This window comes from Anopheles coustani, chromosome 3, assembly GCF_943734705.1.
Source record: "Anopheles coustani chromosome 3, idAnoCousDA_361_x.2, whole genome shotgun sequence".
Taxonomy (NCBI): Eukaryota; Metazoa; Arthropoda; class Insecta; order Diptera; family Culicidae; genus Anopheles; species Anopheles coustani.
Genome location: NC_071288.1, coordinates 90,000,529 through 90,061,532, shown reverse-complemented (window position 1 = coordinate 90,061,532; position 61,004 = coordinate 90,000,529). Strand labels below are relative to the sequence as shown.

General features: G+C 44.1%; 1 protein-coding gene across 5 annotated transcripts; it reads right to left on the bottom strand.

The window, feature by feature from the left end:
- Nucleotides 1–16,387: 16,387 nt before the first annotated feature.
- On the bottom strand, nt 16,388–60,514 carry LOC131259365 (plasma membrane calcium-transporting ATPase 2). Of its 5 annotated transcripts, none has more exons than XM_058260839.1 (4): nt 60,386–60,514; nt 59,651–60,156; nt 34,795–34,849; nt 16,388–22,577 (listed from the first exon to the last, which is right to left on the bottom strand). In XM_058260839.1, exon 4 carries the CDS (start codon nt 21,648–21,650, stop codon nt 18,042–18,044), a length of 3,609 nt encoding a protein of 1,202 aa, XP_058116822.1. In that variant the 5' UTR covers nt 21,651–22,577; nt 34,795–34,849; nt 59,651–60,156; nt 60,386–60,514; the 3' UTR covers nt 16,388–18,041. The 5 variants fall into 5 exon arrangements, 4 of the variants coding, with proteins under 4 accessions (XP_058116822.1, XP_058116823.1, XP_058116821.1 ...); XM_058260840.1 differs by adding an exon at nt 34,714–34,728 and having other exon boundaries at nt 59,651–60,508; XM_058260838.1 differs by having other exon boundaries at nt 59,651–60,508.
- Between the last annotated feature and the right edge of the window lie 490 nt (nt 60,515–61,004).

Below are 61,004 nucleotides of genomic sequence, written 5' to 3'. Positions count from 1 at the left end.
TAATGGTCACTTTATGTTAAGACTCGTTCGTTACATATTCTTCTGCAAAAGATTGAGTTTCGCAGACGCAAAGAAGGAAAATCTCTTCCATTTGCCTCTTTGCAATAAAGAAGAAATATACTTCACCATAATCGCTTCCACTGAGTAGCAAAAGAAACTTCCATTCGTTTATGAACCACAAATGTTCGCATGTCGATCAAATTGCAAATGGTTCATCAGATAGAAACTCTCCACTCCGTTGTTATTTTAAGTGCGTTTTGCTTAAATTTCTTTGTATCTGTTTACGTGTTCTGTCTGCGTGTTCATTTGTTTCTTTTCTTAATTATTTATAATACAAACATAACCCTCATTTACCCTAGTGCGCCCTTGACTTACGCGAAGGTTTGCTTTTTCGTTACTAAATGACATCCAGATTAACCGAGCAGAAAGGATGAAACCTCTCGACTACTAACGCAGGCTAACGAGAAGACCGTAACGGGAGGGGAATAGAAGAAAGGCGTCGGGGAGATGTCAACGGGGAGGTTGGACGTTACATTGAACTAGAAAATACACTAACGACTTACGACGTTTAATACGAGTTCGATGAGGAGGAGTTTATTTGATTTTTCTTTATATTAACTTCTCTTAAAGCTTCTTTTGGTTTTCATCCTCTATTTTGTTATCCTCAACTTAAATAATGAGCAGCACACAATCCGAGTTCTTGAGAGGGCACGAATACAGACGTTGAAATTATACAGACATAGACAGCGAGAGAAGGCAACGGAGCCGTTGAATTGTAGAGTATTTTGGAAGTTGTAAGAAAAACAAGAGAAGGTAACATCAACACACATGTAGGTAGTAAGGCACGGTGGGTTATTTAAGGATAATATTTTTCGTAGTTTTAGCCGGAAGTAGGAGAGGGGTCGGATGTACTGAAAGAAAACAGCCGTAGAGTATCAAATAAGATACATATTATGTCGGAAAAGGTAATTTAAGGAACTTGACACAACCACTCCACAGAAGAGGTCCGAGGGTGGTGGAGCAATAAATTCAGCTTACAGTCTAATAGTCAACTCGAATCGGAAGAAACGGTATTAGTAGATTGTTCTTCATCATGTTTTTGCACATTCTCCTACCGGTTACCACAAAGTTTTGGATTTTTGTTTTTCATTAGGCACGTGAGTCAATGTCGAAAAGTACAATCGGGTACATTTCCACTTAACGAGACGAATCCCACCGTGCCTGGCAAGATGTGAGAGAAGAGCGAGAAGTGTAACAGTTGTGAAAGAAGTTGAAAGAAAATGGTGGAGTTTTCGCACATTGAACTTGAAGGTAGAACAGTCCAAAGGAAAAGCAAAACTATCAAAAGATATTTAGCGAAATAATCAAAGTAAAAAGTGGCCTTAGGTCGGGCAAAATGCAAACGATGTAGACTACTAACCTTTAGTAAACTATTGAACTTCAACTATACTTGTTGTAGTTGGCAAAACGGAATTTTACCTATTGTGCCAAGAAAAAGCAAATAAATGGCGCTATTTTCTTAACTAAAAGAAACACTACCGTTTAAGTATGCATCAAACGTTCTTAGTATGCCTTGTCAAATATCTCGCGATGAGATGTAACGTTCAGTTTTGTTTTCCACTCTTCCTCGAGGGTTAAACCACGGAGAGAATCGTTTTAGTTAAATTAATTTGAGTCATTTTATGTTTGTCATTAATCCAAGGGCGAATGGAAAGTTTAAAAAAGACAACTAAATAAACAAACTATAACGCAACGTTACCATACAAGTAACGCAGCATCAGCAAGTAACGGTGTAACTGTACTAAACTGTTCTCAACGTTACATGTTTCGTTCACTCCTTCGCGTTTTCGACTGGCCTACTCCTTTTTTGTTTCGAAAAATCCCAACGGCCCGGCGTCCGATAGATGTTGTATTTTGTTATCTTTTTTTTACAAGAACACGTCCATTTCATTATTCCCGCCAAATACTACTATAAAATAGGGAGCGTCGCGCCTAACACTAATCGAATGAGAATATTTTATGGTACATGGCTTACTTCCCTCTCTTCCTTAGAATACTCGCATGTAATTTAATGTAATGTGATGCGTGATTGCGTAACGTACGGATTGTTCATATTGTGTCTGTATGTGTGTTTGTATATGTGTGTGTGTTTGTGACAAAATACGCCAAACTTACTGGCGCATACTAATGGACCGAAAACGGGGAAAAAGGGGGAAACGGAAACAAGTCCCAAACGGGGTCAATCGTTCCCGTTCTGCTTAGGCAAGTTGAAGGGAGAGCCGATTCATTTCTCGAGTTCCCCCGATTGCGGCCTTGGCGTTCCACTTCCGATGAGGAAGATGAACATGTGTCGGCATGTGAACGACGAGAAATTTTTGCATCTTTTATTACGGGAAGAAGCAACCCAGATCAAACGGTTGGTTTGGTTTTATATTCTTTGACTTTGGTGTTTACGTTTTACTGACATCGCTTGCCCATCGCCTCGCTTGTTCGCCGAAAGTATAGTTTGAGTATATAATAATGTACACGCGAGAGCAGTCGCGATTATTCGTCAACTCCAGCCACGCGAACCTTCGCGAACCGCTGTTACTAGCTCTGAAGGTGTACTAAATAGCCACTACCCGGTTGATTAACGTAGCCTAAACTCGCTGACCGGAGCGGACAGCCCTCCACCTCCGATACTGGTTCATAATCTACAGTTGCACTACACTTCGACTAGTTCTGAATGGTATTTCGTTTTGCTTTCGAATTGTTTTATCTTCCACGCTTCTGCGGAGCAGTTTCCTTTTAGAACACTACTATTTTTTGTATTTTTATGACTTTTGCTAGCTGTTTACGAAACGAGTAGATTTTGTCATTAAAAATGCTTTTATTACTGGTATTAACTACATTCAATCGGAGTTTCTTTATTTTGTTCCTTTTAGTGTTTAGTTGCTGAATCGTTTTTTCATTTTATTTTCTCTTCTGTTTTCTGTTCACGGTACTTGTGTTGGTATGAAGATTCGGTATTGCAGATGATTGTGAAGTCTCGTGTGTTTCATCTTTCTTTACATCCATTAAACCTTTGCATTTTTTTCCGCTGAAGCGGGCAAACGTTTACTTTTATGCTTTTCGCTTTTACCATTTGTGACTAGAAAAACCCGCAGTGCATTGTTTGTTCACTTTATACACGCTTAATATTTATCATCATATGCCTTGCAGTTTGCAGTTTGTCTATGATTTCAAAGTCGGCATCCTTCATTCGTCCGCTTATTATTTAATTAACTGAAACGTGTTCGGTTGTCAGGTTGCTCGGCAAATATCTGTGTGGTTTTGTGTGGTATGTTTATTTTTTATCGACCCATGATGGTAGTAGTTATTGTAGTAGTGTTGCGCTAGGACTAAGTTAAAGTGCTGTATCTCTTGCTTAAATAAAAATGTGTGTGTGTGTCACTTCTAGCGTAACTGATAGTGTTGCAATCGGACGAGCAACATCGCCTCTGGCACGAGAAGGATGCGCCCTCCTTTTCTTACTAGGCTACTATGTTTGTATTTTTATATGGCTACTATGTTTTATTTTACTTGTATAGCTACTTACGAACAAAACTAAAACAGGTTATTAGTAGGCTTAGGTAACGAAAATCGAACGATTTATAGCTTGCCCCCTGTGATGGACCGGGTTCCTCGTCCAGGGTCTAAATTTAAGTACTCGTCATGTTCTCCCCATTCATTCCCACACACTACATACACGCGCAATCACACACACACACATACACACACACGCACCTAAACCTTGGAGCATTCACGCACAGTGATTAACCTCTTAAGAAGGACGAAAAAGTACGTGCAATTGTGAAATCGATCTACAGCACTTATGAAATCGGATCAACGAGGGAAAACAAAACTCAAACCCGAATACAAACGCACAAGAGAGGTTCAATTTTTCTCCCAACCGGTAGATAACAGGCGAACTTTTTCTTCTCTATAGTATGCAGAAGAAGCAAATGAAATTATTTAAATAAAATCAACACACTAATACACAATCTAATCGGCAGCCCATAAAATGATGGATTTGACTTTCACTTTCGCAGTGTTTTTTTTCCCAGCAGAAAGCTCCGCATCAGAAGACAACGCTAAACTATCACAGATCTCTTGCTATCATTTCCCAAAACAAGTAAGGGTGGCCCTCCTCCAACCTCTTTCAATGTAACGAATCGAGTGATTACGACGGAGCGAAGTCATTTTCATCCTTTTCCTCTCTTCTTGTTTATCCATTTCTAATTCCTTTTCGCTTTATGCAGTACCAATCCAAGCGACTCCTGCCGTTGCTCTTGTGCAAAACTGAGTGGTAATACTTCCATTTTGTTTGTTTTTTGTCAAGTACAACATGGATGGACCTGGGCTGTGTTAATTTATTTCTTAGAATGTTGGTTTCCATTTCTAAACCTTAAAATGAGCTAGCTAGTGTGGTACCATGTGAGTTCATTATTCGGGTTTGAGTTTCCTTTTTTCCCGTTGTGCCCGTTCGAGAAATTCCGTCCAACAAAACAAACCAACATACAAATAACGTTTCACCCGTATGTGACTGTTTGGGAAGTCGCTGCAGACCAAATCTGTGATCCCTAGCGGTGACGAACGTTGCCGTCGATGCTACTAAGCGGAAAGAACCCGAAAGCTCTCCCTACTTTGCGGCCGCTGATCGTTCCTCTCGCGCACATTAAATATCTATACACATGGTTTTTATTTTTCGCGTATCCAAAAACAATGTCTAACTTTGATTGCTTCTTTTGTTTCCCATAATGTTTATTTGAAAGTGTGTATGTTTTTTTTTCATCCTCCCTTTTCCATTTCGTTTCAGTTTTTGTTTGCAACTCTTGCAACCGACTATTGGAGATAACCTGTTTGCTTTGCTCTACCTTATAGCTCTTCCTTTGGGGTTTCTTTTAGCTCTAGTGGTTTACTTTACTAGGTAAGTACATAAGTAGCCTTGTCGACTAGCAATCGATTCGATTTTTGATTAGCCTGTAGGGGTGTGTGTGCCTTTTCAACCGCATGTTTGTGTGCACGTGTTCGGTGATGTTGTGTTGTTTGGTATTGTATCCCTTTGCAGTGTGTTTTAACTGTTGTTCTACTGAACAATGGTTAATGTGCTGCCTCGGTTTTGTTGAATACTATCTGCTGTAGTGTTTTCGGGCTTTCCTTTGCTTCCAGTCCGCTTGTCCAGTGTGTTTATGTGTCGTGCTTACTTCCAATTAAGTGTGTCCCTTTAACATTCACGTGCTTAACACACCACGCCGTACAATAATACTCTCAATAATCGTTTTCCGGTTTCCATGGTTACCACTTGTTACCTTTTTACTATTAGTTTCTTTCACCTTCCGTCGTTTCCTTCGAAACAGGTCGGTCTTAGAACGCTCCATCTCAGGCAGATTAGCGTGTTGTACTAATGAAGCTGCTTCTGTACTAACAACCGACAAACTGCAACGAACAACATCGACACGCGCACGATGGAACGGTGCATGGTGGTGAAGACCTTGGCCAGGATTCTCTCCCCTGCTCTCCTCCTTTGAACTACTGACTTCCGATTGGCCGAAGGGAAAAAAGGGATGACGTTGTACTAAACACGGACAAACCGGGAGCGCTGGCCGGTGTTGCGGCTCTTCTTCATTCGTCCGGGTGTCAGCGCCGGTGCAGGAGGCACGTCCAGGTGGCAGGAGGTAGTCCCGCCAGGAGAAGGCAGTCCCAGGATAGGCGGGATGCAAGGTGGATCGAATTTGGCGGAAGCAGAAGTGGAACGCCTCGGGGCAACCGAACTGCACAGCAGAGTGTCACGTGGTGAGCGAGAGAGTGAGAGAGAGGGACCAGAGTATCACGAACCACTTCAAGCACAGGCGGGGAGCAAGCCAGGGCCTTTCGAACGTCACAGCTTGACGAACGGCCCAAGATGGACGCCATTGTCGCGGCAGGCGATAATATTGTCGCTCGACGTGAACACGATCGATTGCATCATCCACCCCCCCACCCACCCTGCGTCTCGCGGTGGGGTTCGGAGGGAAGCAACACTAATCCCGCTGTGCGCTCACTTTACTCCTGTGCTTTACGCAAAAACCGATGCTTCGTCCTTCTTTGCTGCTACCCATAAGGAGTTGAAGTTAAAACGATTGGCGGCTTCAACGTTCAATATGCCTCTCCTACCGAAAAGGACCCCCAAAATAGCACCAACCAGCAGTGGAAGGAGGGCGGGGAAGGTTGGGGGAAGCTTAGCATAGTTCATCGCTTGTTTAAGTACACTAAAACTGGCTGCCCGGTTTTACGCTAAGTTTCACTGTGTTATTACGTTTCCGCTCTTCTGCTTATCTCTCCCATTCTATAACTATCTCCTTGTCTCATCTGTTACAATCAAGAGCAAAGGAAGGAATCTGATTTTAGACTGTTGTCGATTTTGTCCAAACCGCGAATTTCTCTGTAAGAAATTAAAAGAAAGGAAAGTTGAGAAGAGAAAATTTCAGTTTCAGTAAAATTCGTAGTCGATTTGTTTTTCGTTTTTTTTTTTGGGAGGACTGGAAGGGAATGGGAAGGGTCGATTGGAGAGGGATGGCGGAGTGCATCGGTGGTGGTGGTAGATTTTTTTTCGTTTTAGGAAAGTTGGAAAGTAAAACCAAGGAAATAAGTTAGTTTGTTAGTGAAAAGCGTGAAGAGGATAGAGTTTGTAGGAAGAGATAGAGAGCAATATATAAATATATTTTTATATATGTGTGTTGTGTGTTTTTTTTTAATTTCATTTTTTTCATATAGAAAGATAATGTATAAGAAGTTGAAAGAGAGCGGAAAAGGATAGCAATGATCGAAGATTAATCGGTAACCGAATCTCCATTCGAGTGCGTGCGCATAAAAAAGAGCCAGCGAAGAATTAGAGAAGGGAAGAGAAGTCGAGAAAATAGAGCAATGAAAGTAATAAAAAGATAGGAAAAAAAACAAAAGTTAAAAAACACTAAATAGGAAACGTGAAAAATATCAGTTTTTTAAGTAAGAGATAGCAGTGATGTTAGTAATTGTAGTAGACCGTAAAAGTAGCATAGTATAGGTCGTATGTGGAAGGAAGAAAATTGTGTTGTGAAACGCCAGTGCACGAAAGGAACAGAAAACGAGAGAGAAAAGGAAACAAGTAGGTGTGAAATAAATGAACGGCAATGTGTGATTTGGAACCTCGAGTTGGAACGTGGTGGAGAGGAACAGTTTTTATTTTCTTATTTCATAAATTGGAAAAATGATTTGCAGATGATGTAAAATATCATAGATAACATGTTTAGTACACAGCTAAACAGATTTTGTTTGAATCGAACCATAACGAAGAGAAACACAATCGTCAACTAGTGCAGTGAAGGAAAAAAAACGATATTAATCGGTACGTCTGCCAAACTGTGTGACCGACGCACGAACAAACTGTGCTGTACAAGGGATGATTGGTGTATGAACCATGTTCATTTGCGGAGACATGTTTCGTATTGGTAACGTTTCAATAGATATATTTATGTTGTATTAATTTTATTTGTACAAAGAACGTCCCAACAAAAACTCATTGTTAAGAGGGCGTTTGATCATGTGCACCTGTAAAATCAAATTTTATTCATAACAAGAAACCTGGGATCAAAGGAACTACGGATGGGATCGATCATCGACGGAATTGGTTTGCACATTTTTATTCAAAAAACTTTCTATACCGATTAAATTTAAATTTGGAAAAATAGGTATCGATCTTTTGGATTTGGAGATTTAAAATTTTATGTTTACTAGTGAAACTATGGAATCTACAATTCTTTCGTATTTATTAACATGAAAAATAGAGAGTTCGACTAGAAAAACACAATAAAATTTTAGCATAATTCATATGCTAGGTAAAAAGTGAAGAACGAGCTTGTTAACAGCATCCTTGCAACAAAACTGTCCATTGCACTTGTTCCAAGCTGAGATTACACCAAGCCATAGGGTCAAGCGGAGCAATAGGGAAAGTAGTAAAGAAATCTGGCCAAGAATTGGCAGGCGTTAGTGGAAGGAGCAGTAAGAAACGGAAGCAATAAATCGGACCCAGAGAAAACGGTCCTCCAGGGTGGACAGAATAAAAACGTTGATAGTTTAGAAAACGAAAACTTTGGTATTTGGTGAGATCGTTAGGGGAACGTTTGTTACAGGGTGTTTGGGGGAGGGGTCAGAGGGAGGGTGAGGAAGGATAGAAAATAAGACAGCGAAATAACAGGTCTAACGAAATAAAGTAGAAACAGATTTCTTTTCGACTAGCGTTACGAATGTCGCGTTGGAAAATGTTGTGCTCCATCGGGAATGAAACACACACACGCATACACACCAAAATTCCCAGCATGCCCCGCTTGTTGGCCCCCCGAGACGACCCCTTCCCCGGGGGAAAAGGGTAGCGCCAAGGAGTCTACAAGAGTCGGAGGTACTGGAAAAACGGGTGCACAAATGCTGATGGCGACGACTTTCCAATCAGCGAACGCTACAAAGGGGTTTCCTTTATCGTGAAGGATTATCATCAACTAATTTGCTCGAAACAAAACAACCAATTCTGTTGTGCCTTGCAGGTGGGTAAGGTCGGAGAAAACGATCAAGTAGTATATAGGGTAGTATATACGGGAGTGTTTGCTCGAACAAAATTCTCCTACGGACAAAAAGTGTACTTATTTGTTGTGTCAAAGAACTTTCAGTAAAAAAGAGAAAGACATGAGAAAGACATAGAGACAGAGACAGCGTAAGAGGAAATGGAAAAAGAGAAGGGCAAGATGGACGGACAGATAGAGAAGACAATGAATGAAAGGAAAGAGTGATGGATGGTAAAGATGTTAAGAGAATAGAGAACGTTACTACATTCTGTACACAAGTGTCACAAGTAAGGAGCGGGGAGTGGAAACATGAGGGGAATTTTGTAAAAGAAATAAACTTAGAAGGATTACACAACACAAAACATTAAAGTACAGGGAACGGAATGAAGGAGTAGAAAACACATACAAAAGAAAAACGAAAAAGGGAAAAATAACAGTAGTACCGATTTTATTTTGCAATAAGTAAGAGAACATTAAAAGGGATGAAATTAAAATGGGAACAGTTCTGTTTGGGTGTGTGTATGTGTGTGTGTGGGACAAGTGTGACACAAAGAGAAAAATGAAGGAAACATTGACAGAGGAAATAGAAACTAGAGACAGATATAACAGGTTCGTTACGACACTTATGGAAGGGTAATTTTTTTTTTAAATGTCTGTTTCCGTGTGTACTGCATGTGTTTGTGTGTCACTGTTTGTTTATCGTCCGATTCGAGTTGGTTTTTTATCTAAATTTTGTCATAGAAGAGAAGAACAATCAAATTAAATTATAATTTCAACCGAAAACCGTACACCAAAGAGGTCCGTTGGGTGAGAAAATAAATTCCGGTAACATCCTTCAGTTCAAACCCCCATCGAAAACATCCGGAAATCCGCCGAAACTCTACTCTCGAACAGAAACGGTAAAATAAGCTTTAAGTCGTTAACTAAACCAACCACCGGGAATAGTTTTGCTCAAAATTCCACATCCAAATTTCTACACGTTCGTACAAATGCAGCTCCGTTTGATTTCTTTTCAGGGCAAATGATAAAGTTTGGAAGCAAGTAAGATACTTTATTTCGTAACAGGTCTGCGGAAATTCGAAAATAAACGGCGAGAAATAGTAACAGAAAAGATATATATATGTATGTGTGTGTGTGAAGGCCTAATAACGTAATGCTAATAGTTTAACCATTCATTTAACCAAACAAAAAATGCAAGGTTAACACAACAGGATTGGATTATCAACATGTAGTAGCAGAACAGAACAAAATCGAACAACAGTAGTGTCTATTAATATATGTACGTTATACGGGAGCAAGCAATTTGAATCCATAACCGGATTCGAAAAAGGGTTTTAACAGATGTGTTAAACTACGCGATTAGTATTGTGTTTGCTAAATATTTATATTTTTTGCTAAGTGTTCTCATACGGTAACGGTACACGATTTTTCTACAGCTAGGCTCTAACGAACGGGTTTTGGGGGGGAAATGCTTTACTGTGATATTTCCCTTGCATTTGTTTTGCTTGCGGGTTTGCAGCGGGCGGTGTATGCATTATACATTACAGGTACGGTGAGAGCTATGTAACAATTATTACTAACGCTAATGCAGGTATTGGATGCATAATGTATTGTAAACTGGCGCCCCGGTCTCGGCAACACGCGCCCACAGGCCATTCCATTCCACACTCAGGCGTATCACTCATCCATCCAGGGTAATTATTTTTCCTCCTTTCGAAAGGGTAAAACAGGGCCAAAAAGGCAATCTGCCTGCGATACCTGGTTCACCCTTCCGCGGCTTCCGTAAAGCCATCGATGTCGTCGATGGGATGCGAACTTTATTATGGCATGCGTTTTGACTACTACTAACGTACGTGTCCAGGGGCGGGACGGCGAAAAAGAAAAACGTAAACGGGCGGCGCGTGAACAAACGAGATACAAGCTGAAAGTTGGAAACATTACAAAGCACGCTGCAACGCTGCAACGCACAACAGCACATAAACTGAAGCCGACCGAGAGGCGGTTGCACATTGAAGAGTTGAAAAAAGAAAACACGAGAACAAACTAACAAAAACGCTTTCGCAATATGCACTGCAACATAGTGGCGCAGGATGAGGGCACGATGAATGGAGGCGTTGAGTCCACAGTTGAGTACATTGTTAGGGATCTGATTTAAACATTTTTTAACGACACATCTCAACCCGCAACCGGTAACCGGTAACGAACAAACAACGGCTTCTTTGACCTACACGTTTTTATTACCTTTCATATTCAAACACACATCGAACAACGAACGCAACTACACTAGAGAACGGGGTGCTAGAGAATGGGGTGTACAAAATGGTGGCGAGGGGGTTGTATTTTTAACTCCTATTTGGTGTAGGATCTCGATCCTCTACTAACACTGAATTGGTGGGAAAAAAACAACGGTGGGAAAGGAATGAAGATTGGTGTACTAAACCGAACGATGTGAAAGGAAATCAAACTTTTTAGTACAGTTTGTCGAAACGGGTGTTTTTACACGCACACACACACACACCACGCCACAAAACGGAGACCATCATCGGATCGGAGTCATCGGAGTCAGTCGAGGGTTTCCTAGAACATTCCCACAAGGATGCTCCCGACTGGGTGCGTGTGTGTGTGAGAGGGTGGGTACTTATAACATCACATTTGTACACCTTCTAATTCAACGCCATCGCGCCAAGTGCGGAATGTTGCAGGTAACAGTGTCCTTTTACGTTCTCTCTCTATCTCTTTTTCTTTCGCCCGAGTTATGCCCGACTCCACAACAGTGATGCAGAACGAACGTGGGGGAGGGGCTCGTGGCCCCCCGCCGAGTGGTGCACATGCAGACAAACACAGACAACAAAAAAACAGAACACACACGAAACGAGCGAACGATGAACACTGTACAGAGGCGCGGCAGTTCATCCCTACTACAAGCCATCATCGGGGTTTCTCTCTCTCATTATCTCTCTATGTTGGTCCTTTGCCATTAGATCATTTTGCTTTTGTTTCCAACTGTTTTTTTTCCATATTTTAGTTCGTCAATTAGCGGGTTTTGCTTTTTTCTTCTAATTTTGAGTCAATCCTTTCCTTCCATTCGCTACCATCATCACCGACCAGCGCGCGCACAGCAGTTAGCAGATTTGTTCGTAAATATGCAGTGTGTGTTTTTTTTTCTGTTTTGCATCCTGGTTGGAGTATATCTGGGAGTTATCCTGTGTGTGTGTGTAAGCATGTGTACGTGGTTGTTTGCTTCGTGTTCAACCTCCCCCGCCGGGGATGGGGAGCCTTCTTCTAATCAAACCGATTGCTCTCTAGTACCGTTTCGGACACCGTTTGGCATTCCCCCTCTCGTTACCTCCCGGTTTTTTGTTATTTTTTTGCTTTTGCATTCTCATAAAGGTGGCCTTCAGAGGCCCGGCCAGAAGAAGGATGGAAGCGCTTCAGCGACGGAAGAGAGTTGCGGTTAGTATTGGGCTGTGTAAGAGTGTGTTTGTTTTTCTAAAAAAAAAAAATGAAAAAATATAGATACATTAAACAAACCACATTATTAAGAACACTGTTACAACAGAAAAAACATAATTCACGCTACTTGCATTATCTAGCTGAAAAAAAAATAAATAAAATAAAACAAAACAGATGAGTAAATCGGGGTAACTAAAAGTAAAAGAAAAAAATATCGAACCCGGTTGGATTAGAGGATCGGAACATACAGCAGCGAAAACACAAAACGAGATATGTAGTACGAGCAACACTGCAAAGAGTAAAATAAATGAGTTTGAGAAGGCGAAAATAAACATCCGAAAGCCCTGGCGGCTTCCGGGCTCCTCGGTAAACGCAGGCCAAACCACACACTGAAACAACCAAACCAGAGAACCGAAGGATTATAACACAACCGAACCGGAAGGATCCTCGAACCAAATAGAAAATTAAACATGGAAAAAATAAAATTAAACAGAGAGCGAACTGTGCAACCAACTGTATTAAGGAGGACGGAGGTAGAACAAACAAAGGGTTACGAGCGCAAACTAGGAAAAGAAAGATAAAATTCATACTTCAGCACTGTACAATGTGTATAAGGAAAAGAAAAAAAAACACACGCACACATCCAGCGGCATACAGAGATTAACCGAGCAACAAAGATATACACAGTGGACGAACGGTTTTCATCGGTCAGATACAGGTGATATATATATTTATATATGAGCTGAGTTAGCTGAGCGTGGGCTCCTACTACTAGCGTTACGAAACTGTTTCGGTGGCCAACTGGTGGCCTTTCATCAGCGAGAAATTGGGTGGAGAGTTGTGCCTTTACCCAGTCTTTTTTATTATTTCTTATACACACCACAAGCGTGGCCGGGATCTGGCGTCAACTATTCATATGCTAAGGTATAGCAAACGGAGGTGTGGGTGGAGAGGGTTGGTGCCAAAGGGTTGCTTCGATCGGGAGCATGGTGTTGAAATCACTTGCGGGGTTTTTTTCTCCGTTTTTTTTTTATTATTTCATTCCATTAACTTTAAACACACAGTTGAATTTCTTCCGCTTTTTCGTTTCCGTTTCGTTTACAAAATATACCGTGTCCCGGATGGACCGAATTTCGCGTGGAAGTAGTCGTTGGAACAAAAAAAAAGAAAGACAAACATGGGAAGAATATACGCGTGAAACGCCAAACTTACTAGTTTTAGTTTAAATAGTAAAAGTGGACGAACACAAGAAAGTTTTTAACCTCGATCGATATTTCTTCATAAATTCTACTTCGCCTATTGTTTTCTGTTCTTTCTCGGTTCTCTTTCTTTCTTTCTCTCCCTCTCTCTCTCTCTCTCTCTCCACCATAAACGCACCTACACTCCTGCGAATTGAAGTGAATTAGTTACCCTTGTTCTAAAGCGTGTTTTGTTAACATGCAGAGGGGTTCGGTTTTAATGTTCGTGATCAAATTATTAGCGTACAATCGAGGAAGGATCAGTGGCCACACGCGCGCGGGCCTTTAGCACATTTGAAAAACTATTTGCGTTAATAGTAAATAAATAATCATCCCTTCGGGCGGCTTAATCTTAGCTCGCTTCATATTACCTCTCCTCTTTTTGCTACTTTCTCGAAGAAAACACACAAAACCAACAAACAAACGAATAAAAATTGTCACCTTTCCTGATCCTTTCCTGTCGGGGCTAACTTTAGAATTCTTGCTTCATTGTTTTCGGCTTTTATTCTGTTCTGCTTCTCTCTACACTGCTTGTTCTTCATTCCAAATTTTATTCTTTCGTTCGGTCTCTTATCGGTATACTAATTATAATGCTTTAATTCGCCACAATTTTCGTGCTGCTTGGGAGGGAGGATTAATAATTAATCATGAATTAAGGAGTACGGCTTACACTAAATAACAAACAACAATAGCAACAACAACATCTACGAAAGGGGGTCGTGGTGGACACGGGTAGGCACGGGGGGAGGGGGGGGGACATTTGGGCCCGTACAGAGACGTCGCCGGTTGCGTGAAAGAGTGGGTGAAAAAATGGTTCGCGTGAAACGAGAAATCTTCCAACGGCCTTATGTTTTCGACACGAAACCCGTCTACCGTCCATTTAGCATCCCTTTATTTTCGCATGCAGATTAAGTTGATTTCGATTTTATTGCTTCTTGATTATCGTAGAAACATTCTGGACGTTAATTTTCATTTGCTTACAAGATTTAAATCGTGTGCCAGTCGAAAAAATTGAAATATAATGAGACGTCCATGATTGGTAAAGATTTAGTACACCGGTACTAAGTATGCGCCACGCGCAAAGTTCCCCGATAGGAAAATCGAGGATTTCTTAGTCCTAATAAAAAGGTTACTTGTGCTCTAAAAATCGATCGAATTTTTACGCGTGTTTGTTAGAAGAACTGTGCAAAATTGTGCATTTATTTCTCAGTGGAAAAAACTGACGGTAATAAAATTGTAACGTGAGCTCGAAAACGGTGCTAAGACTGGGACCGCATTGAAGTACCTTTCCTCTTCCTTCAATCATTAATGTAAATCGTTAACAACATTATTCCACGAGCAAAGTGAATAAACGAATTCTTCATATATTATGAGATTGAAATCTTCCTATTCCGTTTCTTTTACAGCAATACACTTTTAGGGGCTAGAGAAGTTCCGCAGAAATCTCACACTTGCGCGACCGGGATTTTTTAGTACACGCAGCTCGGCTCGTTACGTTTAGTGCGCAAAGTGCTTTAAAAAAGAAATTCGGCCCGCGGCATAGCGCACAGTAGGCTCTCAAAAATGGTTTTCAATGAAGTGCAGCTCCATTTTGTCGTTACTCTTAGTTTCGTACGCGTGCAGTTATTCATTGTGTACAACCGGATGCAAATAGGGACATAGATTGCTAGACTACCACTAGGATTAACATACACAGACAGTAGAGTGAGATTAACACGCACACAACACGCACACACATACTTGCAACTATATATGTACCAGGTAGAAAGAAGGTGGAAGGGGAACACAAAGAAACCAAGAGCGAGAGGGGGGATGGGGGGGAGAAACTGACAGAACAAGACGAGCAAAGGAGAAGGGGAGGGGGACACGGAGCAAAAGTAAACAATCAAAGTGTGCCACGGACTAAACCAGAGTATAACAAGTGACAACTTCTTGTACTAAAAAAAAAGGAAAAGTAAACAACCTCTAAAACTCTGAGCATACATCATTGTGTGGTAGGCGGTGAAAAAAGTACAAACAAGTAAATAAAATCAACTCTAGGCTTTTAATGTACGAACGGATCATGAATTGTCTTTTCGAATTTTCCGCAGCTCTCTGCTACAGGAGTGAGTGGGTTCCATCGTTCTCCGGCATTGTCAGGGCACAAATTTTTTATTGGGTAAAAATTAAAACGCCAAACAAGTGGATGTGACGAAGAGAAAAATGAAATTCCTTTTTCTCCTCCGGATCCGACCGGGAAAACGAGTAAAGGTTTTTGTATGAATTGATAAACCAAAAAGGAAATAGTTCAAAACGCAAGGCGCACTATTTCTCACTCGCTGCTATGTATGTATATTTGTTTTATCCATCGAAATTTGTTTGTCCATGTCGTAGGGGCTCGATTTATTGGCTTGTGTAGTGGGTATGGGTCAATATGCTTTTGTTCTGTATCTGTTCTGTTCGGTGCATGTGTTTGTCCGCATTCGATCGACACACCAGAACCCTTGCTGGGGGTTGGTTGATGTGGTCGTCCTTCTTCGACGACGAAGCACTCCCCGCCAACAACTTGATCTCTTGAGTTAAACGAGTCCAAGTGTAGTGGCATGGCTTGGTGTCGTTGGTTTGGAAGAAGTAATGGTAGTTTGTGATGGTAGATAGTCGTCGTTCGTTGTGCTCACGATGCATGGCATCCAATGACCGGTCTCCGTTGTGGTGGTGGTGGTGGTGATGTTCGTGGTAGTGGAGGTCGTCGCCGTATGTGTTAAGTCAAATGTTGCCTCGGTTTGGGTTTGCTTGTGCGTAGGTACAAACGTAATGTTGGCGTTGCGTAGAAGAGAATTTGTTTCCACAAATCCTCCAATCCTCCCTAACATCCGTTCGAACGTACCTCCTTGGGTCCTTCTGTGTATTCCCTAGTCCTGATATACTCTTTTGTGCTTTCTGCTCTTATTCATCCTATTTAACGGACACAGATAAGAGGGGTTAAATAAAAATAACCAAATGCGCCCATAAGATAGTCCTTATTCTGAGCTTACAAGAGTGGTAGTAGTACTCTGAATAAGTTTGTGTGTGTTTCTGGGTGTGCGTGTGTACTGAGATGAAAAGTGAACGCTTGTTGGTCGTAGGTATGCATGTATGTATGTCTCGATGGTTCAAAGTAACAGGTGAAGACGGCTCTCTTACGTTCCTATTTATTGTATATTAGTACTAGTATGCGTTAGTGTATCGACTTAATCGTTCCGCTTGTTTGTTTCTATGTATATATATTAAATAGTGCCCGGCCTAAGTATTGGCATCTGATATAACCCTGCACTTGTTGTCCTGCGTATCCGCGTAACGCGTAACCGTGGTTCTGCAATATCGCTGCGCTACCGATTACTAACCTACATCTACTATTACGATAACTAACCTCACACCCTCGACTCTACTGAGGTGTTTCTTTTCGCGCTGCTGCACAATTCCTTTTAAGTAACTCGTATTGGCTTCACCATCACTCGGGCGCCTCGCGAATGAACGACCAGGCGCCTCCATGATGGTGTACTAAATTATACAAGGGCAGAGAGGAACAAACCAATAGTACGTTCCACATTTTCCCTCCTACTCCCAGTGATCGTAAGGACACTGTGGTATGATTTTAACATTATTAAAGTACGTTATGCATTAGCGCAAATAGAAGAAAAGGATGGGCGCGCAGGCTGAAGAGCATGCGCGACGCCAATAGAAAACTGATTGAACATAACAAGAAATATGTTGTGATCTCTTTATCCTACCGTATGAGGTTGAATCCTTGTTTTCTGCTATCTATCCTAACAAACATGAAAAACGTACCATCAATTGGTCATTTTAATGCTTATCGACGCTATCGCAAAGGTCATTTACGTTGTTTTCATCTCTGATTTTCGTTTTCGTCAATCGTCTCGAACAATGTATTGTTCTCTCCTCTCCTCCTAGCCTTCCTTTAATGTTCATCGCACTCTATTAACTGATTTCCATTCACTCCGGTCTCGTATTTGTCCCGTGTGTATGTCTCTTGTCTGTGGGTCTCTTGCGTGTGTATGCAAAAAGGGATTAAAGTAAGGCTCCCTAGTACAATCGTTGACTCACCGGTCACCGGTACAGAATGAAAAACTTCGAAAACAACCATAAAGGTAGTTTAAGGGCACAGTGGTGGTGGTGGTGGTAATATTGGGTTTGTTGTAGAGTGAGTAAATTTTTGTTCCCTCAGTGAGTAGAGTACCACAGCACAACACAAACGATTCCGCCACGATGTTTGCGGATGTTTGATTTGAAAAAACACAAATGTTCAAATTATACACATGGGGGAGAGTGAGGAAACAAAACGAACAATGGAAACTAACCGAAGGAACGAACGCAAAACAGACGGACATTTCTTCTCTCAGTTCTTCTCCGGTTATTTTTCCTACTTGAAAAACGTTACGTTAAACTGCTTGCATCGTCTACGAATTTTGCGCGCTTTTGTTTCTTTAAATTTCGTTTCGTTTTCGATCTTCTATTTGTTTTGTTGTTTTATTATGTCATTGAAGTAGTTCGTGTTCATACGTACAATGATAAGGATAATGATAAATGTCTGGTTCTATGTGTGTGTTTGTGTATGTTTCAGTAGATGTAAAGAATGAGAAAAGTGTGTGTTTTGTATGTTTTAACATGTCGCTTGTAATGTTGTTCCCTTGGGGTGTCGCTATGTTTCGTCTCGGTGTGTGTGTGAGTGTGTGTTGGTTGTTTTTATTTGTTTGTTTTGTTTTGCTTGAATTGGTTTTTAGATACTGTATTCTACTTTATTGTTTATACCTATAATATGCTGATTATTATGAAGTCTTTGATCTTCATCAATATACTTAAGATCGCCAACATTAGTACCTATAAGCCGGCCGGTTTGGATGTTGGAACCTGGTGGATATAAGAGATTTGAGAGACCTTGACTAGTCATTGTACCACTCGTGCTCATGCCTCCGGGATGACTGCGTGAACTTCTAAGACTATGTAAGCTATGAATGGAACGGCGTTCCTCTAAATCTTCTAATGTGGATCGAAATGCACGTACAACACGAAGCTGGGTCTGCAGCCGGGTAAGGCCGCGGATCCATAATATCTGACCTGCACGGGGTTTCTTGTCATTGTCCATCGTTTCGTAGCGCTCCTCGCCGAGCCGGATCGCCTCGGTGTACTCGGCCTCCGGGTGGCCGCGGCCCCAGGCCATCGTTTTCGGCATCTTGCGCGTCGGTATGCTCGTTACGATCTGCGCCCAGATCAGCGTGCCGAGCCCGAAGAAGACGCTCCACAGCCACTGCTCCATGTTGAGCGCCTTGGTCGAGAACGCGACCTTGCCGAACTGGATGATGAACACCTGCGAGATGAGCGTCACGATCCAGATCGAGTAGAAGATCGGATTGGTGAACAGGCCCTGGAAGATGTTCCGCTGGCCGTGGATCTTGCGCGCGTTCAGCTCGTTGAACAGCGTCATGAAGACGAACACGTTGAAGATGATGGTAAAGTGCTGCGTCGCCTCGGAGTTGAGCGGCTGGCCGCGGCCCGACTCGATGTCCAGCAGCCGGTCGCCGACGAACAGCAGCCCGAACACGATGAACAGCTGGTAAACCGCCTGGCCGAGGATGTTCTTCATCATGGTGCGCGAGATGAGCGGCTTGGTGCGTCCGTACGGCTTGCGCAGCAGCAGGTCCGGCGTCGGCATTTCGGTGGCGAGCGCGAGCGATGCCAGCGTGTCCATGATCAGGTTCATCCACAGCATCTGCACCGCCTTGAGCGGCGAGTCCTGCACGGCGCACGCACCGATGAACGCCACAATGACCGCCACCACGTTCACCGTCAGCTGGAACTGCAGGAATTTGGCGATCGAGTCGTACACGTTGCGACCCCACATGACCGCCTTCACGATGCTGCTGAAGTTGTCGTCCGTCAGGATGATGTCGGACGCCTCCTTCGCCACGTCCGTACCGGCGATACCCATGGCGAAACCGACGTCCGCCTTCTTGAGCGCCGGACCATCGTTCGTGCCGTCACCGGTGACCGCGACCACCTCCCGGCTCACCGAGATCTTACTATCGATGATGCCCTTCACCAGGTTGTACTTGTCCGTGGGGGAGGAGCGGGCGAGTACGCGCAGCTTCGGCCACACCTTGTCCAGCAGGTGCTGCTGGATGTCACCGTTGCTGTCCCGGATGCGCCGGTTAAACTCCTTACCCTCGAGGATGAGGAAATCGTCCTGTGGCCGCAGGATGCCGCACTTGGTCGCGATCGAGCGCGCCGTGTTGATGTTGTCGCCGGTGACCATGCGCACGGTAATACCGGCCCGCTGGCACTTGCGAATGGCCTCCGGGACCTCCGGCCGGACCGGATCCTCGATGCCGACCACGCACAGGCACGTCAGATTGCTGATGATGTTCTCCTCGTCGTCCCAGTTCGGCTCCGAGTCGTAGTGCACCTCGTTGATGGCCGGCTTGCCGGGCACGAAGTCCCGGTACGCGATGCAGATCGTGCGCAGCCCGTCGCACGCCATCGGTTCGATCACCTGATGCAGCAGGCGCTCCTGCATGTCGCGCGTGAACTTCTCCAGCACGCCGTCCTGCCCGTAGATGAAGGCACATTTCTTCAGGATGATCTCCGAGGCGCCCTTGCTGAACACCCGGTAGCCACCGCCACCGCCCTGCTTCGGCACCACCGTGCTCATCGACTTGCGCACCGAGTTGAAGGTGTAGACGCGCGTGAACGAGTCCTCCGGGTGGCTATCGCGGATCGTCTGATAGTTCTTGCCCAGCCCGTTCACGAACCCGAGCAGGGCGCACTCCGTCTTGTTGCCCACCTGCTGCAGCGGGTCGCCCGGGTTCTGGCCCGGCATCAGACCCGACGTGTACGCCGAATTCAGCGCAATACCCTCGACCAGTGCGTCCCCTACCACGCGCGGAATATCGGAGAAGCGGGGCGTCACCATGCACAGCTTCTCGCAGATGTACGACTGCACCACCGTCATCCGGTTCGTCGTCAGTGTGCCGGTCTTGTCCGAGCAGATGGCCGTCGCATTGCCCATCGTCTCGCACGCGTCCAGATGCCGCACCAGATTGTTGTCCTTCATCATTTTCTTCACCGAGTACGCGAGCGACAGGGTGACGGCGAGTGGCAACCCTTCCGGTACCGCCACCACCAGCACCGTCACACCGATGATGAAGTGCTTCACCAGGTTGTTGGCGTACGAGTTACGCCACTGGCGCTGCTCGATCACGAACGTTTGGATGCAGAACTGAATGATCAGGATGATCACCGTCAGTACCGCGATCGTCGAACCGGCGTACCCGATCTGAATGGCCAGCTTGGTCAGCTTCGCCTGCAGCACCGACTTTTCCTTGGCCCCGTGGCCCCCGCCGCCGCCACTGCTCTTGGCGCCCTCCTCCGCGTCGTCCGATGTGATCGAATCCACCGTCGTCTGGCTCTTCAGCCCGCCCGGATGCCCGTGGCTGTTGTTCGTGATCTCGTCCTTCGCCGTCTTCTTCGCCTTCTTCGCCTCCTTCTTCTTCTGCTTGGCCGCGGCCTCGTGCTCGTCGACGGCCGCACCGAGCAGCGTGAAGATGATACCGGCCTGCGAGTTGACACCGACGGCCGTCACCACCATCTTGCCGCTGCCCTCCATCACGTGCGTGCCCGACAGCACGATCGGATCGGTCGATTCCGTCTTCTTCACGTGATCCGACTCGCCCGTCAGCGACGACTCGTCGACCTTCAGGTCGTTGCTCTGGATGAGGATACCGTCCGCCGGCAGCAGATCGCCGTACTTGATCTGGCAGATGTCACCGACCACGATGTCTCCGATGTTAATCTGCACCGGGTCGCCGCCCCGGATGACGGCGAACTTGTGCTCGCCCTCAATCCGCGACTGCAGCCCCCGGAACTGCTTCTCCTTGGAGTAGTCGTTGAACGCGGTCACCACGACCACCACGAACACCGACACCAGGATGGCCAGGCCCTCGATCCACGAGTAGTGCTCCTCCTCCTCGACCAGCAGGGGCTCCTCCTCGTCCGCCGGCTGGTAGAACGAGAGCAGTAGGGAGATGACGGCCGCTATCTCGAGGATAATGAGCGTCACGTCCTGCAGCGCCTCCCACACCAGCGTCAGGAAGGACTTGGGCGGCTTCGGGGGGATCACGTTCGAGCCGAACGTTTCCCGCCGATGGTCGATGTCCGCCTGCGAGCCGCTCAGGCCCTCGTTCGGCGAGGTGTACAGCTTCCGGCAGATGTCATTGACGCCGCCGTACTCGGTCACCTTCGCTACCGCCTCCCGGCCCCGGTGCTCCATGATCTCCCGCAGGTTCTTCTGCGTGATCTGGTACTGGGCCGGTCGTCCATCGATGGTCGCCATCTTGTAGCCTTTTTTGCTTCTAGCTCTTCCTCTCGTTCGTCGGTCAGTGCAGCCCGCCCGCCTGCACTCACTCACACACACACACTCCGGAAGCGGAAACTAAAACCCCTCCGGAAACAAATCAAACAAATCTCCCTCGCTTACACAACAGGACGCGAGCGAGGTATGAGATTCAGGTATAAGGATTTTTGGTCACCACCCAAAAAAAACACCTGTCTCTCTCTCTCTCTCTCAGATGTATGCACTACAGAGACCGCAGTAGGAAGTGGTTTACCACCACACACTTTTCCCTTTTTCCTGTTTCTGCAAGCGAACACGAAACAAACTCAACCCAAAACAACCGTTCTCCTCCGTGACGTGTACTACCGTTGAGAACTCAACTCAAACGCACCCGGGGAATACACTCGGACACTTACAAACTTACACACACGCACACACGCACACCGAATGTCCCCTCTCCCGTACTCCTTAGAGCCGTGTCGCGTCGTGCGCACTGGTCGTCCTTTGTTCGTTTGCTTCACTTCCTCCGTTTATCTGCTTCTCGTGGGGTTACCGGAAACGGCACACAACACTCGAGGAGGACACGTTGGCGCCGCGTGCCACGAACGGCGTCGTCGTCGTCGTGGTCGTCGTCGTTTTCGTCGTCGTGCCGCAAACGAGAAGCTCGTGTCACCAGAACCTATGGCATGCCAGTAGTGCTGTCGTCAGCGTCGTCGTCGTACCGTGCAGGCTCAGCATCATCGTGCGACAAATACTGCCAGAGTACTGAAGAGCCACCGGCCAGGGATATGAATAATGATTTAGAAACGCGCACACACACACACACACGTAGGGTATATAGTCGCTACGGTTGATGATGCATCGCAAGGTAAACTCTTGCTAATCCGTCACTAACGGTGACTCCAGTGTTTCGGTGCGTTGTGTTAGCTAAAAATAAACGGAGAAAAGGAAAAACCATTAGAACACATCGTTTAATCAAAGCTTTTAACACATGTATCACTTGTAATGGCTAATGGATTCAAAACGTATCCCCCAATATCTGATATCTTACGGGAAGACAGTAGAGTCCACGACAAGACACGCAACCCTAAAGGAAGACCCGATCCGATGATCGTACTACGGTGAGCGCGGAACGCGATGTGGAAGCTTCCGGTCAACTAGTGCGGTCTATTTATAAAAGTAAGTAGCCAGGCCCGGTCACCGGCCAGATGACGGTACACTAACTATTATCAGGTGTCTTCTTCCACACACCAACTGATGCTGCCTCGAATAAACAAATAACGCACTGCGGTCACTGAGCAGTGCGCCTCGGATCTGCGTACGGGAACGAGCGATCCTACCTTGATGCGCAGGATTTATCAGCAACGATAGTAGCGCAGTGATGAGATATCATATTTAGTGCCACCCCTGGCCTCCAATTCCGGGCAACAGACAGGTAACGCACACCACACGACGATGCAGCCATCCAATTTAGGGGGTTAGAATTTCCCGTCCGACTTTATGATCGTTTGTTTAGCAGCGTTTTGAAACGTGGTAGGTGTCAGATATCTGGGTGCCTTCACGGCAAGACGAACATTCCAAGGTTGTTGGCGGTAGGAGTATCAAAAAACTGTACAACTGTTAAATCTGGTGGATAAGCAGAATATCTAAGCTAAATTAAAAGCAGCGAGATTAGATCGTACAGTACCTAACGAGTTGTGGATGTAATTTCATTGAAAATTTCAACCTTTCAATTTTTTGGCCACTCACCCACCATCGAGACTTTGCATGTTTTTGGCATAACGCTTAAATGTTTGCCTCAATCCTATTTAATTTTGTCTACAACGCATCAATTTTCGGTACGTAGTTAAGTTTTTGTATCTATGACTATTGTATCCCGTTCTAATTTTTTTTAGTTATTTTGCTAGAATAAAGATTATCATGTGACTGCCAAGCGTTTTTAGCACACTTTTTTAGTACACTCTTTTTTAATAAAATTCTTTTATATTATTTATTAAATCAGCGGTTTTTGAAGACTAAGCAAAAGTTTAGCTTCCCAAAGAATTGATATTAAATATTGCTATAATTTTTATGTTGCATTTTCATTTATTTATGGGGCAACAACTTTTTAGAACTAATGACAGCTGGCTATCAAAAATGATAGCCATGGCAGTCAACGTGTTAATGTAAGATCTTTGTAAACATAAGCCGCCAAAAAAAAAAGTTCTAAAAAATTATTATTAAAATAGAAATTCGGAACAGTCAAAAAATTTGAAAATAAACGACAGTACGGTAAAAATAAAGTTATGAACAATTATTATCAACATAAAAATTCAGAACAGTCCAAAAAATTTAAAATAAACGACAGGATTGACCCTGAATTATAACGTGATAGCTAAGGATGTGAACCAGTCACAGTATTTTCATCCAAACATATTGTAATTTCTGTAATCATTTTTATTTTCATTTTTAAAAGATCTTCAATATTTCTTGCTTGGGATATTACATCGATTACATCTTCTACTACAGTAAGTGTTATTTAATTCCACCTATATCCGAACGTATCTCATTCACTGGCAACTCTTCCCCTTGGTCTTCAAGTAACCACACTCCACTTCTCCAGCCAACGTTCCTCCAGAGATTTGGAACTAACCGAAAGTACCGGTTATGGTATCAAAGAGTAAACACACGCGTTACACATCCAGCAGCATCCCTTCCTTGTCGCGAAACTGAACATCGTGTGCCAAGGGGTGTGCGGACGCGCGAGACAATCTTCCCCAAATGGAAGGGAGGTGTTCCTGATTTGGTTCCCTCGTTCGTTCCCGTGTTTATGACCATGCAGTGGTGAATTGCTCATAACACAAAGATCCGTCAGATAAGGAAGCGGTTCCGGAGGTACCGGTTTATGTCGCACCCAAGAAGCCAACTTAACACACTGGTGAACATCGTCTTTCTGCAGAGACTGAGTGAGGCAGGATGAGAGATGACGCGGATCGTTGAAAGATTGTGTTTCAGGGTCGCATTTAAAGAAAAAACGCAGTGCAGTGTTCGTGTGCGTGTATGCTGTCGTGCCGCTCGATTTCGCTAGTTTCCAACATCCTTTCAAGGAGCGATGACATGTCACAGCCGGGTACAACTCAATTAGATTCTCACACGTATCACTGTCGCACCTGTCTAGCGAACGAAGCTATGCTTGATCACATCAAAAGGTAAGCCATTTTATCGGAGCACTTTATACCTCACATCGATTTTAACCACTCGAATGCGTCTCACTTTCCAGAACCACACAATTCATCGAGTCGACCACCGACTATGATGCATCAGCACCACTGGCGTCAGAAACTGGGCAACACTCTAACCATACAGAGTAGCGCAGCCAGCCCACCGCTTTTGACCACTTGAGGGAACCGGATACGGAGTGGTGCGTCTGACGTCATCTGAATCCATTGGCTGGCGATTCGTGGAGCTAGAGCCGGTATAAAACCCACCCAAAAGCACCTTTTTGGGGGGACCCCTCAAGTATGTAGGAGGTTGGTAGTCTCCGGTGGGCATATGGGTATTTGTGTGAGTGTGTTGTGCTTCGTTCCATACCGATGAGTATTTACACCGGTCTTTTTAGGTGATGTGTTGTATATCTTGTTTTGGACTGAAGTACTGAAAACTAACATCTTCACTGTTACATAACAACATAATCACTGTAACGAGACAAACATTCTATTAGTTCCCCATTAGAACTTCTGTTTCTTTTAAAAATAACTTTACCTTCCACCAGGATTCGCACAAGAACAAACACAACCACCGCAACCGGACGGGTTTTAAATTATAATTCAAATTCCATCCGTTTTTCGAGCAGGATTTGTGTGCGGCACCGGGTTGACCGGGTTGCCGGTAGGCTTTAGGAAAACCGGTTTTGCATCATACATTTATGCATCGCGGGTTCATATGCGGGTTTGTGTGAGGCAATGGCGGACCTGGGGGTCTCTCCCTTTAACCCTCGGCACCTACAACATTACGGGCGCCTCTAAAGTAGAGTCCGATGTGAATGGAATCACAACGAACCGGTCTCCCCAGCCCGAAAGGGTGGTGGCCGACTCACCTCCATGTGTGTGTCACTTGGAACGATTGCACTACATGCGTATGGTGTTGTCCGTTTATATCTGTTTTCCGTTTTTATTCGGTTCGGTCTTTGGCGTAAACCGGCGATCATCCAATATCTGCCGGCGGTTGGTCTCGCGAATGGCGATCGGTTCCAAGGCCACCGTTGTCGTCATCGGATATAGCGAACACCTTGTAGTTCCCCCCGTCAGTACAATCGCCAATCCCCAGCGATTCGACGAGCATCGGCCAACACTGGCACGTATGGATAAACGATAAATCTCGATCTGACAGATAGGCCGCACCATGTAGTACATGGTGTAGATTGGGGTGATCAACCTTGACCTTCCAATAGCAACGATACAGTTTGTTGCAACGCTCAGTTTTGCACTCTAATTTTTGATCGTCCTATCTAATTCTTATCCAATTGACTCAATGACCTCATCCGACTAAAAACAGATAGGAGAGAAAAAAACCCCGATTATATCCATTGACCAGATAATTTAGATTTTAAAAATGATCCCTGATAAAATTGTTGATTACAAAATAGGCTCGTTTGAAGTAATTAGATTAAACAAAATGTCTTTACTGCGCTTAGATCTATTAATACTTGAAGTCGAATGGAAATCTATTCTATCTTATCAATAAAAGAAGGGATTGTACCGACAAGGAACTGGATTGGCGAAATGACGTAGATAACCAGTTGGAAACAAGAAAACTGAGTTCCAACACTCATGAGGTGGGTCTCTCCTCTTATCCTAGCCAATCAGCCAAGTCGCCAGACCGGGGTCTTACGGGCAGTTTGAGCTCAACATACTAAGAGATTACCGCACAAACGGCCCCTTCATATTAACCTTATCTAAACATACGACGCGTCTGTGAGTTAAATACTTGATATCTTCGATGGACGAAAACCTTGATAATAACACGGGTAAACAGTATTGGAGAAGAATTCATCAAAACATGTCGTGATTGAAATGGTGAATGGGTTTACCCCTCAATTCTTTATGAGCTTCACGACGTGCCAAGATAAGCTACAATGGGCGTTTAATGTTAATCGATCGCGCCTATTACGAAACCGGTATGCCGTCACCGTTCCGGCGAGCTGTCGTCATCACTAATGACTTCATTAGAGAATCGCACGACTGTGGACACAAGTGCATCTCGAGACTGCGAGCAGGCGGCGCAAGGATGGTGACAAAACTCTGTGATCTTTTGCGCGGTGGTGCGTGGAGAGTCCGTGCCTGTTATCATCGTCGTGCATCTCGAGGTGACTCGTGTGCTTACCGACATGGAGTGTTGTGTATGTCAAGTGGAGCCACTTCCGATGCCATCAGCAAGGAGACGAAGGTGTCGATCGAAGGCGGCAGAGTGGAGGACACCGAAATGGAAACCACATCAACCTGACCGCCGACTGCTAATGAACGTCGCTTATAGGCAGGCTTAGGTACTGTATTTATCGTAACGATTCGTTCATTTAAATTCCACACTTATCTCACCGCAAGGGATGGTGAGTGAAGTAGATGGGAGGGTGAGTGATTTCCCTGTAGGCTTTACTAACAGCAGCAACCGGAACGAGGAGTTTATTTGGCCTCGGGAGACGACTTCATCAACGGATGCATTTTGCAATGCAGTCCGGTCACACGTGTGCGCCTGACTTGTATGCCAATGTGAAGTATACACTGACTAAACGCCATCGACATCGCCAGGGACGAACGTGCAGCAATGAGGCGACTTTTACGTGATGCACCATGACGACTATGAAGGCTGGCATTAATTTTGGTACACTTATACTCCAGCTCCGTGATTCTTGGAAGCTGGACACACTTTTCTGAGAGGCTTGACCAGTACACCATAATTAACTCGTACTCAAATGTCCGGGAGATATTAGAGGTCTACTTCCGTTCATGTGGCTGACATTACTCAGTTCTTCGTACAATAACTACAGTGATTACCATTATAAGTACAGCTCCAAATGTCAGCTCTGACATCATTGAGGCATGCATTCTAAACGCTGAAGCCCTGTCTAGTATCTTACAATATAGTGAGACCATTTTCTTGGCTATGACTCACTGGATGATGAGTGTTCACCAGAACTACAGCACTCCGAAGACCCGCTAGCACCTGAACTTCCTATTAGCACTAATTAGAGATCAATTACCGCCAATTAGCGTACGCAAATACACAACAAAGGGGGTGAAAAGACAACGGTTAAATTGTTTTCATCTCAAATCACACATTCCCGGACATGACGCAGACCTACTTACGAAGTTCAAACCTCCGAAAATAACAAATCGTGAGCGACTGGATCGATCCAGCCGTCTGGGCGCAAACGTCTGGTGCCGTGATTAAGATACTTCTCTCACCCGTGCTTATCACACCCTATCTGCATTCCCATAAACAGAACGATTGTTTTGACGTTATATCACTCAACAATACAATGTTGTTGTGTGCTCCACGAAGGGTGAAGAGCCCGCGATAGGGTTGGAGTACACGTTGGGTAATGTTTCGATTGCTGCCCAGCCGCAAACGGATCATAACTGTCGCCTGATAACGACCTATCTATACTTGAAGGTGTAACAAAGTTTATAGTATGTCTTTTTTAAATTACCATTTTAGCACTTTTTAACGCGACATTTTTCCTAATGACATTAATTATGCATCCAAATGAAAACATGGTTGTTCGGTGCGTTTCCAACAACGAGGCGAAGGTCGTGCTAAGGTTAATTGATATGAACAGCGAAAACTTCAAACCAAACCACCACTTCCCCTCCCCCCCGCCCGGGTCCCACCCGACCGCAAAGGGAAACATTAAAATAAGTATGTTACGCTTGGCGGGACGAGAAAATTGTTTCCCCTTGTTTTTCTTTTGACCGGTTTTTCTTTGCATTTTGCACTGACCAATATCGCGACACGATGATGGCCAAAACCGTCCATTGCCAAACGGGTCAGAAAACTAATTTTCCATCCGCCAACGTTTGGAGGAAGGAAAAGGCGAGGAACAAATGAACAAGAACCAAAGAACCGAAAGTAGGACAGAAGCGGCAAAATTATGCACTTTCCAACGCTATCTCTTGTGCCTTCGGGCCCCTCGACATGACAGAAGGCAAAACCAATCGGGCATAGTGTTTATCTATTTTGAAAACTATTACGATTGATTGCCCGAAGGCCATCGCGGTGTAAATATAGACACTACGGCAAAAAAACAGTGATGTGAAACTCAACTTGCTATCCTGTGTATATTCTTAGTGACATTTTCATCCAGTTGCGATTTGTGTTCTTCCTCACAGTTCTGTAAGGCTAGACATAGATGATGAATAAATAAATGAAAAATCTCCGAAATTGACAGGTGACCGGAGGTCATTAATATTGTATTTCTTATGAGGCACTAGGCACTTGTTCCTCGAGTTGAGGACTAGCTATCATGTTTTCAAACAGGATAAATTTGAAATTTTACAAAACAACTCAAATGAAGTTGAGCTAATTTTTAAAGAACAAAACGACAACAGACGAACGACAATAATTTCCAAACTTAAAAAAGAGACAAGATGTATTCTTTTCCATAATATGGTTCATTGAACCAATTAATTAAGAATACACATTTTAGAGTTTCGAGACATTCATAGCGCAACTTTTTCGAATGTTATTTAACCAATTTTTCAGGGGAACTTTTTCCTCCTTAAACTTAAAATAAAATTAAGCACGAAACATGAACCAGAATTCTTCAACTAAGGTTCTTCGTTGTTGGTTACAATCTCATGTAAAGTACAAAGTCATGGAAAAATTAACCAGGGACGAAAAACAATGCAGACGGTTAGCACCTAATCAAACTTTTGTTACATTCAAACACATAGTGTTCATTTCGGGTGACTTAACACAAATGTTCTTCTAATAATATCACACACACATCTGCGACCCTGAAAATGGTAGGCGGTCGTGCATGGGTAGGTAATTAAGTTTCCAGTTTTCCACCCATTGTTTGCCCATTGTTGTGTCACACATCGGCAGCGGCACGATAATTTTAACGACATTGGGTACGGATGGACACATTAACAACCACACTTACATTCACCCATAGTTTTACGCGTTGTACTAAAACGGTTCCTCACACTAGTACTAAAATGTCAACTGAAAAAGGTCTCCAACGATTACTTAAAATGGGTACGTTGAAGCCGCAGAAACAAATGAGACGACGTTCAGCAACCAACTGTTTGTAATCGTAAAACACTTCTCTATTGCAAGTGTTTTTCTAGTATGGTGAAGTGATCGTTTACATTCCACACGCACCTCGTCAACTCCAAACACGACGTTTAGCAAAGCCAGACGAAGGGTTGCACAAAAAGACGGAAAACTAAAAAAAAACTTATGCCTCTCTTCGCACCAACGCCGTAACAACCACTTGAAAAACTTTGCCAACGGGACTTGGAAAGGGCTCGGACATGGGACACTGTCAAAAAATCGACAGGAAGCGCACACGTTTGGAGCAGGTTTTTTTATTTGCGTTACACGTGGCCACAATGCAGCGGGCAGAAGACTGTATTGACGGCGACAACAACCCCTCGAGCGAAACAACAACAACAGCCACTCCTCATAAAACTGGGCCACGGGACGCGATATCTACCGAAAGTGGTACAGATAAAGTGGGATAGAACAAGCTAGGTTTGGTCCAACGGAATGTGTACATTTGACGTCTACAGGGTGGCCAAGAGCCGATGTTCCGCACGATCGAAACGCGATGTACACGCGTGACCAATAGTGTTCGGACTGTTGCTAGGTTTATAATAAAGTACCGGTTGATGTACTACAGCACTTTTAGTACTAATTGTACTAAAACGCTTTTGATATTTTGATTGATTCAAAATCTAAACAGAGATTGTAATCTATAAACCAAATGAGTCAGTAGGTTCCTAGGAGAGAATTATAATCCGATTGTGGTTAGAATCTTTCCTAGGGAATTACTGTAGTACTTTTTAACCAACGCAAACATTCTTTTGGACTGGAATACTTGTTTAGGATACTAATATCTGTGGGGATGATTATTCAATCAAAGCCGAACTTCTAAAATGAATTATTCGTCTCATCGTTGGTTCAATTCAGCAAAGACAATTCTAAAATCGGCATCATATACATCTTCAAGGGTTCATAACATTCATTTAAACACCTTGACTGCCAATCACCCACACAAACTAATAAAGCATTTCAATAATATAGTAGTACTTTATAATAATTGTTAGACAGCAATATAGTAGTAGGCTATGGTAAATTTTGAAAAATGAATTTCACACGTTGAATGCCAAGTACAACTTTTTTAGTACAATCTATTTTAATAAAATTGGTTTATAATATTTATTAAACCAACGCTTTTCGAAGGCCAAGCAAAGACTTATCTTCCCAAAGAACTTGTTTTTAATATTACTATAGTTTTTATGTTGCATTTTCATTTATTTATGGAGTAAAAACTTTTTGGAACTAACGACAGCTGGCTATCAAAAATAATAGCCATGGCAGTCGACATACTATAAAGTAAGAATAACTTATTCGTACACCTAACAATTCGATTGCGTTAGCCAACACACACTTTAAACGGAACGAATCGACAAGCCACTGCACAAACGCCAACGACTGCACTCCCCGTATCGGCCATCGGCATCGACAGAAGCGACCCAGCTGTGCAAAAGGGTAGACTAAAGTGTTAAAAAAAAGTACAAACCGCGCCACAGCCTCATATTGCACACTTGGACACAAGTGCACTATCATGATGGCCACAGCACGCTAAACCCCGCTCCCGCCCTGTGCAACAACACAGCCCCAAGCATGCCAACCAGATGGTTCCATCCCTCGACCGGTCGGTGATACCGATAATGGGTGGTGCGCGATTGTGCGAGGTGACTTGTGTCGCGTCGACGAAAAGGCGTCACAGTTCGGTATCTCGCACCATCGCGAACGAGTTTAGCCGCGCATTTGATCGTACTGCCGCATTACCTACTCGCGACATGCAACGTGCGGTTTCGAATGGACGTTCGTGGAATGCAGCCACGCAATGAACTCCTCCGCAGCAACCAAGCGCGCATCGGCGACGCGCACCCACGGTCCACGCCATTCGGGGACCCACACCGTGCCACGTCCGGCGCACTTCCGATTATCTCCATCCATCTCCGGCAGCGATCGATCGATCTGAAGTTACAATGACGGTTGCGTGACGTCGATGAGTTCACCCGAATGACGCGATCTTATTGAAAGATTATTTCTTATTCAGCTATCTTAATGCCCTGTGCCGAGAACTCAAACAAACACACGATCGCCACATATTTCCTGTAAGTCATCAGAGCAAAATAGGTTGACGTTAGCGCTTGCCAAGTAGTGGCTAATGGAATTCAGAAAATGCCTTTCATACTACACCTTGCATGTACAGCAAATGTCCCTTGTGGTCAACATGTGTCACCTTATAGCGTAAACCTCTGCCAATCTCCAACTTCAAAGGAAGGAAACATTAAACCTACACCCGAGAGAAAACAACAACGTACCGGGGTTCACGTTACCTTCCCACGCCCTGGTTCACCACAATCGAATGCACTTTCCTTCTCGCCCGTTGTCGAACGTTGGCTGCGAGCAGAAGAAATAAATCGTGCACGAGGTCCTCTGTTCTTTTTCAAAACAACCCGAGCACGCTAATCGAGGCTAACGGATATATGCGCACGTCCGCCAATATGTGTCCTATAAATCAACAGCTATGAAATCGGAAAAGTTAGTGAGCAAAAAAAAAAAGCAAACCCACAATCTCGGATCTACCTTCCAGGCCTAGCCCTAGGGGGAAGAATTTCGGGTGTCCGGTTGAAGGAGAATGTTCGAGTACTTCGCATCCGTTCGGGGTGGTGTACTCCCAAAACCCGGGGGGCGAAAAACGCGGGAATGGAACTGAGCCACGGCTATAAATACTGAACAAACGAGACACGGGTGGGTGTACCTCTAAACAGTCCCGGGGTAGCGAGAAGTCAAAACAAAATGGTCCCCCGGTGATCGCAGGTCTGCGCCCGGTTTGGCCTCTGGTCAACGTCTTCGAGTTTTAATGAAGATTTAGTAGGAGACGCCAACCTGGCCGACCACCGACGGGAGAAGATTTTGACTCCCCCGAGGTGGGACGGGGGTTTGGATGAAAAGAATGTGCAAATACACTGGCAGGATTTAAAAGAAGAAAGGCATATCTCGCTAGTTCCATTACCAGGGAGAATATGGAGGGAACGCACCGGGGCACGAGGCAGGAAAGTCGTAAATCTGGCCAGACCTACTACCAAAGCCGACCTCAGGAGCTATTCGCAGCGAATCCAGTTCGGTCCGAAACATCTGCGTACCATTCGTTAAGTCTACCGCCATCCTCGGGCAACCTTCCTTTTTTCCAACGTCGGTTGCCAACTCTAGTCGCTGGCGCGGGAGAACAATTCGCGATGAAAACCCCGTGGAATCTGAGGATGGGATGATGGGCGTGTACGTTCGCGGTTTGCACCGGAGAAATTTAGGAGCTCACGCAAATGCACGGAAAGTCTAACACCCCCCTTGGCCGGCCGGTCCTGAGTTCTGATCCAGAAATAGGACTACGGATTGTCAGCGATCGGTAGTGTGCTATCTACGTCTTGTTCACTTGCAGTTTGCTCGCTCTTTCTATCTCTCGCACGAACTACTTATGGCCTTTCGCAACATTGCGCGAGTGAGTGTCTGAGATATTATAACAACGCTACCACTTCTCGAGATGCTTGACGGACTTCGATGTCTGCTTAGCGAGCGGTCTCCCGAATCGATCTCTAATATGAAAGCGAACCAATTTTAAACATCACACAAACGAGACCAACCTTCCCGTCAGAAGATGCTCGAATGCCATGAACCGCTTCCCATAACCCCGCAAATCGATTCATTCGCATTCGCGGCACCGCTTTTTGCCCCGCATAATACTAATAAAGATAGTATATTTAGCGGAATTTGGTGCTCATTATTTTCCGGGGTCCGGCGGAAAGAAAAAATGAAACTGCCCGCGGATCTTAATTTTATCGATCCGCACCGTGCGTTTCTCTGTCCGCCTTTATTACCGTTCTCCCTTCCGGGATGTGGAGAGGGATATCATAATTTGCCTCGGAAAAATCGATATCTCCCTCGAACGAGAGAGAGAAAAATCATCCGCTCGTTTGCCTGTTCCCTTGGCACACACACACGGTCGGGTACCGTCAGTCCGAACGTGCCGCCCCCCCCAGGGAGAACCTGGGGGAGCAGAGTTTATCCACCATTGCTCCTGCAAGTGCTCCCTTCTCGTGGCCGTCGCTCCAACCTTTGCGCGTCTATATAGATTAATGTTTATTAAACTTGTCGGGGTTACACCGATTGTTTATCGCGAGCTCAAAACCGCGTGTTCAATAGCATGCTCGAAGCTCTCCCGATGGTGTAGGTAGGGTCCGGACTTCAAGGTTTCCATCTCCTCCTTGGGGGGAACAGTGTGTTACCCCGCAGCACCTCATTCGAAATCGCAGAATTTGGCACGAGTTCCTGAGACGAAGCATAGGAAGAATAAACAGTTTGCCATTTGCTCTGACCTGACACACACACACACACGTGCGCGTGAAAACCCTGATCCACCCTGATCCAACACGGATTATTCGAATCGATCGAACCGTACACGTAACACACCAGACTGTCGATTTCTCACTCAATTAAATAATGCTGGCATATTTCCATCGTTCCACCGTCCGGGGTACGGCGGCTGTTGGATAAAATCTTCCAAGTAGAGCGAGTTCTACTCTCGGCGAGCAATTTTAGCAGGTAAATCTTGCACAACTAGTTTATCGATCGTAGCATCCTCGAGCTCGTAATTAACCGGAAATCCTTAAAACATAGTTCCCCATTGAATCAACTAGATCTTCACCTCCATCAGGATAGCACTAGAGGAGGATCGTACGAGTTTGTGATGCTGAATCCCACCCTTTTCAGTAGAAACAGCTAATCTTACCAGGAAAACATTCAACTAAAACGAAAAAATAAACATTTGAATAGGTTGAAATGAAAATATGAATCCGATGACTATTCTTACCTCAGACTAGAATTCATTAGTTGCAACTATAGTTAACGGCGCTCAGCGAACAATCCTGTAAAGGAAAGAAATAAATTATCATACCAATTGGAAAAGTTTGTAAATTAATCTTATTGAGTATAAATTAGAAGAGTTTGAAACCCCGATCAAAGCTTGTTTGCTTCCACAAGCAAAATAAATTTTCAAAAGGGATTTGGAACAAAACGAGCCGATCGATTTCTTCTCCATTCTCGGTTAAGTGGACGGATATCAGATATCGCTCGGAAAATAATCCTACCCGAGGAGATTTCCCCTCTAAAGTTAAAGCCTCTACCAATCAACGCAACGAACACAGAAACGGCTGTAAAGCAGAAACGGAATAAAATAATCCATCAGTTGAAGGTTTTGCGAAAAACCTGAACAACCACCGGACCACGATGAAAATGCCGCTTTTCCTCCAAGAAAGGGATGCGAAAACGGTTGAATGGTCAGGCCCCAAGGGGGGAGGCAGCACCTTCTTTCAAAGGAGACGCGCACGAGCTATATTTATTCCATCTCTATTATTCCGCCGACCATTCGTGCCCATCCATTTTCCGTTCGTTTTTCCGCTACACGCCACGGAGTGGAGGTATGAGCGGTGAAAAAGGTTGATTATATAATTCCTCTGCCAGTCCCAGTCACGAGAGTTTTCCATCGGTTTTGCGCGGTCAGGATCCGCCGCTCGGTAATGGAAAATCCCCACCGGACCAGTGAAGGGGTTCAATTCACCGCACGGATAAAAAACGCCGAAAGAATCGATTGCCGCCACGCGCTTGTATTTAAATCATTTGGGAAATCGAACCACTTTTTCTTCGGCATCGTGTTCCCTTGATCCGGCGTTTTTTGTTCATCTAACCGCGGGGCACGATCGAAAGTTCAAGTGTGTTCGACTCTATAACGGGGATTTGGCTCCGGCATTCCGAGCGGAAAGTTAAAATGTTAAGGACCTCGTAATCGGGGCAGTATTAGCATGCATGGCATGCACGCGCACACACACACACATGCAAAGACGCGCGTTTTCTCACTGGCATGCCAAGCTAATCGCTGTACCGATTCGTTGACCCCTGTAACGGGTTAAGAAGAAACAGGATCACGGTTTTATTGTTTCGGAACATATCATTTTGCAGCTGGTACTATTTCTGCAAAGCTTATTAAAGTGGATAATAATTCTTATGATTTGATTTATAATCTTTTTCATTGCTTTGTCCTTTTGGTGGCAATCAATAATCACTATCTTATTATATCTTAGATGAAGATTTTATAACTATTCCAGTGAAATAGAGGTAAATAGGGCAGCTTGCTTTTCCATTCTAATTGGGGTTTTCTAATAAATCAATACCTGGTTTGGGAAACTTTGTCTTTGCTTGGTTTTCGAAAACCGTCAGGTTTTATACTTTTTATAAACAAATGTTATCAAAAATAATTGTATCGAAATGTTTTCTAGAAATGCTTGCAAGTCAACGTGTTAAGGAATCCATTTTGATTTCCTCTCTATATCGCTAGTATTATTTCATTAGCTCCAAGAAAAATTGTCTAAGTTTATTCCCGGCAAAGGAAGCCCGATGAGTATAAATTTATAATGAATGTAGAACATCACATTTTTAGTAAGAAAAAACAACACCAAGAATGACTTATAATTGTTTTCTTTAAGAATAACTGGACTAGAATTCATTCATTTTCTGATTTATGCATTACTAATATGACGATAAACAAAAATTCACTGAGTCAGGTTTGACTGACGATTGAAGTCTACTTGTAACCTATAAACAAATAATTCTTGTAAGAAAATCATATTAACAACTAAATGAAGTCGTTAAAAACGAGTGTGATGTTTAATAGAATTTTGCACAGAAACAGCAACGAAGCATTAATTTCCGATCGATTACTCCAGTCGTTTAGGCTTGACGCAATACATTAGACATGCTAATGTTGAATAACAAACCTTGTTTGTAGAGTATGTATGAGTATGTGATGATCACACAGGCGTCAGCTGTTCTTGCTCCAGCTGTGATACAAGTTGCTCACCGATCGACCTGAGGGGTTGTATCGCCGGTGATTCATTTGTATATTTTTGTCTAGCGAACCTCGCTTGCAGAACAAAAAATAACAACCCTTTTCAGGTTTCCTTGTGAATCGCACTGACCCCAGGGAATTGATAAGTTGTTACTCAGCGAGCGACTCACAACAGTGACGTTGGCATGCAACGCTTGAGGTCGCATTACCAACCAACGCTACCAGGAATTGGTAACAAGTAGACAAAGTTCGTTGATACGACGATCCGAAGCTGTTTCACAACGCTTTGGCGTCATACCGCTCCGTTCAAAGTAACTACCAGGAAGGTGAAAATGAGTCAATGACGTCCCGAGCGAAACAGATTCCCTCCGACTGCCGAAGCGTCGCAACCGCAGACCCGACAACTGGGTCATCTCCATCCAGTTAGCTGCTTCGATGCAAAATTCGCACGTAAGTGCTGCCCCGTCGGATGACGTCACAAAAGCCCAAGACGCGCGTCTTCTTCCCTGCATCTTTGGTGGGAAGCAGCACGCCTTGCGTAAAGCGAAACCACCACGATCAGTCACCGTCACCGCCGGAGTCGGTCGTGCGGCACTGTTAAGTACTACGCACACAGCTGTCCTCCGGAAGCTGCCAATCTCTATCCGCTTGGGACGTTTTTCCCCCCCTTCCCGGGGGCGGAAGTGACAAGAAAGTTATTCACCGACCGACTGTTCAATGTCCGATAAATTGGCGCACCAAAGAACCCCGACTATACACTGTGTCATATACCCCAATTGGCGTCATACTTCCTCCGCCGATTGGCTGTGTATCTCCAATTAATGGAACGCCAATTTACGTCCAAGTCCACAAGATCTATTTAGCGAGAGCGCAGTGCGTATTTTGATCGATCCGCTCCAGTGGCACCAAGCGTGAGCGAACTCCTGTTTGAGTTCCGTTTTTGGATCACCTGGAACCTGCGATTTGCGTCCGAAAACAAATTTGCGTTTTACGTCCGACAGCGGATTTGGCGCCGGATGACGTACGAAGGCCTAGTTGGACACTCCACACTCACCTATTCTCACCTGCAGTCGACCGGAATGGTTTTTAGCGGCATGACATTAATCCTAACCCCAATTCCTAAATATTGCGAGTATTGTTTTGGTCGAACTTGCGACATCCGGTTTCAGTGAATCGACTATCCAAAAACAAAAAACAACATTAGGCTAGATGGCACACCCTTAGATACTCTTAAATCGTGATCAAATGTGCGAACTATTCCTTTCACTTTCAAGTGTTCAAAAAAGTTACGGGCGGAGGTTATTTTGGAGGTAAATGTAGCGTGAAGCTCTCAAGGAACTCCAACCCGCAGCGGGCGAGTTTAATTCTGATACTCTGGCTCATCCAGTAGAGTTCAGTCACTGTTTCCGCCGACCCAAGAACTCCCACCACACTCGGTATGGAGCTTCAGTGTAACGGGCTATGATCACGCAACCAACCGGCGGCTGGCGATTGTAACGAGTTTAGGTAACGAAAAGTGAAAGAATCGCTAGTTCAGGGGAGCAAAAAAAAGCGGAGAAAAAGACTAGCGACGCGTGCCCATCCTTAATTAACAGCACACTAACAGCAACGTTAAACAGATGAAAGAAAAATAACGGGAGGGGAATATGTGCGAACGAAAGCGAGCCGAAACAGTCACACCGAAGAGGTGAAGTCATCGACACTACTGCCGTAAGTTGGGAAGGCTCCATTTTGGTCCACGAAAAGAAAATAAGAAAAACACAGCGGAAACGCAAGTCGAAATGCTAGTAGACCCTCCTACATCGGATAACCTAAAAAAAAAAGAAAAGGAAAACCAAAACCTGCGTGACAGAACGCACTCATCAAAGGACTAGAACGCGAACGTGAGCCAACAACGCCGGCATCCATCGGTTTGAGGCGTCCAGAAATAGGTGGAATGTCTGTGAACGTTGTACAATTTCTCAACACCTGCCGCCACCATACATATGCACGCACTGTTGCCTACATTTTTTCTAGTGGCCAGTGGAGCAGAAGACGCGAGAGTGAAAAATGCCGGCTAACTAACCTTGGGACTAAACGACGATGGATTAGAATGGCGATGTATTACGACGTCAGGGAGAACAACCGGTCTTGGCTAGAGTTGTTTGCCTTCCCCTAGGGATGGGCTGGGCAGCGAAAAGTAATGGACGGCTCCTCCGGTCACTTAGTCCCCCATTTAAGTCCTCAGTCTTCAGGCCAACAAATGGACACACTCACCCTATAGAGCGCCACTGTAATCCAATCCCAAAACGCTTTGGAACAACAATCGATACAATCCCCACAACGGGGGGCACCGGTGAGTTGGGAGCACTGGGAAATGTGAGACTTTCATCACGGAGAAATGGCCCTGTTCCAACAGTAGACCGACGTGTCATAGAGGCGCCGACACGATTGTGGCCTATCGGGAAAGTGAGCCGCTCATGTTTGGAACATCGCTTGCATATATATCGATATGGGAAGAAAAATAGGATCCAAGGGATCGATCGGTATTTAGTATCGTCCATTAGTATGTCCTACTTAAACGTTTTGTTTACTGTGCTATTATGAAGAGAATAAACTGGATCCATACTAATCTGGATCCATCTTGACTTATTCTGGGATGTTTCTTGTCGAATAGTAATGAAATATAAGTTATACAAAACAACTTCCAGCTAGAGCTCTAATATCTCCAAATATCCCTCCCATGTCGAAGGATTGCTTTTGTTCACTAAAGGCACACGTTCATCCCCACCAGCATATATCGAGGGATGCGCTGTGGTCTGCAAAATCTGCTTTATCTCCCCCAGAAGGGAAAACTCGGTTGTGAGAGTGAGCTGGTGCCCAACCCTTTTTTCGCGGGTGGCAGATGTTCCGCAAACCGAACGAGAAAGAACCAGGAAAAGCTCCTACCCGAAAGCAAACCGAACCACGGGCCAAAAAGGGTTGGGATGGAATTTTCTAAACCAGCAGCATCCACAACGAGATTAATCTCAAGACCGGGACCGCCCACGCCAGCCGGTGGTTGTGGTTTTTGATAGTGGTGAAAATGCGGCCGTTGTGCTAAAAATAGACCCGGTTGGAAATATCCGCAATCCGCCGAGAATGGAGAACGCGCGCACACCGAGGGACAGCCGGAGCATCAAGAGTTGGTGGTTCGGACAGCGACAAGCGAGCTCCGTTCAGAGCAGATTATTCTCCATCAATTGAGAGGTTTCCATTTCGATTTCAATTATTCAGACCCATCAGAAGGTTAAATGGATTTTCCTAAGAATCACTTGGACTGGTTACATAAAATGAAATTTAAAAAAGGGGTTCAATTTCACACATTTCCACTAGAAAGTTTTGACATATTATTATGCTTGCACAAACAACATAAACAACGGCCCGGTTGCACAATACATTCAATACGAACCGGCTCAAACCGAACATCCAACCCCCAAAACCGGTAAAATGCAAAATGGTGCGGAAAAAAGGATACAGCGAAAGAAGCCAACAACACAGAAATAGGGACACAGCACAATCCGGTTGTATTTTAATTAGCACAACCGACTGGGTGGCACTGGGATTTCCCGATGCAGAGCAACTACCACCAACACTTCGGCATGTCGATTTCCCGACCACACACCTTAACCTTTTTCCTCCCGAGCATAAGCCGAAAATAGAACACAATTTAAATAGTGCAACTTAAAATAGCAGATAAGCTCTTAGGCACGCAAGGTGGCCACAAAGCAGTGGGAAATGGAGAAAATGATATTTGTTTTCTGTACTGATACCGTTCTTGGGATACATCGTCTTAAAACGTTGTGTACCAAGCGTTTTAGCACACTTTTTAGTACAATTTGTTTATAATATTTGTTAAACCAATTGTTTTCGAAGGCCAAGCAAAAACTTAGCATCCCAAAAAATTTATATAAAATATTACAATAATTTGTATGTTGCATTTTCATTTATTTATGGGTCAAAAACTTTTTAGAACTAGAACTGCTGTCACCCATATGTGGATGACGCGGTACGGAACGTGTTAAGGGGAAGAGCATGTGTTTAGTACATTTTTAGTAATAATTTTGTTTTCATCTTCAAGGTTTCTCAATATCATTAATTTTTTTAAAGATTAATTGATAAACGTACCACACTTTTTAAATGCCACATAATTTATGAGTAGACATCTATCGCTAAATTCTGAATAATAAAGTTCATTGACGTCAATTCGGCCATTTATTATTCATCAGAGAGTAATCGCACTGTAGTTGATAAGGGGAACATTTGTTGGCAACGCAAACCAACTCAGTGCAGTCTTAAATATAACAACGATATTGTCAGCTGGTCCTTTTAATTTTTTTCTTTGACGCAACATTTAAAAAACACAAATGAAGTCACGGTCAGACGCAAAAAAAAATACACCAATGCGGATAGAATGAATGCCTTGTTATTCACAACGTGTTTTGAATTATTTTGCAATGCGAAAAAAAGGCCGGTCGAACCCCGATAACAGAAATAAACATGTGCAAGATTAAGTTAAGCTTTGAAGAAATCAAACAAGGCATTGGATTATATTTCACAATTTTGTTAGATTAGATTTGCTTTCCCGACATCAACAGAGCTCCGATAAACCTAACATTAAGTGGGCAGAAAAAAATTTAATATTCGGTGATGCATTCGCAAATTGCTGCGGAAATGCCACTTCTTTGAAGGTGTCAAAACGTCGGCGTTACACATCCGCATATCGATATCGACGGTGTTAAAAATCATGTCCCAACCCAGAAGCCATGATTAAACCTATCAAAAAAAAAATAAAACACAAACCCAGCATGCATTCCAACCTGCACGGTGGTCATCACCAGCCAACCGTTTCAAAACGGCATTCCGATGAACAGTGTCATTGTACAAAGAAGGGTGCTAATAAATTGTCCACAATAGTAAAGTGAACCCTAGACACGCTAATGCTTCAACAAAAACGCGTTTGCTTGCTCTGTCAGTCGAGCATGCTGCTGTTGCACCTTACCGAAACCGCGGAAGGAAAGTTAACACCAGTAGGAAGTAGTTGTCACTCCTTGGCCGCTAGCCGTTGATGATGTAATTTTAAACCAATGAAGATTATACCTAGCAACTGTTTTGTAAAAGCAATCACAAAAATTTGTTAGTTAAGCATATTGTATGATCCGTTAACGTTCAACTCCTTCCAGTTTATCGAAACTGGAAATTTTAATCAGGAATGGTAAATAGATTTCAGGTTTTATTTACCACTTTTAGTGCAATTTTTCTAGTTCTTTTAGAAATTGCAACAATAGTAAAACAAAATTAAAGAGTAAAATACATGTAAACTGTATGGGACAAACATAAAGCAAGAATTTTTCAAACATTGAAACACGAAACAAACAAATATAAAAAAGTATAAACTATGGATATAAAAACCACTGTGAACAGAAAGAAATCGTATGAAATGATAATATTAAATGTTTTAAAAAGTCGAAACAAAAGAACATTTAAAAACAAAATAAAATACTATAAGCAACGAGTAAATACTGAATACACATCCATAAGTAAAATTTGGGTTATCGCAAAGTTATTTTTGCTACAAATTCTAAAACCATGGCCCGTTGTTCATAATTTCTCCTCAAATCAACGCCCGTAATCGGAATATAAATCCCAGTTTTGTAATAAACACCACCTCCAACGGCTCTAGAACGGTACGCCGCAATGAAGACTGATGCCTCCCGCGTGGTCCCATCTCTGATGTCTAATATTTCGCGATCCGTCGGCGGCGGCATCGTCGTGGTGGCAACAATTCGTTTACATACAGAAAACCCAAGCGAGTTTCGCTCAAGCGACCGCACACACAGAAATACCACTGCAACCCGATGCCGGTGGCCGAAACGGGGCAGGGGGCGTGACGCGGGGAGACGATTGCTTTGGGGACCCAAAAAACCCCCTCCGACCGGCGTGACTTGGCGTACTCCGTCGTCGTCGTGTGTCTGCCCATCCGGAGGTCCACCCACCGACAAACATTGTTCGCGTGCTATTCTTGTTTGGGGGGACATTTGAAGTGAGGGAAGGGGACACTGTCACGGAGCACGGAGCGGTAGGGCGGATCGGGCCGCACGGTTATGCCGTCATGGTGTGGATCATTTGGAGTGACAGAGGGCAACGGGGGAAGGAAAGGAAAAGAGCCGCGCGGAATGGACTGTCGTGCGCGGGAAAATGAACTGAAGATGCAGAGAATGGGAGGCTGGCAGAAGGGTAGGGAGGGGCAAGCGAAATGAGCGAACGAATGTTGAATTATAAATAATGATGAGCAAGCAAATGAGCTGCTGCTGCCACGTATTGTATATATTCGCTGCGGTCTTTTAGTCTTCGGCACCTAAACGCCAGCCAAACCCATATTCCACTACCCACTAACCCCACCCACGCACACACACACACACACAGTTTGCGACGAAAAACTATCAGCGAACCATTGGGGCAAAAAAAAAACAACACCATCCGCCTATTCAGCGTTTTCGCGGATTTGCTGAAGGCGCATCTCCTCGTACGTTCGACGTGTTTCATTTCCGCCTGCATCCGAACGGAACCAATTTCCCGCCTCCACCACCCGGGAACTTGAGGTTCTAATGGCCCCGTTTTGTTCCTCCCTTCTAGGTCCATCACCAAACAGTGCCGGAGATGTCGATCGTCGATGGTGTTCCCCTCTTGCAACGATCGATGATTGCAGTTTATGAGTGGAAAAGAAGACAAAACCACGGCTTGGAACAGCGATTTTTGTATGGATAACATATTTTATATAAATTTTAAATTTTAAATTCCTTTTTGTTTATTTATTGTTTTAAAGTAGTAAAATTGCAAAATCAAAACAAATGCAAAACTTTTAAAATAGTTTAAGAAAGTACAAGTCAACAACACGATATTTATAAGTTGTAAAATTGCAAAAACAAAACAAATGTTTAACTTTAAAAATAGTTTAAAAAACTACAAGTAAACAACAAGAAAACAACATGATAGGGTTAAGATCGAAAAGTCACACAAAAAGAGTAAACTAAAAAGAAACTATTGAAATGCAACAAAAAATTGAAAAGTTTGACATGTTTTATGTTACACTCATAAATGGAGCGTAAACCTCGAATTGGTACATAAACCCCACATACGCAAAAGCACACATACACATCACATAATCACATGTGATCCATTAGAACAAGCCATTCCAATCATGGGAAAGGATACTGATAGAGTCCTTTTTAGAGCACGACACTACCCCCCTCAACCCCCACACAGCCAATTCAGTAGCCTACCCTTGTTGTGTTGAAACAAGAAAATGGCGATTGGCAAGGATAATGAAATCCTGGTTTAAGGAAAGGGAGAAGTGAAGTGGGGGAATCCACTCACAACGATGAGAAGGTGGAGCGGGGCCCATCGTGACGTCATTCGATATCCTTGACCGAAAAGCTGTCACTCGATGTATGTTCACGCAGCATTACGTTTCGTCCCTCCTCCCCCCCCCCCTTGTCAAACGTACCTTCACTCTTTGACATTATTTTCCCTCTCTCTCTCTTGTTCTCTCTCTCCATCTTTGATTTCTTCTCTTAACGTTTGTCGAAGCAAACATTCCCTGAGCAAAGGAGAGCGAGAGTGGATGAAGAATTAACCACAAACCACTGAGAGGTGAATGTCAAAATAGACAAGCAAATGCCAACGCTAGAAGTGAGATTGGGGGGGAAAAAACAGTTTCCACCAACGAGAGATAACCCAAAAATCACAGCTTTTGGGTACTTTTCCACGCTCGAAGGTGAGATAAGCCCAATCATGGGGTGAACGAAAAGCGTTGAGTGAGATGATACAGATGTGCTTCTTGAGATACTTCGAGACAAATTCTGTAGCGTTTGATTGTCTCACTAGAGATCGGTGAGAAGCTCGACGGGAGTACAACCAATCTCCAACCAACCAAAGCAGACTCGGCAAGTCGGTTCTCTGTGGCCCGCTGCTGCCCGAACTTTATCTTCATTTGCGTCCGAACGTGTACAACATAGTCGTAACATAGTAATAAAACGTCAAACTAGGCCATTGGAGCCGAACGCTTTCAAGTTGCGATGGTTTGTGTGCGAAAGCCAATCGGCACGTTCGCGTTTCCCGGTTGTCAGATGATAAGATTAGGCGCATTTTGCGTGACTTCTGAGACGATAAATATGACCGACAAATGTGTCAACATTTACACCAACTATTTGAGAAACAACATCAAAACTACCTAGACGGACTAAAAACTTTAAATGGAAATCAAAAAAGTTGTGCTAACAACAAGTAAAGTTTCAAACTTTTCAACCAAGTACATTTGTATATGCATAGGAAAGTTATGTTAAAGGTTTCAGTACAAAAATTCAATATCCCATAAAAACGCACATGCCGCGTCATCGAAAAACACAAAGCTCGTCGACGAACGCCCTGCGATTTTTATGCTCGCCCTCGACCGGCCCATGTTTGGTGCGAAATGTGAACTCTTCACACTGAACATTGGTTCCGCCGTTTGTGGCGCACTCAATGCCGACTGGTTTTCGCGTGCAGAACTTGCGTCGCCATGCCCCGAGGGCATATGTTTTGTCGTTCCGAAATAAAAACCCGAGCACGGTTTGCCTGTTTTTTTTTTTATCTTCATATCGTTCCACCCCAAGGGACAATGTGGCAACATCAACACTAGCGAACATGAGTGAGGAATTCAACAGAGATAGCCTTGAATGGAAGCATAGCCCTGCTGACGGCTGTGTAGCATAACTTATCGCAGCATAAACCCTATTTTTAGACACATTCGCATGACGAAATGAAACCATTTTTGATAGGCTTTAGGTCAGTATTATTTGGGATTTGTTTGGGAATAAAATAATTGCGTGCAGTAGTAACAAGCAAGCGAAGGCAGTTAGCTACTGTGTGTGTGCAAATAATTTTCCACCAGTTTTCATTTCCCAACCAAAGGGTGCCGAAGCTGCACTGCGCGCCATGCACAACCTCCAAACACGTTTCTAATCTAATTATTTCTTTGTAGGTCATCGGCAAACAACCGTCGGAATATCGGAGTGACCGAGTCTCGTGTCGTCGATGCGTGGAAAACTATGCTTCTTCCTGCAGGGGCACACCACCACTTCCTACCACCGCCGCCAGAGGGGAGTAATATTTATCTCGACGATCGACCTCTCCTGTGCATTCGACCCACATTCAACCCTCGGCCGGTCGAGGACTACTTTTACTGCCGGAACATGAGTTCGTCATGGGGTGGAGAGACCGAGCTCCGACGAGTTAATTTTATGATCCACTTGCAAACCGCCCGGACGTGGCGTGCAGGGTGGTATAGTAACCGATATTAAAACCCCGCGTTCGGGCGGAACTCTTACACGCCCGCCGTTGTAATGGTACAAGAGTACGCGCTTCCAACGGCTTCAAGTGCTGCCACCGGGAAAGACGGGACACGAAATTGCTTCACCAACTCGCTACCACACAGGAGTACACAAAAATAGCCCAGCAAACGGCCCAGTGAACCGCCAAGCCGAAGATATGTGCCCTGGACAGTTCGAGAGTGATCCTTTCATGCGGCGTCGTTTTCATTCGTAAACCCGGAGTGCGGTGGACGAAAATGAAACATCTGGCGAGCACCAGCATCGAACAACACTGCAGAACTAGGGGAACAATCTAAAATGTTACTTGCTGGCTACCGTTTACAAGAGCACGTGTTGAGCTCTGGTTAGCATCACTTTTCTTGTGTTCTAAAATTAGCTTGACATCCCATTTCTGTGAGAATGTCAACATTTTCTTGTTTCAATCCGTATCATACAAAACACCGGTGAGGTACGGTTTGATGAAGTATAAGAAATATTACACAGTATATCTGAGGGTATTTAAAAAAATATGTAAACAAACTGAATGTAAACAAACAAGCCAATGAATGATGATAGAAAATCGTAACTAATTAAAAAAGTATAAAGTTTCCAGACGTGAGATATAGTTAAAAACCTATTCTCAACCCAAAGAAACATGTTTGCAAAGTTTGAATAAAAATGGTTCACTCGTTCAGGAGAGGTTTAACCACTAACACCGTAACACAAGACTTTTATATATCACGTTGACTGCCAAGCGTTTTAGCACACTTTTTTAAAACAATCTTTTTTAATAAAATTTGCTTAAAACATTTATTAAACCAACGATTTTTGAAGGCTAAGCAAAAAATTAGCTTCTCAAAGAATTGACATAAAATATAATTATAATTTTTATGTTGCATTTTCATTTATTTATAGATAAAAAACTTTTTATAACTTTTTAGAACTGTCACCCACTTTTGGGTGACATGGCAGTCAACGTGATATATAGATTATTGTACTAAAACGTACTAAAACAGCGCGACAGTCGCCGTGTTAGAACAAAATGACACCAATTAGATAACATTCAATTAATTTAGTGCTACTGAAAACAGGATCAGTTGATTTTAAATTGTCAGTGGAAGGTTAATGATCAGCTAAAACAAAAAAAAAGTTGAAAACTGGATGCCGGTTTGCCCATTTGGCGGTTTTTGGACGAAAATGAAACACACTCAAGGGCAAAAATACGCCTCAAGCCCCTAATGGCAAACCGAAGGCAAGCAAAGGTATTAAAAAAATAATGATAGCTACTGCTTGCCATCCATGGCTACCGAAAGAAGAAGCAAGAGAGCACGAGTTTGCCAAAAATGACCGAGAATTCCATTTCTGCTAAACACAAAACTAACCAATTCGTCACCGTCGAACGCCTCCGCAACACCAAAAAACACGCACGAGCCGCAAACCGAGCAACAAACACATGGTCACCCGCTGGTGCTGCTGCTGGTATATACCGGCCACCCTCACACACCATCCTTTGCAACCTTTCGAACCATTAAGGAAGTAAGGCGGGAGAAGTAATTTCGGTTTTAGTACAGACTTTCATAGCGAAATTACGCCCGAACAGTCGAAAATGCCGACTTACGCCGGGTGGGACGAACGAACAACAACAATCGATTCCCCCAATTCGTCACTACTTTCACCACCAATTTCCCACCCGCTTTTCCCGGGGATACCGATGTTAGTGTGCATTTCTGGTGTAAGTATTGTAAGAGAACGAGTTAACAGTACCACATGCTGGTGGTACGAAACAAACCGGCAACCTATAGCGAAAGGTAAGGTTACCTATCAATCTCTCGTCTCAACGATGATTGCAAAAAGAAAAAAATCGCCCTCTCTTTTCGATGGGTGGGTGCGTGGGTGGTCGTTATAGTCTCACCTTTCTGCCAGCTAATTTCCTAGGAAAAGCACGATGATGTAAACAGAATTTAAATCACCAAGTCCATCATCGGCTTGCGCTCTAACATCGCGCCAATCGACAGTAGACTGCGGCCAACGCTGCAAGACGATTTTCAGCGCTAATGGCCTCTGAAAGAACAGTGTGATGCATCATATTGCCACCAGCAACGTCCATCACTAAACCGGGGGTTTTGGAAATTTCGAAAAATTTGCATCAATTGGTGGAAAGTATTGGTAATCTCGAATGAACCAACAAAGTCTACTCAATCAATTTTACTTAACGAAGAATAAGACCTAGAACTAAAGTTATTTGTTCAATAGATGCATATTACATAAATATATAATAAAGTAAAATATTACATAAATATGTTCTAATGAACCATGTTTCGATTTCATAGTAATTGGAATATTCAAGTATTGTTTAAGGTTCCAGTGCCTATGGTTGAAACTTACTTTTAACAGGTTGACTGCCATATCACCCAAAAGTGGGTGATAGTTCTAAAAAGTTCTAAAAAGTTTTTTATTCATAAATAAATGAAAATGCAACATAAAAATTATAGTACTATTTTATGACAATTCTCTGAGAAGCTAAGTTTTTGCTTGGCCTGCAAAAATCGTTGGTTTAATAAATGTTTTAAGCAAATTTTATTAAAAAAGATTGCTCTAAAAAAGTGTGCTAAAAACTGTGCCATGTCACCCAAAGTGGGTAACAGCAGCAACTAGTTCTAAAAAGTATTTGTCCCATAAATAAATGAAAATACAACATAAAAACTATAGTATCATTTAAAATAAATTCTTTGGGAAGCTAGGTCCTCGTTTTGCCTTCGAATACCGTCAGTTTAACAAATCTTATAAACACATATTATTAAAAAAGACTGTACTAAAAAAGTGTGCTAAAAACGCTTGGCACGCTCAACGTGTTCAATCGGATTAAGTATTTCAAATACATTTATTTCTGTGATTAGTACCTAACTTTTTCGACCAGCTTCATAAAACATTCCAACAAAACCATAACGCGCACTCGTATTTATTACCATCACTGTGCAGACACAACTGTCAAACAGCGGATCAAGCGTTTGCAAAAAGTTTGCTGCTGCTGCAAAAATCAATTACTCAATCCTCACCACCTGTCAAACACATGTCAGTTCTAAACATCGCCACATCGATGCACACATGGTGTGCGGGATGGGAGATCTAAACATCGCCACATCGAAAACACACACGCACAGGCTTTGGACACGGATGCTCAACTCTGATCTTCCCACATGCCCCTACCCTTATGTGGCCGAACGAAAAAAAAATTGTCTGCTGATGTTTCCCATGGTTATCCATTCCATGACCTCTCCATCGTTTCATGCATACAGCAGGGGTCATAAGCTGGGCATTACATTTTTTCTCACGTACATTTACGATGGCCACAATCATACAAGCAGTGCGGAGTCCGGGTGTCTCGGTTGTGCGATAACCTCCGGTTAGTGTGAGTACTATGGTGCATTTCTCAGGGTGTTCCAAAGGTTGGCTCCAAAGATCTGCCTGTTGAAAAGCCATGGAGAGAGGTCAACGAGTTAACCGTTCGGAGCAGTGAGTTGAAGTAGCATTATCGGACATCGGCAAAGGGTGAAGAACTTAGATTTTCTTTTTTTATACCATATGCCCTTCACTTCAGATCTTTCACTGGAAGAGGAATTGCATCCTGCATAGATTCAATCCCGGTAGCGCATCTCTAATCTTTGCAGTATCGCAAACGTTCGCTCTATATTTATTCGATGACTCTGCCTTATCTTCCATCCGACAACAACCGGGAAGGACGAACATTGCACCACGAGATGATGCGAGATGAATCCCTTTCATCCTTGTAATGATTTCCGCACAACGGCTAGAAGAATGCGTTGTCAGCAAAAAAAACTTATAATCGCCAAACAGCAGCAAAACACGGAAGACGCCTGCGACAGTATGGCATCATCGTGTACTCCCGTCAATCACTTGAAGGCTTTCGCCTGTGCAGTGGAGGTCCACAGCACATGGACTCTTCCTGTACTCCCCAAGCAGTGGAATCTCCCCCATAATAATGTCGTTAAACTTTTGGGACACACACACACACACAATACAAGGCTAGCATTTCCCTTTAACAGTGATAAGAGTTCAGTTTTCGCTCTGCCATGAAATGCTCGACTAAATGCAGCGGCGGTTTATTTCCGCTCACACCAATTCTATGTTATCGAGAGTTTTTGGGCAACTACATGCATGTTACTGATAGCCTCGCACCAATACCAATCGTTTTTGGTTTTGATAAGACTGGTTTAGCGGGCCTTCGGTTCTATCAACAAACACATCCAGCATAAGTGTAACAACGCTTGTATCAACAACTGATGCCATTTAAGAAAACAGACTGGCTAGACATAGATTCATAAAAATTTAGTCGCCACTGAGCGTTTATACTGGTAAGTTGTTCTTTAATAGCCGTTGATCCGCAATTCTTGTTTCTCCCAAAACTTCTTGCCTTCAAAATAAGCAATGAGACATGGAACGCCATAAAACCAGCTGTCTTAAACGGGATCAACTCTAGCTCAACGGGGAAATGAACCCCTAAGCCGGACGACCCTGTAACGAATCCAACCGATAATAATATGCCATACAAGTACGGTTGCCAGCTCGGGCACTATGTTTGCCAAGGGATCTAACATAAATCCTCTCGCCACCAAAGTTCCATAGTCACTCGAAGTTTATCAAGTGTGCTTACTATTCATACACGACTTGTTCAGCATCACGTCATGGCGAAAGATGGACGTAAGTGGTGCCCATGTTGGTTTATCTCGCGACCTCGCGCTCAAAAGTGTGGAGGCGCATGTGAAGCTTGCAGAATAAATCTGTTATCTACGCCACTACTAGAGAAGTTGCTCAGGACAATATAACTTTTTCGAGTCTTAAGTGTCTTCAGAACTATCACCAGAAAGTTCTTGCTCGTAAAGATCCAGAAGCTGCATCACTTCTTATACCTCAGCAATATAAATTCTATGATGGAAACCATAAGTATCAGACCACCTGTACATAGACAACCACAGAATCGGCAAAATATGAAATTATCGTTGACTCTATGCCAAGCCATGTTTCATGACACATCTACCTCACCCAGAATGGATACTGTGACATCACTCTCGCATACTTTCCATACCCAGGACACCCTGGATAAAAACCGGGTCACATTCTGCCGATTCCAAACCAACCAAAGCTCAATCTGGAACGTCCCGGCTGCAGCAATCGTGAATGATGCTCTTTTAAAATCAATACTCGTTGGAACACTTCAGCTCGGTGGAACGATTACGAAAGACTGCGCCCGAAAGCTAGAGCAGGGTCTTTCTTCCTTATCTCGTATGTTCCATACATGCGACTACACCCTTTAGCCTCTATTTAGAAAAAGCATTTAAAATATGGAGGAATGGAAAAAGTAACGAAACCATTTTTCAGACAAAATAATTCAAATGTTCCTCACGTAGTTCATAGAATTGCTTAGAACACTCAATTTTCTACTACAATAAGTATAAAGCTACTTTATAACTGATTATAGAAAGACACCGATTCCTCTAATGTAACCAACCTAACTTTGACTTATAGGCTTTCTAAAGAATATTATCCACAGTTACCACCTCCGCCAAAGATTACTAAACAGAGCGGAAAGTCAGCTCCTGGAGCAACCCAAAAGGACTCACTCTAGAAGAGTGGCTCTACCATGGGGACAATTTTCAAATGTGAGAAAATGAGCTACTCCAAAGGCTGAGAGAAACCTGATGGAGAGCCACGCTGGGAAAATTTGGTCACTGCTCACTTAAGCATTGAGTGAGCCGAGATGTCAACAGACCCGACGCGTTCTCGACGAAATCTCTCGCAATTCGGCCTCATCTCTCATCACAGAGCCCGTCGAGTTGAACACTCGCCTGGCACACGGTCGGAAAATCGATTTTTCACAAATAATTATGTAAATCTACTCGGCTTTTCCACACTTCAACTGTCGCGAACGTGTCCAAAAGTCATGCAATAACTGAAGCTATAAAACATGCGGAGTACTCAAGCACTTGCGTCGTTATAGACATTAGTTCTTGAGGTTATCCTGGAGCGATTTGGCAAGGAGAACACTTGTGGTCGCGGCTTTCGACAATCGCCAAGAATGGGCTCCAAAGAGGTGTGTTCCCAAATCTATCACTAGATAAGGTACAAGGGACGATTCCTTCATAGGAACTTACACTTACCCCGATTTCCATACCGAAGCTTCAGAGATAGTGTTCGCTTCTGTCCGCCGTTGACAACTTCGGTTTCTTTTTCTTTCTAGCTGTTTTTTTTTATGTTTGCTTCTTTACAATTCCTCCCGTGTGTTTTACTATCCCACAGTACACTCACACAAACGCACGACAGAGCACAACAACAATTTCTAGCCCTGCTAGCTTTCCGGGCCGATTGGAATCCACTTCCGGGACGAGCAAAACTTTCCACGGGCGAGAAAATCAATCGAACCCACACTCTCAACCTACGCACGCACACACACACAAGCACACAGGGTTTTCCTTGACGAGTGTATGTGCGCCTACCGCCCCCCACCTAGGAGCACGCGATCACACTCCAGGTCGACACCGCGTTGTGGTCGCACAATTTCGAATCCCGTTGTGTTTCTTGCTGGCTTCTTTAGGACTAGACAGGCGAAATAGAGAAGAGAAACAATACACAATAGAGATACACGGTTTAATCAAAACACACACCAACATGTCAGCACACATACACACACACACACACATGCCAACCGGCACTGCACGCTTGCTTCCTACCCATCCACCTTTTGCTATTCCCAATCGTGGAAGGGTGGAAATTAATTCTCGATGCGTGTCTACGATCTCTGGATTCGAACTCGGACGTTACCGGTCCATTTTTGCCACGGAATGCAGTACACTTACACATTTACCCAATACACTCTACTAGGATTCCTACTGATTCAAAAATGATCCACCGTACGACAGAAGTTATTTATTCAACCGACAAGATCGATAAGTAAAGAGTTGCATTGATGTAAGTTTTTAGTACAAGTGCATCGCAAAGTTAAGTTAATTAGTACACAATCAAATAAGAACTCAAAACCCCAATAGGGAACGTAAATATCTGAACGTACTACTTAGTAGATAGAAGAGAGTGAATTTATATTTAACACACGAATGTCACTAGAACGTCAAACACTACAAACATTTCCGATTTTTCCATCACTATCTTCCAACATGTTTCTCTATCCAAAAAGAAAAAGCAGCTACAACACTAGCACACAACCTAGAGCGAAAACTGTTTCCCTCTGGGGTCACTTATTCGAAATGAAAATGACTCTTAGTGTACCATAGTAGATGTTGATCGTTTCCTAGCTTCCTCCCACAGAGCACTAGTACTAAAACCAACACCACCGAAAAATCAATGGTAGACTGGGACTGGGAAAAATTAAAACCGGTCGATGTGTCGATTGTATAACAAACATGGACGGCACACCGTGATGGTGGTGGTAGTAGGTAGCGCGTGTAGTAGTGGTGCTGACGGTAAGTGTATCCAGTGCCACCTGTCTCTTGATGGAAAAATCCCTAGCCGAACAACCGGAACCGAAGCTGGTGTGGCCGCTCTAACGTCGGGCAGTGGACTGTGGATCACTCAACGCCCGTGTCCACGGCTCCGGATGCCACGGCTGTGGAAAATGTGTCTGCTCACACGCGCACACCACAGGACACTCTTTTCTCAGAGGCGGTGAGAAAATCCACTCACGTCATGGATCGCAGGTGATTTCTCGCGCAAATACCTCCACACGAGCACTGGAGTATCACACCTAACACTTTTCTCTTCGCAAGGTTAGGATCTCTAGATCGAACACCCATTTTCTCCGAGTGTAATTTCCAGTTTTCCACTCTCCTTTCTCTTGCCCTCTCTCTCTCTCAGAAACACATTTTGATCAAATTTTCCATGCATCTGTTCGCTGGCTGTATCTTTGAATTCCACTATTTCGCAAGAACCATTCGGAGAGCCCACACATATGCCCGTGGAAAACAACCCACCACCACCTTACGGCGGGACGCGGGATGGCACAAAGGCGCGGCAAAGTGAACACAGTACGCGTCGTGAGAAAAATCGACCCACACGCGTGAGCCAGGAGATTGGAACACCAGGGCATGAGATTTCGATTCCACGCTCACTTTCACTACCCTCAGGGAAATTTCCCACAGCACAGATTGTACAGCATGTTTATGTGCGTTAGTGTATCTTTGTGAGGAATGTATGCGTGTGTATGTGTGTAGGTATGTGTGCGTATCTAGTGCAAACGATGAGACCATGAGTCGCGAGTGAGCGAGCGCAGAAAAAGCGCTGTCGGCTCGCTTGTACCACATGAAAACTTATTACATAATTTCCTGCGACGATGATATGTGGGAAAAGGGAAAAAAACTTAAGCAAAAGGCACACCATACAAGAAGCTTCATCTTTGCCTCCGAGATAGGTGACATTAACCCCGAACTACACACACACACGTCCGGGACTGTCCCGACTATGTCGGGAGGAAAAGTTGCAGAATTAGAAAATCTTTCGAAAAATCAAAAACGAAGTACCAAAGTTGGACGTGATAAAACGATTAGCAAGAGTAAATGCCCTTTACGAAACGATATTGCTCAAAGATGTAAACCGAAACGAAAGAAGAGAAGAAAATAAAACATCAACGATAAAAAAAAGTTGCGCTCCGTTGAGGCCTCCAATTATGTCATAAAAAAACAACCTCCACCGAACGGTGCCTAGGGAAAACCACTTTCCCTGATTTGATTTTCCATCCGTCCGAGGTGTCGTTTTCTTTTTCACTCGCGGTTCCACTTTCTTTCCCTCAACAACGCGGTGTTGTTTCGTAAAAGAAAACCGCCGTTCTAAATTAACATCGAAAGCAAACTGGGAAGACGACAAGAGTGATAGGAACAACAGAAAAATGGATGGAAAAAAGCTGAGGAAGAACACACCCGTGCTCTTCCTTGCCGGGGGTGTCGGGTTGTCTAGTGTGAATGATGTATATTTTTATGTGTGCTTAATATAGTCTACAACATCCTCAACACACTCCTCGCGGTCGCACTAACGTCACAGTTTTTCACGAGTTTTCCTCTGCTAGTTTTTTTTTCTCGCTATCATTTTCTTGTAATCTTGTTGTTTTTACTGCTACACCTCGAGCTCACATACCACCACAAAACACGCACACATGGTTGAAATCGATCGGATCGATTTTGAATCTAAATTTTCATCCTACAGCTAAAACCAGAGTAGTGCCATATCACCGCCACCAATCGGTTCACCCTTAATTTCCATCCATTTACACCATCCATCACAACCGGACCCCCGTAGTGCTTTTCACCACCACTACAACCACATGGGGAGGGGAAAAAAAAAGTTATATTTCAGGGTCACATAATTTATAGGTTATTGAGCGATTCATTTCCTCGGAGGTTTTCTTCTTTCCCCCGTAATTTTCCTTCGCCCAGCTTCGATCGATTATGTGGAAGACATTTTCCGCAAAAAAACACTGGTAGGCCGAAGGAAAATCATCACTGAGGGAGGAATAACCTTTTCCGTTTGCGCCCTTACGAAACGAGGAAGGGAAAAATTAGCAATATGTATCTCCCCCCGGGTTTCTTCTCATCCGCTTCAGGCGCTTTTTCACCTCAAGAACAAATTTTCCACGGGCACAAGCAGCACACACGGCCAACACTCCACACGGACCCAAGCGACTAGCGCGCGCGACCACTTGCGGCGAACTTGCAGCGTGTGGTGGCTCTGCTCTCACACTGAAGCCGTAACCGTGGTCCGACGATTAGTTTTCCCACCACGGCACACGACACACGATTTCTCATTTCTCGGTTCTCGTGGGAAATGCTCGTAGAACTTGAACATGAAAGAGACATTTTCCTTGAGACGAGAGGAAGGAGAGTAAGAGCGAACGACCGGAAAATCGGAAAGAAATTTACCAACACGGCCACCTCTCTGTGCTGTGGAAATGAGAAAAATCAAACTTCGTAAAAGAGCAACCGACCACGGAAAAACTACAGAAACACTCCTATACTTATGAAGGGACCCATTTTCCGCAACATGTGAGCAGCTCAAATTCCTAAACCATCCAGATGAGATTGTTTCGCGTGAGAAGGCAGAGCTAGTGAGGTGAGAATGACCATGTCAGCAGTGACGACGGTTTTTTGTTAAGCATCCTCCGAAACAAGAGTAGCTCTGGATATTTTGGCCGAACTAAACACACACACAACTCAAGCCCAATTTGTACCATTATAGGAGGTTAAAGGTTTTTTAATTCATTGGAAAATATACAATCTTCCAATCAAGCCATAAAAACCAAAAACAGTGTCTTAAAACCGATTAACAATGTCATCACCAAAGTTGACCCACCGTGGCTTAGCGAGCAAAGGCGACATCCTAATACATGGAGCGCATCGTGTGTTCGAATCCCCACTTCATCAAAATGAGCATCAACCATCATAAACCCAACTAAAATATGCTGACCATATTCTTTGCATTAACTTCGCAACGAAAAAATAACGATTAGGTTTTCATCACTTGTTGTGTGTGCGTGCGCGTGTGGTCGGAAAATGCCGGCGATCGATCTCAGGTAATTATGAAAAGTTCCCCTCCAACCACACCATCCCCCCCCAAACGTGTACATGGGTCGACGTTTATATCCCGTTTAGATTTCCAGTAGGAGGAGAAAGTCCAATCCCCACTCTGGACTCTTTTTAATTGGAAAAATCATTTTTCCGTCGGAACTGCAGTCAATTAAACGCAGCCCAGCTCCGGTAAGCTCAATTTTTACTTTACGCTTCCCAATCCAAGCATTCATTCCTGCTTCGGATCTTTAGCCAGGAGTGTGTTGATTGTTCTCTGTCAGAGCAGAGACAAACATATCATGGATGGTGTAGCTTACAGGATATTTTTAAAGGCGAGGAAGCAGTTGATTTATAAATTAGATACAAATTACTTAAGTATACAAGTGTAACAACCTCTATTTCAAAATGGAAAATGCACCACATTCTCAATGAAAACCACTGGGAACTGTTTAACTGGCTCCCGGGGGATACGAAATGTGTATCTTCGTTCTCCCCGTGGCTAAACGCCTACCGCGAGGTGCCCTCCGTCGGGTGGACGGCTGACGTTCCGAAACACAGGGATGTTTATATTTAGAAAACATCAAGCCAGATGCACCGCGCCAGCACCATCACCATCGGCCCAAATGGTCGGCGAGCGATCGGGAAAAGACCACCCCACCCAGAGAGGTGTGTACTGCTGGCACGGCAGGTGACCATCGAGTTTTAGTGTGTCTGTGTGCGGCTAGCGGTCCGACTTATGCTCCTGGCGGGCGGTTTTCGACCGAGCGCACGAACGAACATCCGAGCGACCAGAAGATCGATTTTCCTACGATGAACCCGTAATAGAAATTCGATGCCGGGCGGGTGTGTTTGTGGGCGCGAATGGGATGCATTATGCAATGCGGCCAACCTTTCGCGGCCATTTCCATCCAGGCCGGCCAGCAAAGAAGCGACTGAACGGTAAAATAGCAAATTGATTTCCATATCGGTCACCTTCGTCGTCATCGGCCGGTCGTTCAGTTTGAATCCATTGTGGTTTATTTCCGAACTCAAATCAGCCGATTTTTTGCAAAGGAAGTTCCCCCGAGGATCGTTTAAAAGCTGACCACCATAATTGATTAAACCTGCATCTTGTCTGCTAGTGAACTACTGTCGGCCATAAGTCGTTTAGTTCCGCCATTCTATTACACGGTTCAGAGCTTTCCATTTCTAATGTCCTTGGTGCTATAAGAACAAATACAAAAATATTAGATTGGAACATAATTAAAGAAGGCAATCTTATGCACAACCTCCTCCTCGATGGAGCAAGACCATGCTGGAGTTCCGTGAACGTAAGGCCTATTTGTTACACTAAGCCTTGGAAATACACCTGAGTCACTTGATTTTATTTGTGCCCAAAGTACACGAAAGTAACCTGTTCAATCTTCTCTTACTGCTCACCTGCCAAAACTTTGTTGTAATCACAAACCGTCAAATATACTCTAGACTGGCTAGGGTGCCTTATCCTGCTCAGAAAAGAAACTGAGCCACCCGGATGTTACCTTCGGGTGGGTGGAACCACCGTGCTGAGTCGTGCTCTACTACCCCATCCATCATCGTGGACATCCCCTTCGACTTCGAACCAAAGGGTGTAGCCTTTGTTGCAAACGGAGGTAAGCGGTTTGGGCTCGTTTCCATAACGCGGTCCATATTCCTTCCAGTGGCTTGGAAGGGTGTTCGGGTGTACCTGACACACTGGAGACCCTTTTCGGGCTGATACCGTGCCACTCTTCAGTGCTTCAGTGCAAGAAGAATGTCATTAAGGTAGCTTTGCACTCGGGTCGCCATTAATGCCTCCCGTCGCCCATTTCAAACAACCTCGAAAGGTAAACTGTCTACTGCCTGTAACGATGATGAGCTTGCTGATGATGGAACCGCAACGGAACGCCACGAAGCTGTAAATCAACGCGATGCATTTGCAGCAGACACACGGCACACATACAAACACCGTGCATGCATCGCGGATGTAAACAAATCCGCTTATCAACTTTCTGGAGCAAGTTGCCCGGATTCAACCTAGATCACTAGATCAGTAAAGTAAAGTAATATCACATGGTGTGCGTGTTTGTTGTTGATGAAATGCGAATAAACGTGGCTGGCCAAGACGCAGTGGCAACAGTCGAAAAGGTGCATCTAATTTCATCTCACCTTTCCTTAACATCTAGCAACTAAAATTTACAATTATATTGGATTGTAATACGGGTCACCTAAAAACTTAATTGTATTCGCGCTTATGAATTTGTATTTAACAAATCTGAAATAAAGATCTAAACTGTGTCATATTTGTATGCCCGTATATCCCGATTGATTAAAGGACTTATTTGATGTAGCAGTTCTCAATGTTAAGTGTTATTAATTCCGGATGTTCATTTCGAGGTCGTTTAGGTCCATGCAAAATCCTTGGAAGTAAACATATATTCGTCTGGTTATTGTCGGAGTATCTTGTAACCCTTTGTGATCCATATTGCCCCGAACATCCGTATAGCAAAATCTTTGCATTGCTTTCAGGAACAGAGGCCGGCGTTACCTCATTTCGACCAATATTAGCCACCGGGTCATCCTATGGGGAGAATGGCCACCACAGAATAAGCTAGTGCTACAACGAGTTTGGAACACGCGCCATGATGCGTGGAGATGGCCTTAATAGTTTTCCCATATTTGGCTTCGGCGCCCCCATCATGCTGCCACCTACACGCTCGGCTTGCCCCGCGGGCCACGAGGGCGAACAACGAAAATCGATGAGCACACAAACGTGGGTTGTGTGTGTCGGCTAGATGTGGGAATACCCTCTACCGTCTACACGCAACACCTGTGTGGGAAATAGAGAGAAGTTCAAGGTATGGACGCTTCACTTACCTATGCAATGCGCATCGTATGTCCGGTGAATCCTATAAACTGCGCCCTCCTGCTGTGTCCCTTCGATCAGCACGACCAAGGAAACGGTGGCCTCGAAACACCAGGTGGTGGCCAACCACTACCGTTAGGTGTGGAGGGTTTTATTGCTAAACTTTCTTTTTTCACTCGCAGCACCGTGTGCTGCAAACTTTTCTTCTCCTTCGTAGTCGCACTGCTTTCACAATTGCACCACTCGAAGCGATGCCTGCCTGGATGTTGATGCTGGTAAACACGTCGCCATCGACGAACCGCATGCGGTGAACCACGAATGGATAATATTCTAAGCAGCAGCTCTTTTGGCTTTTATTTCCCAGGTTTTCACAGCTCACACTGCCGTGCTGATTATTCCCGATGGCGTCTTATTTAGACAAGTGTGCGCGTACTTTCACACAGTATCATCATCCGCCAGCCGGTTTTTGTTTTCTTGCTATTTTCTTCCTAACGCCGCCGCGGAACCAACACCAGCACTGAACGGGACACGTTTGTTACTTTTAGCATCATTTGCAGCCGTCAAATGCGAAGCGAGGTGGTTGATGCTGATATATACTTTCTAACCAAATACCGATGGTTGAAAACTGCCAAACTAGCGGCGAAGCGTTACATGAACAATCAATACAGCAAAAAAAATCGAACCACTCGCAGTCAATGAAAACGCCGTCTTTCAACGCCGGATTTCATCGATAGGTTACAGGGCACCTTTCTAAAATTGATTAGTATCGTAATAAATAAACAACACGATGTAAGCAATTAGTTTTTGACGACGAGCTTGAAGACCGCGAAATCCTCCGCAGCGAGAACTGTTGAACTACTCGTTTTGAGTGTTGAGTACCAACTGGCTAGTGTTGGCAGAATCGGGGTTTGGAAGACTTGAAGATTCGATCCCCTAGACGGATTCCAAAGATTCGAATCCCATCTGAACGATTCTGAAAATTTGATTAGATTGGGATTCGAATCAGATTTGATTTGTTTGGGACTCGATTTGATTCGGTTCTGACTTGATTCCAATTTATTTGAATTTGATATGAATCGATCTAGACCCGAGGTGAGTGGAATTAGTCACGTAATCCCAATCGGGAATCGATTTTCCCAACACTACAACTGGATATTTAACAACTTGAACCTCCGGTTTCGTTGCGTTTACACTACAGTGTTGACCACGGGAAATCGAGGATTATTTCGACGCTGCTAATTTGAACGAGGTTTGACAGTTATAAAAATTTTCAGTTGATAAAAGCCTTTTCAAAAAGCCTTTTACGTAAATAATTTTTCTCATCGCACATAACGGAAAGAACGAAGTAAAATATGCTAAATTAAA

Coding starts and splice junctions, on each gene's coding strand:
- LOC131259365 (XM_058260839.1), bottom strand. CDS start 21,650: ATGGCGACCATCGATGGACGACCGGCCCAGTACCAGATCACGCAGAAG.